Consider the following 72,089-nt stretch of genomic DNA (forward strand, 5'->3'; position numbering starts at 1 on the left):
CACTACTTAGTCACTAGCAGCTTTAGAGAAACAATGGCATCATTTTTCTGAGATTGGTTTCTAACAGGCTGGGTTCAGATCCTTGCCACATATGGTGCTGAGTTCATCCGGTGTTAAAAAGCATTTTGGAGTGTTAAATCACCGAGCAAATTAGGATAACAAAGAGCAGGTCCTCGATTAACTCTTGCTGGTCTTGCATCTCAGAGGGTAGCACTTGTCCTGACAGTTCAACTGTGCATTTGTGGATTGGAATTTTGTTTTCTGTAACTCTTGCTCATAGAAACATAGAAAATAGGTGCAGGAGTAGGCCATTCGGCCCCTCGGGCCTGCACCGCCATTCGATATGATCATGGCTGATCATCCAACTCAGTATCCCATCCCTGCCTTCTCTCCATACCTCCTGATCCCTTTAGCCACAAGGGCCACATCTAACTCCCTCTTAAATATAGCCAATGAACTGGCCTCAACTACCTTCTGTGGCAGAGAATTCCACAGATTCACCACTCTCTGTGTGAAAAATGTTTTTTTCATCTCGGTCCTAAAAGACTTCCCTCTTATCCTTAAACTGTGACCCCTAGTTCTGGACTTCCCCAACATCGGGAATAATCTTCCTGCATTTAGCCTGCCCAACCCCTTAAGAATTTTGTAAGTTTCTATAAGATCCCCCCTCAACCTTCTAAATTCCAGAACAAGGGGTCACAGTTTAAGGATAAAGGGGAAATCCTTTAGGACCGAGATGAGAAAAACATTTTTCACACAGAGAGTGGTGAATCTCTGGAATTCTCTGCCACAGAAGGTAGTTGAGGCCAGTTCATTGGCTATATTTAAGAGGGAGTTAGATGTGGCCCTTGTGGCTAAAGGGATAAGGGGGGGGGGTATGGAGAGAAGGCAGGTACAGGATACTGAGTTCGATGATCAGCCATGATCATATTGAATGGCGGTGCAGGCTTGAAGGGCCGAATGGCCTACTCCACCTATTTTCTATGTTTCTATTCTAGCGAGTACAAGCCGAGTCTATCCAGTCTTTCTTCATATGAAAGTCCTGCCATCCCAGGAATCAGTCTGGTGAACCTTCTCTTTACTCCCTCTATGGCAAGAATGTCTTTCCTCAGATTAGGAATGTCTTTCCTCATAGACTATTCGGCCCATCTTCCTTGCACCTTCACCTCTGGGGATACGATACAACGTTATTTATCCCAGGAGGTGAAATTGTTCTGCCAGCAGTCATAAAACACAACGAGATACATGAACATGTGAAATGAAAGTGACGAGTGGGAAGTCCAGGATTGGGGATGTGCAAAGGTTGCGGGGGGAAGGTGGGGGAGGGGAGGAAGGTGGGGGAGGGGAGGAAAGAGTCAGTCTGCCCCATGACGGGAGGGGGAGGAGTTGTACAATTCTGAGTTATGTATCTGAGTTTATTTGCACCTGGACAGAATGAGGCACCATGTTGGTCGCAGGTACTGTGGGCCGCAGGGCGTGTCCATGGGCTGTGCTGTTCCATACATTCTATGAATCGGCAACCGGAGGACATAGGTTTAAGGGCGTGTCCCACTTTGCGATTTTATGGGCGATGACGGCCGTCAGTGACTGGCGCACGATGTCGCCTGAAAACCGTCGAGTAGTACGACAGGATGCGTCGAGGTGCGTCGCTCCACGCGTCACGTCACCATAGGACAGCATACGGCAGCATGGGACAGCGCCTGTGATGTCACAGCCGTCAAGCGGCGTCAATGTACGTCCACCCGCGACACGATGCGGCAAGATACGACCGGTTGCGTCATCTGGGGCGCGTTACGTCATTTGATTGACCAGCTTCCCTATAAAAAGGGACGCGCCGCTACGACGCATCATGACGCGCGACGGCGTACAGGAGATGCACGGTGGAGCAAAATATATTAGCACCGGCAATGCCCGTACGTCATCGTGCGAAAGGGCGCACAACATGATAAGATAGGCGGATGCCGCGCGAGGGTTTCGAACATTCCAAAATCCTGGGGCGGCGGGGAGACACCGTGCCTCACTAAAATGTCGCCCAAGTGGGACAGGCCCTTTAAGGTGAAGGAAGGAACTGCAGGTGCTGGTGTACACCAAGGATGGAGCAGAGGAGAGGGAGATACATAGATAAGGAAGTGTAAGGTGTGAAAACAGCTCAAAGTGGATGCGGATCAAGGACAATGTAGAATAGAGACCCTTCTTCGGGTCGAGATCCTTCTCCAGTCTGAAGAAGAGTCTCGCCTCTCGACACCAAACATCAATTTCCTTTCCTCAGATTATGCCTGACCAGCTAAGTTACTCCAGCATTTTGTGTCCATCTTAGGTTTAAGGTGAGGGGGGGGAAAGATTTAATGGGAACTGGAGGGGTACCTTTTTTCCTCAGAGGGCGGTGGGTGTATGGAATGAGCTGCCGGAGGAGGCAGTTGAGGCAGGAACTATCACAACATTTACGAAACATTTGGACAGATGCGTGGATCGGATAGGCTTCACCCTATGTGTCCCCCTCGTGATTTTATACACCTCTGTAAGATCACTCATCAGCCTCCTGCTGTCCCCTGAGATGGTTATAGGAGCCAAATGCAGGCCGGTGGGACTAGTACAGATGAGGCATGTTGGCCAGCGTGGGCAAGTTGGGCTGAAGGGCCTTTATCAACTCTGACTCCAGATTTACCTTCACACAGTTTAAGACGTAAACATTTTGGATATTCAATTTGTGCGGCACGGTGGTGCAGCGGTAGAGTTGCTGCCTCCCAACACCAGACCCGGGGTCGACCCTGACTACAGGTGCTGTCTGTACGTAATTTGTCCGTTCTTCCCGTGACCTCGTGGGTTTTCTCTGGGTGCTCCGCTTTCCTCCCACACTCCAAAGACGTGCAGGTCTGTCGGTTAATTGGCTTTGGATAAAAAATTGTAAATTGGCCCTATTGTGTAGGATAGTGCTAGTGTAGGTATGGGTTCTTTATTGGCATTATAACATGTAAACATGTACAACGAAATAAAAAATGCCAACCAGTCAGTGCACCATTCACACATTATCTAAAAACTAACGATACGTAAAAGATAAATATCTGAAATAAACAACTAAAATAAATAACATGAAAAAAACAAGCATAAACACACAACCACACAGTCTTCTGTCGATTGCACAATCCCTTTGGTATGTAGCGCACCTGCGCTCACTTGGTGGCTATATTAAGTGTAGTTATTGCTGTGGGATAAAAACTGTTTTTGAGTCTGTTTGTCCTGGTCCTTGTAGATCTGTACCGTCTGCCTGACGGCAACAGTTCAAACAGGGAGTGTCCGGGGTGGGAAATGTCCTTTATAATGTTCTGGGATTTCTTGAGACTGTGTAGGTCCTCCAAGGTGAGGAGAGGGCAGCAGACAATCTTCTGGGCGTTGTCAATAGCCCTCTGGAGCGCTTTCCTCTTAGCCGCTGTGCAGCTGGTGTACCACACACATACACAGTATGTTAGGATACTCTCTATGGAGCACCGATAAAAGGGCAGCAGCAGTCTCTGGGTGATGTTGTTCTTCCTGAGCACCCTCAGGAAGTGCAGTCTCTGCTGGACCTTTTTCAGCAGCGCAGAGATGTTCACGCTTCATGTCAGGTCTTCCTCAATGTGGATTCCCAGGAAGCGGAAATCCGCCACCCTCTCCACACAGTCCCCTCTGATGATTAATGGTGTAATGTCCGTTTTCTTCTTCCTGTAGTCTATTATGAGCTCCTTGGTCTTTGAGGTGTTGAGGAGCAGGTTATTCTCTCCACACCACACTGTCAGCTGTTCCACCTCATCCCTGTAGGCGTACTCATCCCATAAGGTGATTGATGGTGGGCGAGGACTCGGTGGGATGAAGGAACTGGTTCCATGCTATATCTCTAAACTAAATTGTTATCTCTAAACTAAACTATCTCTAAACTAAAGATTGTTAAGGGTTTGGACACGCTGGAGGCAGGAAACATGTTCCCGATGTTGGGGGAGTCCAGAACCAGGGGCCACAGTTTAATAAGGGGTAAGCCATTTAGAACGGAGACGAGGAAACACTTTTTCTCACAGAGTGGCGAGTCTGTGGAATTCTCTGCCTCAGAGGGCGCTGGAGGCCAGTTCTGTGGATACTTTCAAGAGAGAGCTAGATAGGGCTCTTAAAAAAAGCGGAATCGGGGGATATGGGGAGAAGGCAGGAACGGGGTACTGATTGGGGATGATCAGCCATGATCACATTGATTGGCGGTGCTGGCTCGAAGGGCCGAATGGCCTACTCCTGCGTCTATTGTCTATGGCCTATTGTGTATAAACTCTGAACTAGACTAATTAAACGAGGAAAGTTGGGAAGAGACTCTTGCTGCCGTGCGTTAGGGAGGTGATCTCACTTTTCTCACCACGCTTCCTGCTGGAAGCCAGACTCTGTAATGTAGTGAGCGGGAGGAACTGCAGATGCTGGTTTAAACTGAAGATAGACCCAAAAAGCTGGGGTAACTCAGCGGGTCAGGCAGCATCTCTGGAGAAAAGGAATAGATGATATTTCGGGGGATCACTGACTCGAAGCATCACCTTTTCTTTCTCTCCAGAGATGCTGCCTGACCCGCTGAGTTACTCCAGCATTGTGTGCCTGTCTTCTGTCGTGATGTGGGTCAATGCTGGACCAGGCCTGGATAGAGTGGATGTGGAGCGGATGTTTCCACTTGTGGAAGAGTCTAGGACCGGAGGCCGTAGCCTCAGAAAGAAAGGACGTTCCTGTAGGAAAGGGATGAGGAGGAATTTCTTTAGGCCGAGGGTGGTGAATCTGTGGAATTAATTGCCACAGAAGGCTGTGGAGGCCAGGTCGATGGATATTTTTAAGGCGAAGATAGATTGATAGATTCTGGTGTAGCAAGGAGGTGCAGATGCTGGTTTAAACCGAAGATGGACACAAAAATGCTGGAGTAACTCAGCGGATCAGGCAGCATCTCTGGAGAGAAGGAATGGGTGGCGATTTGGGTCGAGACCCTTCTTCAGATTCTTGATTAGTACAGAACGCAACAAAAGCTTTTCACTGTACCTCGTTACATGTGACAATAAACTAAACTAAACAAAACTAAAATATCCTACCACAATTTAAGCTCATGGTTTGTATTGGGACAGTGAGACTTGGATGGAGTGGATGTGGAGAGGATGTTCCCACTAGTCAGAGAGCCTAGGACCAGAGGTCATGGCCTCAGAATTATAGGGTGTTCTTTTAGGAAGCAGGTGAGGAGGAATTACTTCAGTCAGGGGGTGGTGAATCTGTGGAATTCATTGCCACGGAAGGTTGTGGAGGTCAAGTCAGTGGATATTTTTTAATGCAGAGATAGATAGATTCTTGATTAGTACGGGTGTCGGGGGTTATGGGGAGAAAGCTGGAGAATGCAAGAAGATTGTCCGCGATGTTGGGGAAGTCCAGAACAAGGGTTCACAGTTTAAGGATAAGGGGGAAGTCTTTTAGGGCCGAGATGAGATTTTTCTTTCACACAGAGTGGTGAATCTGTGGAATTAAGTAGTTGAGGCCAGTTCATTGGCTATATTTAAGAGGGAGTTAGATGTGGCCCTTGTGGCTAAAGGGATCAGGGGGTATGGAGAGAAGGCAGGTACAGGATACTGAGTTGGATGATCAGCCATGATCGTATTGAATGGCGGTGCAGGCTGGAAGGGCCGAATGGCCTACTCCTGCACCTCTTTTCTATGTTTCTATGAATGGGGTCGGGAGGGAGAGACGGATCAGCCTCGATTGAATGGTGGAGTGGACTTGATGGGCCGAATGGCCTGAATCTGCTCCCACCCCTCGTGAAGGTATCGCTGGTGGAATCGTGTGTATAATCTGACGAGCTGCTGCTGCTCCTTGGCTCGGCTCCATCTTCACCCCAGTAGCAGCTGAACAGTAACAGAACTATCGTGCTCTGCAGTCGGGCAGCAATGTGGGTCTCTATTTCTTTCTGTTGTTTGTTAAATAAGCCGAGCCGGCGATTAAATGAGCTGTTCCAACCCTCTGTGGACATTGAAAATCATTGAAGCTTTCTATAAACCATTCCGACCTAGCATCAGCCCTTTAGCTGCGTATTCTGGTGAGTTTTCTTTTGAAGTCTCTCCTTAAATGTCCACTTGTCAAAACATTCATGACCTGAAGTTGGTACAATTTGCAATGAATGCAGCTTTGCTATTTTGAAATCCGTTCCATTTTATCTGTGATGTGGTGTCTTTGATTCTCAAGCAGCAAGTATGTAATTCTCAAGCATCTTGGACTGGCCTTTAATGTGCAAATGTCGTTTTTACTGATAAGAGTAAATAATATTCTCTGCAGAAACTTGTAGGTAACTTTGTGAATTGACAGCGTGTGCGTACGGGGATCGTTCGAAGCTGCTTTCCTGCGCAATGTGACCTTTCGTTTAGAAATGTTTCTTCAAATGTGAAGGCGGGCCGATTCTGAAAGTCCTAACCAGGACCCACTTGCTGCGGCTAATTTATCTTTGAAAGGTCACTGTTGTCATGGTAAAAGCTCAAGAGGAATTTTGCCTCGTTTATTCTTCAAGAAGTGCTCAACCACATGACCAGTGATGAGACTTTGATGCTGCTGATCTGAACCCTTCATATATTTTTAATTTAAAACTTTAAAATGAATATTGAAAATTTCGAAAGTAGAAATTTTTCATTCCTCCTGCCTTAGCCTGCTCCTTATTTTTGAAGGTAGACAATGCTGGAGAAACTCAGCAGGTGCAGCAGCATCTCTGGAGCGAAGGAAATAGGCAACGTTTTGGACTGAAACCCCCCCCTTCAGACTCCTTATTTTTGAGTTGGTTCCACAGTGTTTTTGTGGGTCATAGAATCAGACAGCATGGAAACAGACTCTTTGGCCCAACTTGCCCAAGCCAACCAACATGCCCCATCTACACAAGTCCCACCAATCTGTTTTTGGCACTCATCCCTGCCCAAATGTCTCTTAAAGGTAATTCTGCAGTTGTACAGGGCCCTAGTGAGACCACACCTGGAGTAATGTGTGCAGTTTGGGTCCCCTAATTTGAGGAAGGACATTCTTGCTATTGAGGGAGTGCAGCGTAGGTTCACAAGGTTAATTCCCAGGATGGCGGGACTGTCATATGCTGAGAAAATGGAGCGGCTGGGCTTGTATACTCTGGAGTTCGGAAGGATAAGAGGGGATCTCATTGAAACATATAAGATTGTTACGGGTTTGGACAAGCTAGAGGTGGGAAACATGTTCCCGATGTTGGGGGAGTCCAGAACCAGGGGCCACAGTTTAAGAATAAGGAGTAAGCCATTTAGAACGGAGACGAGGAAACACTTTTTCACACAGAGCTGTGGAATTCTCTGCCTCAGAGGGCGGTGGAGGCTGGTTCTCTGGATGCTTTCAAGAGAGAGCTAGATAGGGCTCTTAAAGATAGCGGAGTCAGGGGATATGGGGAGAAGGCAGGAACGGGGGGTACTGATTGGGGATGATCAGCCTTGATCGCATTGAATGGTGGTGCTGGCTGAAAGGGCTGAATGGCCTACTCCTGCACCTATTGTCTATTGTCTAAATCTTATGATAGTACCTGCCTCAACTATCTCCTCGGGCTGCTCATTCCATACACCCACCACCCTTTGTGTAAAAAGAAAAGTTGCCCCTCGGGTTCCTATTAAACCTTTCTCCCTTCGCCTTAAATCTATGTCCTCTGGTTCTTGATTCCCCTTCTCGGGGTAAAAGATCCTGGGTCCTGAGGTGACTGAGGCCAATATTGGAAACATAGAAAATGGGCGCAGGTGTAGGCCATTTGGCACTTCGAGCCAGCACCGCCACTCAGTATGATCACGGCTGATCATCCAAAATCAGTACCCCGTTCCTGCTTTCTCCCCAATATCTTTGATTCCATTAGCTCAAAAAGCTATCTCTCTCTCTTGAAAACATCCAGTGAATCAGCCTCCACTGCCTTCTGTTGCGGAGAATTCAACAGATTCACAACTCTCTGGGTGAAAATGTTTTTCCTCATCTCAGTCATAAATGGCCGACCCCTTAATCTTAAACTGTGATTTCCCCTGGTTCTGGGCTCCCCCCGACATCGGGAACATTTTTCCTGCATCTAGCCTGTCCAATCCCTTTAGAATTTTATATGTTTCTACTGTAAGTAACTGCGGGCTTCATCAGGTGCTGCCTGGCAAAAAAAGACACAAAGTGCTGGAGTAACTCGGCTGGGTCGGGCAGCATCCCTGGAGAATGTGGATAGGTGACGTTTCAGGTTGGGATCCTTCTTCAGACTGGTTGTAGTGGAGGAGGGTGGGGTGGAAAAATAGTTGAAAGGGCGGGGGCAGGACAAAGACTGGCGAGTGATGGGTGGATACTGGTGAGGGGGGTTTTGATGGGCAAATGGTTGGTCGAAGTCCAGAGATGAAAAGGCAAAAGGTGAGATTAGGGGAGAGGAGTTGAAAATTGTGAAGTCGGAGGAACTAATGTAGGTGGTGTGCGGGGAGGGGGAAGGGAGAATTGGACGAGAGCTCGGGTGGGGTACAGGTAATAGAGGGGGGGGGGGTGGGGGAGTTTTGAAAGTCGGCACGGTGGCGCAGCAGTAGAGTTGCTCCCTTACCGCGCCAGAGACCTCGGGTTGATCCTGACTACTGGTGCTGTCTGTACGGAGTTTGCACGTTCTCCCTGTGACCGTATGGGTTTCTCCAGCTGCTCCGGTTTCCTCCTGCATTCCAAAGAGGTGCAGGTTTGTAGCTTAATTGGCTTCTGTAAATTGTCCCTAGTGTGTATTATGGGCCCACACTCAAGACTTACAGGTTTGTAGGTTAATTGCCATCAGTAAAATTGTAAATTGTACCCAGTGTGTAGGATAGTGTTAGTACACGGGGTGGTCGATGTGGACTCGGTGGGCCGAAGCCCTTGTTTCCATGTTGTATATCTAAACTAAACAAGTGCTACAACAAATACATCAATGTTCATTAAATGCCAGACACACTTTAATACAATTCAAGGTCTTACATAGACTACACTACTCTAAAATAAAACTAAATAGAATCTTCCCACAAATCTCTCCTATTTGTGATAAATGTCTACAATTAGAGGCTAATTTAACACATACGTTTGCAAACTGTATAAAACTTAAACATTTCTGGACTGATATTTTTGAAATAACTTCAGAAGTTATTAATACAAAACTGGACCCAGACACAAAATTAATAATACTTGGAATATCAGAACAAAGCTTAACACTCACAACAAACCAAAGAAATTTCCTCAACTACAGTATAATAACCAGGAAAAAATTAATATTAAAATTTTGGAAAGGCCCTACAACCCCCACAATTAAAATGTGGATTACGGAAATGTCGGAGACCCTATACTTAGAAAGAATTAGACTTGTCTTAATGGACAAACAAGATCTTTTCCATAAAATTTGGGCTCCATTCATTAACTATCTGAAGGGATAGATTGGCACAGCACGAGGACCCAACTGAAACTTGAACTCAGGAACAGATGAAAAGCTATACTTTATAACCTACGAACCTATCTCCATTGACGTATTACAGGTAACCCATTCCACCTCCCTTGTTTTTCTGTTGTGTTTTTTTTCTTTGTAACTTTCTACCCTCTCTTTTTCCCTCTTTCTATAAAAAATAAAAACACTAGAAGCAGAAGTAATTGATAATGGAAATTTTTAATAATGTATGACTGATGTATATGAAAAGTCTTTTTACTATAATATGTAACTACATTTTATAATATGTCTACTTCTAATAAATAAATAAATAAATAAAAAACAAGATAAATAAATAAATAAAATAGAAAATAAACTAAACAAGTGTACAGGTGATCCACGGTCATCGCGGACTCGGTAGGCCGAAGGGCCTGTTTCTACACTGTACATTGTGTCACTTCTACATTGTGTCTCTAAACTAAACTGAGGGTGCACGGTGGCGCAGCGGTAGAGTTGCCGCCTCACAGCGCCGGAGACCCGGGTTCGATCCTGGCTGCGGGCGCTGTCCGTATGGAGTTTGTATGCTCTCCCCGTGACTGCGTGGGTTTTCTCCGAGATCTTCGGTTTCCTCCCACACTCCAAAGACGTACAGGTATGTAGGCTAAATTGGCTTGGTGTATGTGTAAATTGTCCCTAGTGTGTGTAGGATAGTGTTAATGTGCGGGGATCGCTGGTCGGTGCGGACCCGGTGGGCCGAAGGGCCTGTTTCCGCACAGTATCTCTAAACTAAACTAAACCATAACCGAGAGTCTGTCATCACTGTTTATTGTACGAGAAGCAACTGGGGAAACCATTGCATTTCGCACCTTACCCAGAATAGGTGAAAGGAAAGGTAGAACATCTGGAGCTGTGGTTTTGTTTGTGTTCACGGGCCTGACCCAGATGAGGGAATGAGGTTGATGTTGAACGATGATTGGAATCTATAAATCCGTTGCCAAGGGGAACTGGCCGCAAGGAATTTGTAAATAAATGACACCGCTAACTGGAATGTCAGACTGACTTGAGGAATGGTTGTTCCACCACACGGCACCAGCTGAACTCTTCCTGGTATTGACAAGACGTCAACTATTGGAGCAGTGGTTACATTTGCGAACAATGGAATTAATGATTTACACCTTTCTGGTAAATATCAAAAATGGATTTGAGAGAAGGATGAGATTTGCTCTGTTGTCCACAGAGGCATAACTTGTAAACTTGTTCACCCTGCTACAGGGGATGGACTGGGGAAAGACCTCCCCTTCTGGCCCCTCTGTCCTGGAGGGCAAAGATCCGATAACAAGCAAGATAGTGCACTCGGCGAAAAAGATGTAGTCGGGTCATGGGCAGATTCATGGGTGATCTTCGGCCCTATTTCCGTAACCGGCTTCCGTCTCCGCACTCCCATCTTTGCTTTGGCCATGGCAATAGACAATAGGTGCAGGAGTAGGCCATTCGGCCCTTCGAGCCAGCACCGCCATTCAATGCGATCATGGCTGATCATCCCCAATCAGTACCCTGTTCCTGCCTTCTCCCCATATCCCGTGACTCCACTATTTTTAAGAGCCCTATCTAACTCTCTGTTGAAAGCATCCAGAGAACCTGCCTCCACCGCCCTCTGAGGCAGAGAATTCCACACACTCACCACTCTCTGTTTGAAAAAGTGTTTCCTCATCTCCGTTCTAAATGGCTTACTCATTCTTAAACTGTGGCCCCTGGTTCTGGACTCTCCCAACAACGGGAACATGTTTCCTGCCTCTAGCGTGTCCAAGCCCTTAACAATCTTATATGTTTCAATGAGATACCCTCTCATCCTTCTAAACTCCAGAGTGTACCAGCCCTGCTGCTCCATTCTCTCAGCATATGGTGTCCACATCTGGTAAACAGTGTGCTCAAATGAATTACATAGTACTTCATTCAAACATCCTCAAACACAGCACATGAGCCATTTAAAAAAGAGATTTTTAACAAAAACTTAAAGACATTTTTTTTTTTAAATTGAAAAAAGAAAATTAACAGAATTATAATTTATTGACATATTAATCATTAACAAAAAATAGCAGAATTATGAATGAACAGAATTATGAATAATGGGTCTAACACTATCACACACACAAACTGTTCCCCCGCAATGCTGATTACACTGGGAGAGAGAGACTGTAAATGCCAATCTCACCAGGGACTAACTCTACTGAACGTTCTTCCCTTCATTATTTATTATGTAAAAGAATATGTGTGGTATGATTGTGTCTATAATTTGTTTGGTTGTTTGGTTGTTTGTCTTTTGCACAAAAGTCCGCGAGCATTGCCACTTTCATTTCACTGCACATCTCGTATGTGTATGTGACAAATAAACTTGACTTGACTTGACTTGACAAAGTCTGGTCCGGTTACTGAAATGGCCGACGTTCCGCTCCATAGTGTACTACACGTCAGCCCATTGGTGTTAGCAGGAGTGCACTATCTTGCGTGCTATAGGATCTCTGCTGGAGGGAACTTTCGTGATGCTCACCCAGAGTGGAGTCAATAATAGAAAGTCCCTTTTGGGTGGAGGATGGTTGTCCAACTCAAGTAGTCGGGTGAGATTGTGATTGACTTTTTACAATCCAAAGCAATCGTATTATTTTTTGCATCCTGTTGGCATTCCTTTTAAGCGTGGGAAATAATGTGAGACGACAGGGAAGGTTAACATGATTTTAATTGAGAGAGGTGCAAGATGGCAAGGTGGAGCAGTGGTCGAGCTGCTGCCTCTCAGCGCCAGGGACCCGGGTTCGATCCTGACCATGGGTGCTGTCGGTACCAAGTCTGTGCCGACTTATACATTAACTCAACACTGACCCGGGTGTCATGGTACACCAGTCATTGAAGGTAGGCATGCAGGTGCAGCAGGCAGTGAAGAAAGCGAATGGTATGTTAGCATTCATAGCAAAAGGATTTGAGTATAGGAGCAGGGAGGTTCTACTGCAGTTGTACAGGGTCTTGGTGAGACCACACCTGGAGTATTGCGTACAGTTTTGGTCTCCTAATCTGAGGAAGGACATTCTTGCCATAGAGGGAGTACAGAAAAGGTTCACCAGACTGATTCCTGGGATGTCAGGACTTTCATATAAAGAAAGACTGGATAGACTCGGCTTGTACTCGCTAGAATTTAGAAGATTGAGGGTGGATCTTATAGAAACGTACAAAATTCTTAAGGGGTTGGACAGGCTAGATGCAGGAAGATTGTTCCCGATGTTGGGGAAGTCCAGAACAAGGAGTCACAGTTTAAGGATAAAGGGGAAATCTTTTAGGACTGAGATGAGAAAAACATTTTTCACACAGTGAGTGGTGAATCTCTGGAATTCTCTGCCACAGAAGGTAGTTGAGGCCACAGTTCATTGGCTATATTTAAGAGGGAGTTAGATGTGGCCCTTGTGGCTAAAGGGATCAGGGGGTATGGAGAGAAGGCAGGTACAGGATACTGAGTTGGATGATCAGCCATGATCATATTGAATGGCGGTGCAGGCTCGAAGGGCTGAATGGCCTACTCCTGCACCTATTTTCTATGTTTCTATGTTTCTACACACATTAGGGACAATTTACAATTTTACCAAAGATAATTAGCCTACAAACCTGCACGTCGGTGGAGTGTGGGAGGCAACCGGAGCGCCCGGAGAAAACCCACGCGGTCAAAGGGACAACGTGCGAACTCCGTACAGACAGCGCCCGTAGTCAGGATCGAACCCGGGTCTCTGGCGCTGTGAGGCAGCAACTCTGCCACTGTGCCACCGTGCTGCCCTAATCCATTTAATGTTGTGTTATTTTGAGCAATTGTCAACTTGCATCAGAATTGACCCTGGCAGTGAAAGGTAGCAGGCTGGCCTTAAAGATTAAAACTAGTGGATGTAATCTTTACTTCAGGACTTGAATGAATAACCCAGAGTAACATTTCAGAGCAAAACATCGAGAGCGATGGAGCAGAATTACTGAAAGCATTGACTTTGTGATGAGAAGTTGATGTTAACATTTTAAAAATCATATTTGGCTCATTTCAAAATGGACGTCATAGTCATATAGCATGGAAACAGACCCTTCAGCCCAACATGCCCATGTCAACCAGGATGCCCCATCTAAACCAGTCCAAATTTCCCCCATTTGGCCCATATCCCTCTGAAGCTTTGGACATCATGCACCTGTCCAAGCGTCTTATAAATGATGTTGTACATGTCTCGACTATCTCCTCTGGCAGCTCGTTCCATGTACCCACCGCCCTCTGTGTGGAACGAGTTGCCCCTTGGGTATTAAATCTCTCCCCTCTCATCTCAAACCTATGCCCTCTAGTTCTTGCCCACCCTCCTACACTACAAGGGATCATGGTGGCGCAGCGGTAGACTTGCTGCCTTACCCATGTTCGATCCTGACTACGGGTGCTGTCTGTACGGGGTTTGCATATTCTCCCCGTGACCTGCGTGGGTTTTCTCCGGGTGCTCCGGTTTCCTCCCACACTCCAAAGACGTACAGGTTTGTCCCTCGTGTGTAGGATAGTGCTTGTGTACGGGGTGGATTGCGGGTTGGCGCAGACTCGATGGGCCGAAGGGCCTGTTTACAATACGATCATAGTTTCCGTGCTGTATCTCAAGTCTAAAGTAAAAAGAATTTCACTGTGACACGTCTCATGTGAAAATGACGTCTTAATCAAGAATAAAGTCCCGGCCTGCCCAACCTCATCGCTCAGGCCCTCGAGTCCTAACAACATCCTCGTTAAAAAAAAAAGACAGGGTCTGTGTTGACAAACTTGTTGATCTATTAAGAACCTTTCCTGTCATGCCTATTAATCTGCATTACTGAGAGGATTTAAGCATTACAGGACACTTTGCAAGCTGCAGGCACTTAATCCTTGAGCATTTCATTTTGGGTTCAATATGGGATGAACTATTTTCAATAGCCATGGGGGGGGGGGGAAATGTAAAAGAAAACACACATTCACCCCTGATTTTCGAGCAACGTATGGCCCAGACCAAGTTAAGGGAGCGTAAGAAAGAACTGCAGATGCTGGTTGAAATCGAAGGTAGACACACAATGAATGAATGAATGAATAACATAGAAACATAGAAAATAGGTGCAGGAGTAGGCCATTTGGCCCTTCGAGCCTGCACCGCCATTCAATATGATCATGGCTGATCATCCAACTCAGTATCCCATACCTGCCTTCTCTCCATACTCCCTGATACCTTTAGCCACAAGGGCCACATCTAACTCCCTCTTAAATATAGGCAATGAACTGGCCTCAACTACCTTCTGTGGCAGAGAATTCCACAGATTCACCACTCTCTGTGTGAAAAATGTTTTTCTCATCTCGGTCCTAAAAGACTTCCCTCTTATCCTTAAACTGTGACCCCGTTGTTCTGGACTTCCCCAACATCGAGAACAATCTTCCTGCATCTAGCCTGTCCAACCCCTTAAGAATTTTGTAAGTTTCTATAAGATCCCCCCTCAATCTTCTAAATTCAAGCGTGTACAAGCCGAGTCTTTCCAGTCTTTCTTCATATGAAAGTCCTGACATCCCAGGAATCAGTCTGGTGAACCTTCTCTGTACTCCCTCTATGGCAAGAATGTCTTTCCTCAGATTAGGAGACCAAAACTGTATGCAATACTCCAGGTGTGGTCTCACCAAGACCCTGTACAACTGCAGTAGAATCTCCCTGCTCTTAATAAGTTTATTGGCCAAGTATTCACATACAAGGAATTTGCCTTAGTGCTCCGCCCGCAAATGACAACATGACATACAGTGACAGTTAGGAATGACACATAAACCATTAAACATTAATAATAAAACATTATTGATTAAACATGTGAATTAAATAAAATACCAGACCAAAGGGAGGCTACAGATTTCTGGCTGTTGAGTAGAGCTACTACTCGTGGAAAAAAACTGTTTTTATGTCTGGCTGTGGCAGCTTTGACAGTCCGGAGTCGCCTTCCAGAGGGAAGTGATTCAAAGAGTTTGTGGCCATAGTGAGAGGGGTCAGAGATGATCTTGCCCGCTCGCTTCCTGGCCCTTGCAGTGTACAGTTCATCAATGGAGGGAGGGTTGCAGCCAATAACCTTCTCAGCTGATCGGACGATTCGCTGCAGCCTCCAGGTGTCGTGCTTGGTGGCTGAGCCAAACCAGACCATGATGGAGAAGGTGAGGACAGACTCTACGATGGCCGTAGAGAATTGGACCATCATTGCCTGTGGCAGATTGTGCTTCCTCAGCTGCCGCAGCAAGTACAAATGCTGAAGTAACTCAGCGGGTGAGGCAGCATCTCTGGAGAAAACGGATGGGTGACGTTTTGAGTCGAGACCCTTCTTCAGTTACAGGAGCGTTGCCTCTGTCCTGAAGGAGTTAATTGTTTACCATTTTGTTAATTGTTAATTATTTATCTAAGTTACTAGCTGCCCATGGTGCTTCAGAGACACGGGAGGGGTATAAGTAGTGGGTCAGAAGTGTATTGTTGAATTAATATTACGTGACCTCTGTAGGCCCAGTTAAATGGATAATCCTGCAAGGCGCTGAGGCCAAGGGTGCAAGAAAATTCATGGTGTACCCCCAGTGAGTATTGTAAGAAGATGACACAATGTTCTGTTCTGAGTTTGGTGACATTCCTACAATTAAATTGTCAACGTCCAGTACGTTGTCACGTACATAAATTGATTGGAATCAAAACCAGACTTCACTATTTAAAGCAGTGGATTAGATGATAAGACCGAGTTTGCTGTATCTAGAGCCCTAGTGAGACCACACCAGGAGTATTGTGTGCAGTTTTGGTCCCCTAATTTGAGGAAGGACATTCTTGCTATTGAGGGAGTGCAGCGTAGGTTTACTAGGTTAATTCCCGGGATGGCGGGACTGTCGTATGCTGAGAGAATGGAGCGGCTGGGCTTGTACACTCTGGAGTTTAGAAGGATGAGAGGTTATGTTATTGGAAAATACAATATTTTTTAGTGTTTGGACACGCTAGAGGAAACATGTTCCCGATGTTGGGGGAGTCCAGAACCAGGGGCCACAGTTTAAGAATAAAGGGTAACCCATTTAGAACGGAGATGAGGAAACACTTTTTCTCACAGAGTTGTGAGTGTGTGGAATTCTCTGCCTCAGAGGGTGGTGGAGGCCGGTTCTCTGGATACTTTCAAAAGAGAGCTAGATAAGGCTCTTAAAAATAGCGGAGTCAGGGAATATGGGGAGAAGGCAGGAACGGGGTACTGATTGGGGATGATCAGCCATGATCACATTGAATGGCAGTGCTGGCTTGAAGGGCTGAATGGCCTACTCCTGCACCTATTATCTATAATGGCCAACCATCAAATCCACTGCGTCACTTCATCTGCAAACTGTACACAGAGGGAGCCACAGCAGAGAAGCTGTAGAGTTGCTGCCTCACAGCGCCAGAGACCCGGGTTCGATCCTGACTACGGACGCTGTCTGTATGGAGTTTGTACCTTCTCCCCGTGACCGCGTGGGATTTATCCAGGTGCTCCGGTTTGCTCCCACCCTCTATCCACACACGCTAGGGACAATTTATACTTATACCAAGCCTATCAACCTACAAACCTGTGCGCCTTCGGAGTGCGGGAGGAAACCCTAACGCTAGCCCTAGCCCTAACCGGGCGGCACCCGCAGGACAGCATACCTTAGCGTGTGACAGGGCGCACGACCTGATGAAACACCCAGATGTCGCCTGAAGATTTTGAACATTCCAAAATTCAGGGGCGACAGGGAGTCACCGCGCGTCAATACATCCGTTAACCCCGCGTCACGCCGCGACAACCTTTTTTCAGGCTGTCACCGCAAATGTCGCCCAAGTGGGACAGGCCCTTAAAGATGTACAGGTTTGTAGGTTAATTGTCTTCGGTAAAATTGTGAAATGTCCCTAGTGTGTGTGTGTAGGATGTGTGAATGTGTGTGAATGTGTGTGAGTGATTGGTGGTGGTCAGAGGGGCCGTAGGCGCAGATTGGCAGCCACGCTTCCGTCAGTCTGCCCCAGGGCAGCTGTGGCTACTGAAGTAGCTTACCACCACCGAGTGTGACTGAGGAGTGAATGAATAATGCGATGTAAAGCGCCTTGAGTATTAGAAAGGCGCTATATAAATCCCATCCATTATTAGGATAGAGCTGGTGTGCGGGGATCGCTGGTCGGCGCGGACTAGGTGGGCTGAAGAGCCTGTTTCCGTGCCGTATCTCTAAAGCCTCAACCTTGGTCAATTTTCCAACCCCTCCTTCGACCACCTCAGTGTTAAATATCCCTCCCAGAGCACTGACCCATTCCCCTTGGGTCAAAGTGCCAGCTCCCTTGTCGCTTCCTCCAGCAACTAGCAGCGGTTGTGAAACATGTAGGTTAGTTTCTAACATTCATTAAAAGGGGGTGTTAACCGCAATAACAGTTTCTTAAGGCATCCATGTCCCGAATTGCTGACTTTTTAAAAACATCTGATTAGCCATTAGCTCTAAATGTGACGCCCAAGATTATTGAAGTCCCATTTAACGGCATGACGTTGCTGCTGTTGGCAAAGCAAGTGGAGAAAATGTATAGTGAGGAAACTAGACATCTACAAAATGATGTGGACGGGATGTGTTAGTGGGCAGGAGGTGGCGTGGAACGTTGTGTGGGCGGATGTGGGTCGGGCAGCATCTGTGGAGGGAATGGATAGATGACATTTTACATTGGGACCCTTGCTCAGGCTGATCCTGACCTGAAACGTCATCTGATTGATTGATACTACATTGCCATGTGTATGCGGTAGTCAGATTCTTTGTTTGCGTACAGTATGGGTAAAGGGCGAAGCATTCAATATACTTTTATAATGTAATCTGGGGTTGAATGACCGCTATTTAGACAATTAAAAATAAAACATTATAATTTAAACATGTGAGGAATAAAATAAAATAAAAATATCAGAGCATACTGTTTTATGACTGTTGGCAGATTAATTTCCCTCCTGGGATCAATAAAGTGGTATCGTATAACCATATAACCATATAACAATTACAGCACGGAAACAGGCCATCTCGACCCTTCTAGTCCGTGCCGAACACGTATTCTCCCCTAGTCCCATATACCTGCGCTCAGACCATAACCCTCTATTCCTTTCCCATCCATATAACTATCCAATTTATTTTTAAATGATAAAAACGAACCTGCCTCCACCACCTTCACTGGAAGCTCATTCCACACAGCAACCACTCTCTGAGTAAAGAAGTTCCCCCTCATGTTACCCCTAAACTTCAGTCCCTTAATTATCAAGTCATGTCCCCTTGTTTGAATCTTCCCTACTCTCAGTGGGAAAAGCTTTTCCACGTCAACTCTGTCTATCCCTCTCATCATTTTAAAAACCTCTATCAAGTCCCCCCTTAACCTTCTGCGCTCCAAAGAATAAAGCCCTAACTTGTTCAACCTTTCTCTGTAACTTAGTTGCTGAAACCCAGGCAACCCAGCCGAAGCTGGAACAGCTGTGAAGAACGACGGATGTACCTGTACCTTAGGGTGGGGTTTACACTGATTGAGGCACACCACTTGCAGAGACTGATTGAGGCACACCACTTGCAGAGACGGATTGAGGCAAGCACAATGCTAACAGATGTCCAATCGAAATGGATTGGCCAGGAGATGTGCCAATACTGTGAGATGTGGGAATTTGTCGACACCATTGATGTAGATGATCCCTACAGCTGCAGTAAGTGTTTGAGGCTAGCGGAACTCGAGCTCCGCATTGATGAGCTGGAGTCCCAACTTCATACGCTGCGGAACATCAGGGAGGGGGAGTATTACCTGGATGTTTTGTGCCAGGGGATGGTCACACCGACCAGTTTAACTAATTCAGTAGTTAGTGAGCAAGGTGTGGCCATAAGCGAGGCAGGTAAGGGGAACCAGGAGGAGATGCGGCAGGAGCCACAGCCCTTGTCCCTGACGAGCATGACCGAGGCTCTTACTCAATGTGAGGACGGGATCAGGGGCTGTGGGAGGGATGAGCAACCTGGCTGCAGCACCGTGGATCAGGGGGCCATTCAAGAGGGGGGAGTTAGAAGAAATGCCGTTGTGATAGGGGATAGTATTATTCGGGGGGTAGATAAGGTTCTCTGCGGCCAGCAGAACATGTCCCGAAGGCTGTGTTGCCTACCCGGTGCTAGGGTTAAGGATATCTCTGCTGGTGCTGGAGAGAAATTTGCAGAGGGAGGGGGAGGATCCAGTGGTCGTGGTCCATGTGGGGACCAATGACATAGGAAGGACGAGGAAGGAGGATCTGCTGAAGGAGTTTGAGCAGTTAGGGAATAAATTAAAAAGCAGAACCTCGAGGGTACTGATCTCCGGATTGCTACCTGAGCCACGGGCCAAATCGGCGAGGGTACGTAAAATTAAAAAGCTGAATGCGTGGCTCAAAGACTGGTGTGGGAAAAATGGGTTTGGTTTCTTGGGCCACTGGCACCAGTACTGGGACAGGGGGGATCTGTTCTGTAAGGACGGACTTCACCTGAACGGTGCTGGGACTGGGGTCCTGGCAAATCATATAACTAGGGCAGTAGAGAGGTCTTTAAACTAAGTAGCGGGGGGGAGGTATCAAGGGGGGTAATAACGGCAGGGGTAGAGGAAATAGAGCAGGGTATCAGTGGGGAAGCGGAAAATCAAAATGTGACAGAAGGATCCAGAATGTGTGAAGATAAAGCTCTAGATGTAAAAGGGGCAAAAACGGAAAGGAAGGGTAGTAAAAATCATCTGAAAGTGCTTTATCTAAATGCACGGAGTATTCGAAATAAGATAAATGAATTAACGGTGCAATTAAGTATATATAGTTATGATATCGTGGCCATTACGGAGACATGGCTGCAAGGGGATCAGGACTGGGAGTTAAATATAGAGGGGTACTCGACAATTAGAAAAGATAGACAGGAAAGAAAGGGAGGAGGGGTGGCCCTTTTAATAAGGGAGGGAATAACGGCAATAGAGAGGAAGGATATTGCGTTGAAGGATCAGGATAGTGAAACAGCTTGGGTACAGATAGAGAATAACAAGGGGAAAAAAACACTAGTGGGTGTAATTTATAGACCTCCAAATAGCTGTGACGCTGTTAGTCAGAACATAAATCTGCAAATAGTTGACGCATGTAAAAAGGGAACTGCTGTAATCATGGGGGACTTCAATTTTCATATTAATTGGGTAAACCAAACTGGGCAGGGTAGACTAGAGGAAGAGTTTATAGAATGTATTAGAGACGGGTTCCTAGAACAGTATGTCGCAGAACCGACAAGGGGGGAGGCAATCTTGGATCTGGTCCTGTGTAATGAAGCAGGATTAATTAAAAATGTCATAGTTAGGGACTCGTTGGGAACAAGTGACCACAATATGGTCGAATTCCATATTCAAATAGAAGGGGAGCAGGTTGAAACTCAGGCTAGGGTGCTTAGTCTAAATAAGGGGGATTATGAAGGTATGAGGACTGAGCTGATCAAAGTTGACTGGGATAGCAGACTCAAGAATAAGACGGTACATGAGCAGTGGTGTACGTTTAAGGATCTACTGTATAACCTTCAAGAAAAATTTATTCCTATGAAGAAAAAAAGGGGTAAGGGTAAGAACAGTCAGCCATGGCTCAGTAAAACTATAAAGGATAGTATTCGGCTGAAGGCAAGGGCATATAAGGTAGCCAGAAATAGTGGGAGGGCAGAGGATTGGGAAGCATTTAAAGGTCAGCAAAAAATAACTAAGAGATTAATTAAGACGGGGAAAATAGACTATGAAAGGAATTTAGCGAACAACATAAAAACTAATAGTAAGAGTTTTTATAGCTATATAAAAAGAAAAAGGGTGGCTAAGGTGGACGTTGGTCCATTGGAGGGTGAGACTGGAGAGTTGTTGGTGGGGAACATGGAAATGGCAAAGGCATTAAACGAGTATTTTGTATCAGTCTTCACCATAGAAGACACAAAAAATATTCCAACGCTGGATAAACAAGGGGCGGTAGGAATGGAGGAGCTAAATACTATTAAGATCACCAAGGAGGTGGTATTAGGGAAATTAATGAGACTGAAGGAGGATAAATCCCCTGGGCCTGATGGATTACATCCAAGGGTCTTGAGGGAGATAGCGGTGGGGATTGTGGATGCATTGGTGATAATTTTCCAAAACTCCCTGGAGGCAGGAACGGTCCCAGTGGATTGGAAAATGGCCAATGTAACACCTATATTTAAAAAAGGAAGTAAACAGAAGGCGGGTAACTATAGACCGGTTAGTCTAACATCGGTGGTGGGTAAAATGTTAGAGACAATTATTAAAGAAACACTAACGGGGCACTTGGATAAACATGACCTCATCGGACAGAACCAGCATGGTTTTGTGAAGGGGAAGTCCTGTTTAACGAATCTGCTCGAATTCTTTGAGGAAGTAACAACCCGGGTGGATAAAGGGGAACCGGTGGATGTGGTATACTTGGACTTCCAAAAGGCTTTTGACAAGGTGCCACATAAGAGACTATTGCTAAAAATAAAAAATTATGGGATTGGGGGTAATATATTAGCATGGGTAGAGGATTGGCTAACAAATAGGAAGCAGAGAGTGGGGATAAATGGTTCATACTCGGGATGGCAACCGGTAACTAGCGGGGTTCCGCAAGGGTCGGTGCTGGGACCCCAGTTGTTCACAATTTATATAAATGATTTGGAGGAGGGAACCAAGTGTAATATATCAAAATTTGCGGACGATACAAAAATGGGAGGAAAAGTAGGGGATGAGGAGGATAGGAAGAGTCTGCAAAAGGATATAGATAAGCTAGGTGAGTGGGCAACAACTTGGCAGATGAAATTTAATACTAATAAATGTGAAGTCATTCACTTTGGGAAAAAAAATGATAGGGCAAGTTATTTTCTAAATGAGGAGGAGCTGCGTTGTAATGCAACGCAAAGGGATCTAGGGGTATTAGTACATGAATCACTAAAAGTTAGTATGCAGGTGCAGCAAGCAATCAGGAAGGCCAATGGAGTTTTGGCCTTTATTGCTAGGGGGATTGAGTATAAAAATACGGAGGTCTTGCTGCAGCTGTACACAGTATTAGTGAGACCACATTTGGAATACTGTGTACAGTTCTGGGGTCCATACTTAAGAAAGGATGTACTAGCCCTGGAGGCAGTGCAGCGAAGGTTTACAAGATTAATTCCTGCAATGAGGGGATTGACATATGAGGAAAGGTTAAGTAGGCTGGAACTCTACTCTTTGGAGTTTAGAAGAATGAGAGGCGATCTCATTGAAACATATAAGATCGTGAGGGGCCTTGATCGGGTGGATGCACCGAGGATGTTCCCAATGATCGGGGAAACTAGAACTAGGGGACATAGTCGCAGAATAAGGGGGGGCTCTTTTAAAACTGAGATGAGGAAGAACTTCTTCACCCAGAGGGTGGTTAATTTATGGAATTCACTGCCCCAGGGAGCAGTGGAAGCAGAAACGTTAAATATATTTAAGTCTAAAATAGATGGTTTTTTAGCGGCCAAGGGGATAAGGGGCTACGGGGAGAGGGCAGGGATATGGACCTAGGTATGGTTAGTATAGTAAGACCTGAGTGATCTCCTGGACAAGTGTCGATCGCCTGGATTGGGGTCGGAGAGGAATTTCCCGGATTTTTTTCCCGAATTGGACCTGGGTTTTTATCCGGTTTTTTGCCTCCCCCAGGAGATCACGCGGTTCTTGGGGTGGAGAGGGGTGATAGCGGTATAAAGGGGAGGGTAGTGTCTTGTGTTCTGTGTCTTGTGTCTACTGTTTGTGGGTAAGTGTGTCTGTTTAGTGTTCAGCCATGAGCGAATGGCGGTGCGGGCTCGACGGACCTGGTGGTCTACTCTCGCACCTACTTTCTATGTTTCTATGTAACATTCTAGTAAATCTCCTCTGTACTCTCTCTATTTTGTTGACATCCTTCCTATAATTAGGCGACCAAAATTGTACACCATACTCCAGAATTGGCCTCACCAATGCCTTGTACAATTTTAACATTACATCCCAACTTCTATACTCAATGCTCTGATTTATAAAGGCCAGCACACCAAAAGCTTTCTTTACCACCCTATCTACATGAGATTCCACTTTCAGGGAACTGTGCACAGTTATTCCCAGATCCCTCTGTTCACCTACATTCTTCAATTCCCTACCATTTACCATGTACGTCCTATTTTGATTTGTCCTGCCAAGATGTAGCACCTCACACTTATCAGCATTAAACTCCATCTGCCATCTTTCAGCCCACTCTTCCAACTGGCATAAATCTCTCTGTAGACTTTGAAACACTACTTCATTACCCGCAACCCCACCTATCTTAGTATCATCTGCATACTTACTAATCCAATTTACCACACCATCGTCCAGATCATTGATGTACATGACATTGGTGTACATGACAAACAACAGTGGTATCTTCCTTCTGCCCCACCTCCACCGCCTCTCTCAACCCCCCCCCCCCCCCCCCCCAACGCCAGATCCATCCTTGTTCTCTGTCCATTCCTTCCTGGACGCTGCCTGGCCCATCAGTCCATAGACAATAGGTGCAGGAGTACGCCATTCGGCCCTTCGAGCCAGCACCACCATTCAATGTGATCATGGCTGATCATCCCCAATCAGTACCCCGTTCCTGCCTTCTCCCCATATCCCCTGACTCCGCTATGTTTAAGAGCCCTATCTAGCTCTCACTTGAAAGTATCCAGAGAACCGGCCTCCACCGCCCTCTGATTCTTTGGTTTATCGTTTGCTTTCACTATGAAGCATTGAAACAGCCCCTTCGGCCCAACTGAGTCCATGCTGACCATCAATCACCTGTTCGAGCCCGTGTGTCTCTGGCGATGTGAGACGGGGGCTTTACCAGCTGAACCATTCCTCCAGCACTTGGTGTTTTAAGGGTCTGTTCCACTTGGGCGTCATTTGCGCGTCATGCAAAGTTTTTGCGCATCCCAAAATCCTCGTGCGCTGCGCGCGACTGCGCGTCACTGCCTACGTCACCACGCACCATGTGCGCGTCACGTGCGTGTCACGACACGCGATTCATGCTTCGTGACGCGTAAATGATGTCACGTAAATTACGTGCAAATGACGCCCAAGTGGGACAAGCCCTTGACTAACAGTTCCAGCTTCTGCAGTTCCTTGTGTCTCCACTAGGTGGACAAATGTGAAACAATTGTCCTTGTGTCACTTCAATACCATTATCGTATCTGCTTCCACCACCACCACCTCTGGCAACATATTACAGGCACTCGTCACTGTTTATAAAAAAAAAACAGTGCCCCACCCATCTCTTCAGACTTTGGACTGTAGAGATACAGCGTGGAAACAACAGGCCTACAACAGCCTACACATCTGTACGTCTTTGGAGTGTGGGAGGAAACCGGAGCGCCCGGAAACAACCCGCGTGGTCACAGGGAGAACGTACAAACTCCGTACAGACAGCACCCGTGGTCAGGATCGAACCCGGGTCTCTGGCGCTGTGAGGCAGCAACTCTACCACTGGGGCCCTGCAACCTTTGTCATAGAAACATAGAAAATAGGTGCAGGAGTAGAGGCCATTCGGCCCTTCGAGCCTGCACCGCCATTCAATATGATCATGGCTGATCATCCAACTCAGTATCCTGTACCTGCCTTCTCTCCATACCCCCTGATCCCTTTAGCCACAAGGGCCACATCTAACTCCCTCTTAAATATAGCCAATGAACTGGCCTCAACTACCTTCTGTGGCAGAGAATTCCACAGATTCGCCACTCTCTGTGTGAAAAATGTTTTTCTCATCTCGGTCCCAAAAGATTTCCCCTTTATCCTTAAACTGTGACCCCTTGTTCTGGACTTCCCCAACATCGGGAGCAATCTTCCTGCATCTAGCCTGTCCAACCCCTTAAGAATTTTGTAAGTTTCTATAAGATCCCCCCTCAATCTTCTAAATTCTAGCGAGTACAAGCCGAGTCTATCCAGTCTTTCTTCATATGAAAGTCCTGACATCCCAGGAATCAGTCTGGTGAACCTTCTCTGTACTCCCTCTATGGCAAGAATGTCTTTCCTCAGATTTCCAGCACTTTGGTCTACCATTAATTTAAATTTACCGTCTTTAGAATTGTGCAAGGTTAATCGCGACGTATTTAGGATGTCCTTGCCCGGTAAGTCGCGGTGTTTGGGTCTGATGGCCATTGCATTTACTCTAATAAATCTGTTTTCAGAATCTTGCGGCCTGAAGCAAGGCATTGCCCCAGCTGACCGAGATGAAGACCAAATCATGGGATCACAGCTGAGAGATGGGCGAAACGTGCAGCAAGGAAGGAACTGCAGATGCCGGTTTACACAAAATGCTGGAGTAACTCAGCGGGACAGGCAGGCAGCATCTCTGGAGAGGAGGGATGGGTGACGTTTCGGGTCGAGACCCTTCTTCAGAAGGGTCGGATGAGACGGGAGCTGCCGGTTCTGTCGGGGGCTCTCCTCCTAACAGACACATGGACCAATTCAGTGGCCACCACCACCATCATGGCAATGGCTTGCTCACCACCACCTCCAATGCCTCGCTGGCTCCCTGCAGCGATGGGGGCTGGCAGACGGTGGAGATGTTCTACCAGGGGCCGGGTTCCGATGCCCAGCCATGGGCTTGCACGCCGGCATGGCACGCTGGAGCAATGGGCCAGGAAGTGGGGCCACTGTCCCAATCCATGGGCGGCAGTGGCAATGGCAGTGGCAACGATGGTTGCGCCAGGGCCACCAGCTACAGCTGGCCGGAGCCGCCCCCACCCACACCCACACGCAGTGATAGTCTCCTGGCCATCCGGCAACGCGGAGGGTTTGCCTGCTGCCACCTCCACGAAGACTCGGACCTGTCTCCGAGATCAGCAGACAAGGGCAAGACCCCAGGGAGGTCTCTGCGAAATGGCCACCAATCCACAGAGAGGCCAAGCCTGCCTTTGGATGGACTGCTCCTTCATCTCGCCCCGTCCAGTTTCCACGCTCCCGAGAGACACCATCCAGCGGCGGAAGATGCGGGGAATGTCACTCCTGAATGGGTTGAGAAGATGCCTCAGAACGAGTGTACCATCATCACCCCCTCGTTGTCCGCCGCCCATCACAACCACGGCGTGGTGTTTGACCGAGCCGACCCTCGGGCACGGATCCAGTGCCTTCCCGGGCAATGTGGGCACAAGGCAGTTGTCGGTCGGCGCCGTCCCCAGCCACCGTGCGGCCAAACCACCGCCACACGTTTGCGCGCTGCCTCCTGCACCCATTCACAGCCACCCGCGGGGAATTGGATTCCTCTCCATGGGCCATGTCCTGGGGTTACAGCAAGCAGACAAGACCCAGAGCTGGGGCATAAAGTTGGCGTGGGCGGAGGATGTGGAGGCAGGCAAAGATCTTTGAGTGAAACAAGCGCCAGACATCTACATCAGCCACAGGGGCTGGTGAATGATACAGGCAGCAGCTGTGGACCCAACCTGTATCCTTGTAAAACACCTCTAACCACCAAGACAGAGTCTGTTCTGCAATGTAGTCAGAGGCAAATAAAGACTAGTGGAGGCGGTGTGGGGCATCCATCAGTTCCACGTCCAGCAGGAAGACACGACCACCATGTTCTTCTAGAGACTCTCTTCAAGCCGACAAACGAGTCGAGCGCGATTGGGGCAATCACCGCTGAGCGAACGCCAATGTTGCATCGTCTTGCCTTCGAAGCCACACAAGTCGTGAATGTGAATGGCCGGCCGACCAGAGCTAAGGAGAAGTGGGACTTCTCTGGGAGTCCACCCAAGGTGAGACAAGGACAGAGAGGGGGGGACCAGGGATCAAGCAGATCCCCCGGGAACAAGGCGACGCAGCTTCGCAAATGCAAGAGTACTTCTCAGCTCGTCCTCGATGAACGCGCGGAGCTCGACCGACTGCCCCTGGGATCTCCGGACACGTCGGGCAGGTCGTCCCACTCTTCCAAAGCTGCCTACAGGGACCAGGTGAAGCACGCCCAGTGCAAGGTTCTGGAGGAGACCTCGTTCAAACGTCGAGACCTCCAGCTCAGTTGGCCGAGCCGGGCCAAGCTAAAGCCCGCTTGGGCGACCAGCGTCAGCCACTTCCGCATTGCTGACCCTCGGTCAGCAGAGCCAAGACACACTCCCACATCCCCTCCTCCACCACCACCGCCCGTTCTGCAGGAGGACCAAAGGGTGAATCCGACAGACCCCCACCAGCAACCCACCCGAGTGAGGAGCAGGAAAAGGTCCACCTTCTTGCAGAAGAACATGTGCTACTCGGAGCCTGAGAGACTGCACCAGTTGGGCAGAGGGATCGGTACAAGGTGCATAGAACAGGCTGAGACCTTCACGTTCCCAAATACGCAGGTCAGAAGTGTCTTCAAGTGGCAATGTTACAAAATGTTGAGATTTTAAAAATCAAGTCTGCAATTTATCCCATCAGATAAAGCACAAAAAGAAGTTTAATTTGACACCTAATTCACTTTCATATCTTCAGTATTAAAAAGGTTATGGCCATTTTCATACTCTGAAATTAGCATCTTGTTCCCTATTGCTTTTCCATTGACTTAACTCAAAAGCTGTGATCAAGGACAGTCAAAAGCCCATAACTTTCTTAAACATTAAGAACTGAATGAAATTTTCAGTTATTATAGATTGAAGCATTCTGAAACAAATATGAAACAATCTTACTTGGATGACCTGAAATTAAAGCATATAATTAGTTAGTTGCCCAATTGTAGCTAATTACAAAATTCAATTACTAGATCTAAACATCTATCCATTTCTTCAGAAAAAGTTAACATTTTTAAATATCCTGTCCAAATAACATTCAGTATTCAGTATTTATTTAATATCATTTTCACTGAGTGCTTGCATACACAGAGGAAACGAAAAAATGTTACTCGATTCGCACAATAATTTATAATATAACATGATTTTAAAATCTCATTGTCATTAATTTATAGGCCAAATGGAAGGAGTTTAGTGTTTAATTCCTGTAAATTAATGGCCATTTTAATCATCTTGCGAGTGGGTTTTTGTGGAACGCGCTGGTTTGGAACGTTGCGGTTTGCGGTGAATTTAAACCCCATATCGACAGGAAAAATATTGCCAGTTCGTATATTTACAGAATGACATTTTCGCAACGTGAAATTTTGATTAAAGGCATCCTTAGAAGCAAGTTTATATATAAAATAAACGGCTTTCCTTTACCTGTCCCGTACATGAAATCCGTCCCTGTTGTCAGCGTTGACGGCTTTAGAAGATTATTTTTAATTTACTCCTGTTCGTAAAATATTCAGTGCAGTTTAAAAGAAACTTTATAAAACGGCAGTCGAAGCGATTTTTCTTTAGCAGCCTGACAGAAATCGATTTGAACAGGCTGGAGAAACAAAGCATTTTAAACCCGCCCCCTCTCAAAGGCGCCAAAGTCGTGCACACGGGCAGCGACAGATCTGCAGCACCGCTGAAGGTAAGTTTTGTAACATACCTACTTCAAGGAGACAACTCTTTGAAGAAGTGTGTTCATCACAGGTGAGGTTGAAGCAGATGCAGCATGAAGCTCTGCTCCAGTACTTTGGCCGCAGAAGATGTCAGAGACTCAGTGCCTCCAAATTAGATGGTGAATTGCCACAGCCGGCTCTGCACAGGTGGCTATTGGCGAGCAGCCATGGTCAATATTCCAGTAACAGCCCCTTGTTCCGAGGGTGGTGACACACTTCCCAACACACGCCGGCCTGGAACTCGTGGGATCATTCCTGGGAATTATCCGACCAATTTTTAAGCCAAAGGTAGACAAAAATGCTGGAGAAACTCAGCGGGTGCAGCAGCATCTATGGAGCGAAGGAAATAGGCAACGTTTCGGCACGAAACGTTGCCTATTTCCTTCGTTCCATAGATGCTGCTGCACCCGCTGAGTTTCTCCAGCATTTTTGTCTACCTTCGATTTTCCAGCATCTGCAGTTCCTTCTTAAACAATTTTTAAGCCAGTCGTGGGAGCTGCGACACTCTCCGAAGTGGACATAAGTCTTCGGCGTCTCCTTCACGGGCCAACTATCGGACCGGGCAGATGTTGGTCGTTTTGGGAGGCGTGCGCGGTCGAAGTCATCCCCATTCATTGCCTCAGCAGGTGGGTGGGTTGCCTGCAATGTAGACACTGGAGTAGGACTGGAGTAGGACTGACGTGGATAAGCTTTTTCCATTGAGTGTAGGTAAGATTCAAACAAGAGGACATGATTTGAGAATTTAACTCCCCGCCAACTTCCCACCCGATGTCAGCTATGAGTGAGTACTGTGTTTACGGACCTGTTATATTAGATGGGCCGAAGGACCAGTTTCCGTGCTGTGTGTGACTCTATGAGTAACGAGCCTATGCATGGGTGCTGCAATGGGACACAACACAAAGCAAGAAGGTGTTTGCTGCAAGAAAGTGCTTGCTGTGATTGAACTGAAGGTTAACCTGGTTGGAATGTTGTATGTGGGAGGGGAGAGAGACTTTCTCCTCTGAGAAGCAGACAGTTGGTGCAGCAGAAATGTTTTGTCTGTTTGATACAGATTCACACTGGCATTGGTTGGGAGGGAATGAAGTGTTCTGCCCAGATAAATATCTCCCAACGTCAAACAACCCAGCAACCAGAGTTTCCCCAGCACTTTGTACTATAGAGTCATACAGCGTTGAAACAGGCCCTTCGGCCCAACTTGCCCACGCCGGCCAGCATGCCCCATCGACGCTAGTCCCACCTGCCTGCATTTGGCCCATATCCCTCTGAACCTGAACCTCTAAACAGGCCTATCTATGGTGAGGGTAGACAAAATTACTGGAGAAACTCAGTGGGTGCAGCAGCATCTGTGGAGTGAAGGAAATGGGCAACGTTTCGGGCCGAAACCCATCTATGGTGAATTGGTTAAAGATAAAATTCCTTTCAACAAAGCCTGGGTTTCAGCAACTAAGTTACAGAGAAAGGTTGAACAAGTTAGGTCTTTATTCTTTGGAGCGCAGAAGGTTAAGGGGGGACTTGATAGAGGTCTTTAAAATGATGAGAGGGATAGACAGAGTTGACGTGGATAAGCTTTTCCCATTGAGAGTAGGGAAGATTCAAACAAGAGGACATGACTTGAGAATTAAGGGACAGAAGTTTAGGGGTAACATGAGGGGGAACTTCTTTACTCAGAGAGTGGTAGCTGTGTGGAATGAGCTTCCAGTGGAAGTGGTGGCGGCAGGTTCGATTTTATCATTTAAAAATAAATTGGATAGTTATATGGACGGGAAAGGAATGGAGGGTTATGGTCTGAGTGCAGGTAGATGGCACTAGGTGAGAGTAAGTGTTCGGCACGGACTAGAAGGGCTGAGATGGCCTGTTTCCGTGCTGTAATTGTTATATGGTTATATGAGCAGGAACTGAATGTGGCCTGTTCATTCCCTCCAGAGATGCTGCCTGACCCGCAGAGTTCCTCCTGCACTGTGTGTATGTGTGTGCGTCTGAGACACAGGAGAGCTAAATCTATGGCAGCATCTATGGAGAACATGGATAGGTGACATGTTTAAGAAGGAACTGCAGATGCTGGAAGGTAGACAAAAATGCTGGTGAAACTCAGCGGGTGCAGCAGCATCTATGAGGCGAAGGAAATAGGCAGTTTTGGGCCCAAAACCCTTCTTCAGACTGGGGGGGGGGGGAGTGGAGAAGGTCTGGTCTGTGTTATGGTCTGGACTACATACATCCATGACTGTGGAATTTCTTGTGGTCGTGGGCAGAGCTGTGGTCCAACCAGGTTACGATGGAATGATCCGAGTTGCGATTCGATGATACTTCGTTGTCACATGTACCTGGGTCCAGTGATATGCTTTGTATTGCGTACAACCCGGTAAAATCAAAGATCTTATGGCAGAGCTCCGCTATAGGATCTGTGGGTAAAATCATACACCTCGCCTCACCTCGGCAGTGCGCAAGAATCGCCGCGCTTCTGGTGCCGGCAAGTTCACTGAGCATTTCAGAAAGAACTGCAGATGCCGGAAAAAATGGAAGGTAGACAAAAATGCTGGAGAAACTCAGCAGGTGAGGCAGCATCTATGGAGCGAAGGAAATAGGTGACGTTTCGGGACCCGAAACGTCGCCTATTTCCTTCGCTCCATAGATGCTGCCTCACCCGCTGAGTTTCTCCAGCATTTTTGCCCACCTTTAAAGTTGACTGAATTCTATGGTGCATGTTGGAGAGAGTTGTTGGAGCCATTGAACTGCACCCAGCGCCCGAGTCATGGCTCAATCAGGATCCTGTACATGCGTAAAATGTTAATTGTAGAATTTGTTACTAATGGCAGGATTTTTTTTTTCCGTTGCAGAATGAGCCGGCTCTTGTGGACTCTGACTCAGTGGGGCAACTTAATATCAGCAGCAGCCCTGCCAGGTATGTGGAATACACAGCTCTTTGGAGACATTAATTGTCACCCTGTTTAGTGCTTGATGTTGAAGGGCTGTAGAGTTGTTGCCGTGCAGCGCAAGAGATCCGGGTTCGAGCCTGACTACGGGCGCTGTCTGTACGTTTGTGTTTGCGCGTTCTTCCCGTGACCGTGTGGGTTTTCTCCGGGTGCTCTGGTTTCCGCCCGCCCTTCAAAGACGTACAGGTTTGTATGTCTGAAGAAGGGTTTCGACCCGAAACGCCGCCTAATTCCTCCGCCCCATAGATGCTGCCTCGCCTGCTGAGTTTCTCCGGCATTTTTGTCTGCCTTTGATTATCCAGCATCTGCAATTCCTTCTTAAACAGGTTTGTAAGTTAATTGGCTCTAGTAAAAAACGTAAATTGTCTCCAGTGTGTGTGTGTGTAGGATAGTGCTAGTGTACGGGGTGATTGCTGGTCGGCGTGGACTCAGTGGGCGGACGTGCCTATTTCTGTACAATCTAAAGGGCCCGTCCCACTTGGGCGTCATTTACGCGTCATTTACGCGACATCATTGACGCGTCACGACGCACGTGATGCCGCATGGTGCGCATTACGCGCGCATGGTACGTGGTGACATAGGCAGTGACGCGGGATTTTGGGATGTACAACATGACGCACAAGTGGGACAGACCCTTAAGTTCTTCAGATGTAGATTCTACATGCGGGTGTGGACGGGTAATTCTAATCTCTTCTAATAAAGTCTTGTTAGTTTTACTATTTGCGTGGGGGGGCGGGGGGAAGATTCTGACTGTCAACCCGATCTATGCTGCTCATAATGCAGGCATCACTCTGGTAAACCTCCTCTGCACCCTCTCCAAAGTTTCCACATCCATCCTTTAATCGGGCGACTAGAACTGCGTGGAAAACTCCAAATGCGGCCCAAACAAACTCTTGTAAAGTTGTACCACGACTTCCTGACACTGATAATCTATGCCCTGACCAATGAGGGCAAGCATACCATGTGTGGGAAGGAACTGCAGATGCTGGTTTACACTGGAGATAGACGCAAAATGCCGGGGTAACTCAGCGGGACGGGCAGCATCTCTGGAGAGAAAGAATGGGTGACGCTTCAGTTCGGGACCCTTTTTCAGACTGAGACCATGTGGCGACTTTAACACCCCATCCTATTGTCATCCCATTGAAACATATAAGATTGTTAAGGGCTTGGACACGCTAGAGGCAGGAAACATGTTCCCCATGTTGGGGGAGTCCAGAACCAGGGGCCACGGTTTAAGAATAAGGGGTAAGCCATTTAGAAAGGAGAAGGGGAAACACTTTTTCTCACAGAGAGTGGTGAGTCTGTGGAATTCTCTGCCTCAGAGGGCGGTGGAGGCAGGTTCTCTGGATGCTTTCAAGAGAGAGCTAGATAGGGCTCTTAAAGTTAGCAGAGTCAGTGGATATGGGGAGAAGGCAGGAACTGGGTACTGATTGGGGATGATCAGCCTTGATCACATTGAATGGCGGTGCTGGCTCGAAGGGCCAAATGGCCTAACTCCTGCACCTATTGTCTATTTTCTATTGCCACTTGCAAGGGAGTTATGAACTTGGACCCCAAAATCCCTCTGTACATCACGTTTCCGTATTCACGTATTCACGTTTCAATTTGGAATGTCCTTTTTCAGGCCCAGAGTTGCCAAACTGGAGACTTCGCTCGAGGTGGATGCCGACTGGAAGTATCGCAACCGCAGAGCCGTTAATGTGGCAGTGGGCAAGAGCAGGTATGAAAGACCACGAGGAATGTCGCTGGACTATTCAGCGTCATCATCCTTTGGCAAATGGACCTCACGGATGAGCAGAAGTACTGACCAGCTCGGTGGGGGTCAGCCAACAGGACAGGACGATGCTGTGCAGGTCCCACCACCACTGGAGATGCCTTCACCAGAACGAAACTGGGTCAAACTGAGGAGGGGCGTGAAATGGCAAGCCAGCCAGGGTGCTGCCGCGTTTCAGAGAGGTGGTGGCATCTGCAAGTCACGTCCGACGTCATCCAGTGAGGAGCCTCTAGCCCCGACATCTCCATCTCCATCTCCACGTTCGCCCATGGAGAGGGCAAGAGCACGGGCTCGTTCCCTCTCCTCCCTGCCTGCCCGGGGTCATGAGGTGCCCCTTGAGAGATCCTCGGCCGTCTCGGGGAACTGCGGCACGGACCACGGCTCTGCCTCTGACAACATTCCCGTTCAACCCAAGCCCTCGCCGCTGCGCCCAGAAAATATCTTCCAAGCTTCTCCATCCCTGGAAAAAACAGCAAACTATGAAACTGGAGCGACTGAATGGCCAATGAGGTAAGGCAACGATTCTCATAGTCAAAGAAATCCTTACGGTTATGGTTTTGGAATGATCTTAAATGGTCTGTGTTTTTTAGACATACTGGTTTACACTTTACAAGGTTAATTCCCGGGATGGTGGGACTGTCATATCCTGAGAGAATGGAGCGGCTGGGCTTGTATACTCTGGAGTTTAGAAGGATGAGAGGGAATCTTATTGAAACATATAAGATTGTTAAGGGTTTGGACAAACTAGAGGCAGGAAACATGTTCCCGATGTTGGGGGAGTCCAGAACCAGGGGCCACAGTTTAGGAATAAGGGGTAAGCCATTTAGAACGGAGATGAGGAAACACTTTTTCACTCAGAGAGTTGTGAGTCTGAGGAATTCTCTGCCTCAGAGGGCGGTGGAGGCCGGTTCTCTGGATACTTTCTAGAGAGCTGGATAGGGTTTTTAAAGATAGTGGAGTCAGGGGATATGGGGAGAAGGCGGGAACGGGGTACTGATTGGGGATGATCAGCCATGATCACATTGAATGGCGGTGCTGGCTCGAAGGGCCGAATGGCCTCTACTCCTGCACCTATTGTCTATTGACCAACCTAGTCCTCACCGACCAGCCATCACCCCATTCACTAGGACTATCCTACACAATAGGTACCATTTACAATCTTTACCAAAGCCAAAACATTGTCTACCTTCGATTTAAACCAGCATCTACAGTTCCTTCTTCCACACTGTCTTGTGTCTTCATGGGGTTTAACAGTGTGCCCTGTGTGATTTAATTAATGCTGCACTCTACTGGTTATAGTTCAAACTGCACCTTGCTGGGCTTTGATTTACAGATCACCCGACCAGCTTTATTTTATTGAAAGAGTTGATAGAAACTCAGCGGGTCAGGCAGCATTGATGGAGAGAAGGAATGGGTGATGTTTCAGGTCAGAACCCTTCTTTCAGACTACAAAGATAAGAAATTTAATGTCCTGCCGGCAGTTGGAAAAAAGGTTGAGAAACATAGACAACAGGTGCAGGAGCAGGCCATTCGGCCCTTCGAGCCAGCACCGCCATTCAATATAATCGTGGCTGATCATCCAAAATCAGTACCCCGTTCTTGCTTTTTCCCCATATCCCTTGCTTCCTTTAGCCCGACGAGCTAAATCTAACTCTCTCTTGAAAACAGCGTCTAGAGAGGGTAGGAGGCCGTACGGGGAAGTCCAAGAGGAGGAGGACCATTGTAGATGGGAGAAGGGGTCATCGCTGGGTGGTGAAGGCTCCTCCCCTTGGAAAATGTCTGATGAAGGATCTCAAAACATCACCTCATTCAATTTCTCCAGAGATGTTGAGTTACTGCAGCATTTTGTGTCTATCTTCAGTGTAAACCAGCATCTGCATTTCCTCCCTACACAGTATTAAACTGTATTCTGCCTGCTCACTAGCAACCCTTGCCTGCAGATTTTTTAATTTATTCGGAGCTAGAGACACAACGTGGAAACGAGCCCTTTGTCCCACCGAGTCTGTGCCGACCAACAATCTCCCGTTCACACTAGTTACATAGAAACATAGACAATAGGTGCAGGAGGTGGCCATTCAGCCCTTCAAGCCAGCATCGCCATTCATTGTGATCATGGCTGATCGTCCCCTATCAATAACCCGTGCCTGCCTTCTCCCCATATCTCTTGTCTCCACTAGCCCCTAGAGCTCTATCTAACTCTCTCTTAAATCCATCCAGTGACTTGGCCTCCACTGTTCTATCTTATCCCGCTTTCCCCTCCACTCCCTGCACACTAACGGCAATTTACAGAAGCCAATTAACCTACAAACCCGCACGTCTTTGGAACGTGGGAGGAACAGAAGCGTGGAGAGAACTTGCGAACTCCGTACAGACAGCACCCGCATTCAGGATCGAACCGGGATCTCTGGCGCTGTGAGGCAGCAACAGTGTCTGTTCAATGGGACGCTCTGTCTTGTCTGCTGGCTTCATTGACCACTGACAGGTCTCTGACGCAGCGGGTAGAGCTGCTGCCTCACAGCGCCAGAGACCCGGGTTCAATCCTCACTACGGGCGCTGTCTGTTCGGAGTTTGTACGTTCTCCCCGTGACCTACGTGGGTTTCCTCTGGTTGCTCCGGTTTCCTCCCACACCCCAAAGATGTGCGGGTTTGTAGGTTAATTGGCTTTTGGTAAAATTGTAAATTGTCCCTAGTGTGTGTAGGATACTGCTGGTGTAACCGGGGTGATCGCTGGTCAGCACGGACTCGGTGGACCGAAGGGCCTGTTTCTGCGCCGTATCTCTCGTCTAAAGACTTGTGGTTTGATTTACGAGCTAAATTTTCTTGTTTTCGTTTTCTCTCTTCCAGCGGAGAGAATTTGCTGTCAACGGTGGACTTTGTTCCGATGAAGCCCGCAGGATATGACACCGAAGATGACATAAAGGTTAGACTTGCGGACTTGGCGTCCTCCCCTGTTTGTCCAGACAGCATCGTTGAGATGACCCTACCAGCCTCAATGGCCAAGTCTGAGATCAAAGGTGGGAACAGCCACCCATCGCCCTTTAAAGACCCACTAAATAGACACGAGACGTCTCGGCAACGTCCAACGGATTGGACGAACTCCTGTGTCCATCCGAGGATGAGGACCAAGTCTCCCGAAGAGCTGAGGACGGAGAAACTCATCAAGGAAATAATTGACGAGGATCGCTCGTTGGCAGAGATCCTGGATCCCAACCCCACCACCAAAACCATAATGGACCTCGTGGAGGACATGTTTCAGGAGGATACGCTGGTCCTCGAGGCTTGTCAGAGGAGAGGCCAATTGTACAGCCAGACAACGGAGGCAGAAACCAAGAGATCGTGAGTAGACATTGTTTCCAACCTATATCTCACAATCGATCAAAAATATATAGAATATTGTACATCGGCATAAACTAGATGGGCTGAAGGGCCTGTTTCTATGATGTCTCTATATTTAAAAAATAGTACAATTTTTAGAAGCTTCTCCCATCTAAGACTAACACAATATCTCTCATTTATCTTCCCCAAGCATTGTATTAGATCATATTGCTCACTCTGTACCTTGAAATGGAAATCGGCCCAAAGCAGTTTGAGACAATAGGAGAGAGGGCTGTAGGCCATTCTGGCTTCACCCCAAAAGAAATATCCACCTATTCTATCCCAGTGCTCAGTCAGAGAGTGGAAATTTTGGCTGATTCACCATTAGATTGATGTTCGGAGATCACCCTTTGTTAAACAAAGGATTGGGACCAACCCGTATACATTTCACCATGAGGCGTGAGTCCCCTGTGTGGATAGTGCTTGTCACAACTGCTGGAGGAAGGTTTGAGGAAACGAGACTGCAGATGCTGGCTTGCAAGAGAAGACACCAGGTGTTGGACCAGGCAGCAAGCTGGGAGAACATGGACAGATGCAATGTTCTCCAGAGATGCTACCTGACCTGCTGAGTTACTCCAGCACTTTGACAATAGTCAATAGACAATAGGCGCAGGAGTAGGCCATTCAGCCCTTCGAGCCAGCACCGCCATTCAATGTGTTCATGGCTGATCATCCCCAATCATAGAAACATAGAAAATAGGAGCAGGAGTAGGCCATTCGGCCATTCGAGCCTGCACCGCCATTCAATATGATCATGGCTGATCATCCAACTCAGTATCCTGTACCTGCCTTCTCTCCATACCTCCTGATCCCTTTAGCCACAAGGGCCACATCTAACTCCCTCTTAAATATAGCCAATGAACTGGCCTCAACTATCCCGTTCAGTACCCCGTTCTTGCCTTCTCCCCATATCCCCTGACTCTGCTATTTTTAAGAGCCCTATCTAGCTCTCTCTTGAAAGCATCCAGAGAACCGGCCTCCACCGCCCTCTGAGGCAGAGAATTCCACAGACTCACCACTCTCTGTGAGAAAAAATGTTTCCTCGTCTCCGTTCTAAATGGCTTACCCCTTATTCTTAAACTGTGGCCCCTGGTTCTGGACTCCCCCAACATCGGGAACATGTTTCCTGCCTCTAGCGTGTCCAAACCCTTAACAATCTTATATGTTGTGTCTTTATTCGAGGAAGATTTGAACCCAGGTAGCAGAGTGGCAACTTAGATGTACTGCCAGAGGAAGCTGCAGACGCAGGTCTGATTACAAATTCAGAAATTGAAGGAGCAAAGGGGTTTGGGAGTGCTGGTGCAGGATTCCCCAAATAATAATTTGCAAGTCAATAGACAAAAGGTGCAGGCCATTTGGCCCTTCGAGCCAGCACCGCCATTCCATGGCTGATCATCCCCAATCAGTACCCCGTTCCTGCCTTCTCCCCATATCCCTTAACTTTGCTATCCCTAAGAGCTCTATCCAACTCTCTCTTGAAAGCAGTCGAATTGGTAGCAAGGAAGGCAAATGCAATGCTAGCATTTATTTCAAGAGGGCTAGAATACAAAACCAGTGATGTAATGCTGAGGCTCTATAAGGCGCTGGTCAGGCCGCACTAGGAGTATTGTGAGCAATTTTGGGCCTCATATATGAGGAATGGCATGCTGGCATTGGAGAGGGTCCTGAAGAGATTTGCGAGAATGTTCCCAGAATGGGTTAACATATGATGAGCGTTTGTCGGCACTGGGCCTGTACTCGATGGAGTTTAGAAGGATGAGGGGAATTCTCATTGAAACTTATCAAATAGTAAAAGGCTTGGATAGAGTGGATGTGGAGAGGATGTTTCCACTAGTGGGAGAGTCCAGGACTAGAGGTCACAGCCTCAGAATTAAAGGACGTACCTTTAGAAAGTAGATGAGGAGGAATTTCTTCAGTCAGCTGGTGGTGAATATGTGGAATTCATTGCGTCATTGGGTATTTTGAAGGTGGAGATTGATAGATTCTTGATTAATATGTCAGGGGTTACGGGGAGAAGGCAGGAGAATGGGGTTAGGAGGGAAAGATAGATCAGCCATGATTGAACGGCGGAGTAGACTTGATTGGCCTAATACTGCTCCAATAACACGAACTTATGGAGAAAGAATACAATTGTGCTGTTTTGAAAGTCTGCAATGTCAGAGACAGTTTCTTCCCAGCTGTTATCAGGCAACTGAACCATCCTACCGCAACCAGAGAGCGGTCCTGAACTACTATCTACCTCATTGGTGACCGTCGGACTATCGTTGAACCCACTTTACTGGCTTTACCTTGCACTAAACGTTATTCCCTTATCATGTATCTGTACACAGTGGATGGCTCAATAGCAATCATGTGTAGTCTTTCCGCTGACTGGTTAGCACGCAACAAAAGCTTTTCACTGTACCTCAGTACGTGTGCCAATAACAATAAACTAAACTACACTGGTAGACAAAAGTGCTGGAGAAACTCAGCGGGTGCAGCATCATCTATGGAGCGAAGGAAATAGGCAACGTTTCAGGCCGAAACCCTCCTTCAGGCAGACCTTCTCCATAGATGCTGCCGCACCCGCTGAGTTTCTCCAGCACTTTTCTTTACCTTCGATTTTCCAGCATCTGCAGTTCCTTCTTAAAAACTAAACGACACAATTAGGCTTTGCGCTTTCTTTGATCAGTTTTCCAAAATTAAAGGAATACAAGTCACCTCAAAGATAATAAAACAAAAACACGACAAAAGCTTTTCACTGTGCCTCGGTACACGTGACAATAAACTAAACTGAAACCGATGTCAATGGAACCAACTCGGAACATTCCCCTCTTCTGTTTTCCCCGTTTCTTTTCATTAGAAACACGAAAGAGATTCAGTTGCCGTCATTGTTGGGGTCAGACACTGGGTGTAAAGCAGCAGCCGCCACGGTGACTCTGATGCAAGACATCAACAGAGAGAGGGGAGACTGGCCGACTGATATCACGGACAAAAAGGTGAGTGTTGAATCACAGAAACTCTAGGGCCTGTCCCACATGCCGGTTTTTTTTTTTTTTTTTTTTTTTTTTTTTCCGGCCTCATATCAGTGTCGCCAAAAGATTTTGAACATTTCAAAATGCAGCGGCAACAAAATAAATGTCGCGACGCTTGAAATAACACGTCGTCACGCCTGAAACGTCAGTGAATGATACCGGCAGTTGCCGATTTTTTTTCGGCGACTGGGACAGGCCCTTCAGTTTCTTTCAAGAGTGCTCTGGTGGTGAGCTAAAGGCACAAAGCGGCACGTCTGAAACAACGCGGCGCATGCTGGAAATATTCAACGGGTCGGGCAGCATCTGGAGTGGGAAGCAGCTAATCATTCTGTTCAATGACCTTTCATCAGAAGTTGGTTGATTCACAACACTGGGGCCCCTCGTAATCCCAGACACTGGCCTCCCTCCCACGGTACATTCAGGTTGTATAAGATGCGGTACTAGGGTTGACAACTTTCTCACTCCCAAATAAGGGTCAAAAAGGTCAAAATACGGGACAAATTCCCGACGGCAATTCGTTGACCGACTGGGCCGTGGCTGGGTGAATGGTGAGTTGGCCCCGGGTGCTGGACTGCACACAAAGCCCAGCCGGCGGGGCCAGCTGAGGAGTTTTGGCCCAGGCCGCGCGACGTCGCGTGCAAAGTCCGGCGCCCCGTCCAACTCGTGAACCGATGATCGGCCACGAGAAGGAGGGGTGGTGGTGGTGTCGGCGGTAAGCGAAGGTCCGAAGATCGAGCAGGCGAACGTGGGCTGCCGACCGACAGGGCCCACGGGCGAGGCGCTGCTGCTGCTGCTGCTGCTGCTGCACTCCATGGGCTGCACTACGTCGGGATGGGTGAGGCGGGGCTGGACGCAGCGCTCCGACCCGACGGCTCTCTCGACCCGAGTAGTAGCGGTCAAATACGGGACAAGGGCGGTCCCGTACGGGACAAACCAATTTAGCCCAATATACAGGATGTCCCGGCTAATACGGGACAGTTGGCGACCCTATGCGTATTATCAGATGCCACGGTGGTGCAGTGGTAGAGTTGCTGCCTCACAGCGCCAGTAACCTGGGTTCGATCCCGACTATGGGTGCTGTCTGTATGGAATTTGTACTTTCTTCCCGTGACCTCGTGGGTTTTCTCCGGGTGCTCCGGTTACCTTCCATGCTCCAGTCGTACAGGTTTGTAGGCTAATTGGCTTCAGTAAAAAATTGTAAATAGCCCATAGTGTGTAGGATAGTGTTAGTGTACAGAGTGATCGCTGGCTGAATGAATGACTACATTATTTTCACATGTGACAAGTCACAGTGATATTCTTTGCTTGCATTCCCGAGGTATGCAATAGTAGCCACATAAGTTTGACATTGACTCATTCGGACGAAGGGCATATTTCCGTGCTATATCTCTAAAGGATAAAGTAAATAACCATCTTGGACAACAATTACCAACTGCCTGGGGTCAGAACTAGCTAAAATCCCATGATTACGGGCAATTGAGTTCTGAATCGGGCAGTCAGATATATTCACTTGGGCAGCTTACAACCCAGTGGTATGAATATTGATTTCGCTAACTTCAAGTAACCCCGGCATTCCCTCTCTCTCTCCAACCCTCCCCCACCCGAGTCGCACCAGCTTCTCGTTCTCACCTAGCAAACAGCTAACAACGGCCTGTTTCCTATATTATTTTTGTATATCTTTCATTCATTTGTTCTCCATCTCTCTACATCACCATCTATATCTCTCGTTTCCCTTTCTCCTGACTAGTCCGAAGAAGGGTCTCGACCCGAAATGTCACCCTATTCTTCCATCCATCCAGAGATGCTGCCTGACCCGCTGAGTTAATGCAGCATTTTGTGTCTATCTTTGGCTGCCAGATTACCTGATAATACTCATGCAGGGAAATAGGACTAGCCTGGATGGGGCATCTTGGCCAGCATGGATGAGTTGGGCTGAAGGGCCAGATTGTCTCAGACCTATTCAGGTCTGAGACAAAGACTGAATGTATTTTCTTGTTGAAGGAAGTTACTTCACAATGCTTTGTGTATGCTTCTAATGCAAGAATATATAATAAGCACAGTCCGAATAAAATACTGATTTGCAGATTGCACAAACAGTTTATCATTTGACCACCAACCCAAAACACTAACACGTGGGTTTTCTCCAGAATCTTTGGTTTCCTCCCACACCTCCAAAGATGTACAGATTAGTAGATTAATTGCCTTGGTATAAATGTAAATTGTCCCTAGTGTGTGTAGGATAGTGTTAGTGTGCGGGGGTTGCTGGTTGGCGTCGACTCGGTAGGCCGAAAAGCCTGTTCTGCGCTGTATCTCTAAAAACTAAAAAACTAAAGCTAACAATTTCTTATGGATTTCTGAAGAAGGGTCTCGACCCGAAACGTCGCCAATTCCTTCTCTCCATGGATGCTGCCTCACCCGCTGAGTTTCTCCAGCATTTTTTGTCTACCTTCGATTTTTTTTCCAGCAACTGCAGTTCTTTCTTAAAATTTTCCGATGCATGTCTGTTGTGGCTTGCGATTCCTAAGGCAGCGCTTTCACACCAGTGCTAGGATTATACCAAAATAGTCCCTCGATTAGCTTGTACTGCGGAGCAGATGTCAACTCTCCAGAGACTTAATCCACTTTGGCTGGCTGTTTTTGTTTCTTAAACCCTAGCTTTCCCACAGAGCACGGCCTCCATGCTGCTCCAGTTACCCTCCTCGCTATAAACAACAAGGAACTCGGCACTGGTATTTCTCATCTGCTTGACACAGTAAAGTGGAATTCTAAACTGCAACAGAACATGACCAACCTGATCTCCCGGATGCCAAATACTTTAACTCCCATTCCCACACTGACTTTTCTGTCCTGGGCCTCCTCCATTGTCAGAGTGAAGCCCAGCGCAAATTGGAGGAGCAGCACCTCATATTTCACTTGGGTAGTTTACAACCCCAGCGGTACGAACATTGACTTCTCTAACTTCAAGTAACCCTTGCTTTCCCTCTCTCTCCATCCCTCCCCCATCCTCGTTCTCCGACCAGTCTGACTGTCCTCCTGATTAAATTTTATCTTTATGTGCCTCGTGGTCACCTTCTCCTAGCTAACAATGATCCAGTCTACATTTTCCTTAATCCTTGTCCCCTTTATTCTCTCATTTTCACCTTATCCTTGCATATCACTGTGTCTTCCTCTCCCCTGACTCTATCTGAAGCAGGGTCTCGACCAGAAACGTCACCCATTCATTCTATCCAGTGATGCTGCCTGTCCCGCTGAGATTTTGTCTATAAACAGCTCCTCCATATTAATTCGTAAACCACCCCTTGGCAACACGTTCCAGGCACCTGCCATCTTGCCCCGTTCATCTCAGTTAAATGTTCCCTCTCTGGCTTTAAGCCTCAGCCCCCTATTCTTTGACATTTCCACCCTGGGGGGCGGATCAGTTTGCCGCAGGAGATGTGGACCTTGCGGCTGGGTGAGTGGGCGGCTCGCCTCTCCGCGGAACCTTCCGGGCGACCGCGCGGGTCGGGGTTGTCGACCATTCCCGTGCTTTGCTTTGCAGAGGGAGTTGATCGTCGCCATCAGGTGGAAGCTGCGGAAACTTCACGAGGCTCAAGCTGGCCTGCAGGAGGACATCAAAGTGAACGACTCTCTGGGAGACGACATCGAGGCCTGCGTCGGCCAAGTCTGCAACCCCAACGAGATGCAGAAGTACGAGAGCTTCGTCGCGGACTTGGACAAGGTGATGGGCTTGCTGCTGTGTCTCTCCAGCCGTCTAGTGCGTGTGGAGAGTGCCCTGAGCAAGGTCAACGAGTCTACTGATGTGGAGGAGAAGGTGGGTTGCAATAAATTAGGATTGAGTTCTTGCCGGGACTAGAAGGTCTGAGCTGTGGGCAGAGGTTGAGCAGGCTGGGACTCTATTCCTTGGAGCACAGGAGGATGAGGGGGTGGTCTTAACATTGAATCATGAGAGGCATAGGTCGGGTAACTGCGCAGAGTCTCGTGCCCAGAGAAGGTGAATCGAGGGCCAGAGGACATAGGTTTAATAAGATCATATGTGAAAGGAGTAGGTCATGGTGGCGCAGCGGTAGAGTTGCTGCCTGACAGCGAATGCAGTGCAGGAGACCCAGGTTCGATACCGACTACGGGTGCTGTCTGTACGGAGTTTGTACGTTCTCCCCGTGACCTGCGTGGGTTTTCTCCGAGATCTTCGGTCTCCTCCCACACTCCAAAGACATACAGGTTTGTAGGTTAATTTGCTTGGTAAATGTAAAGATTGTCCCTCGTGGGTGTAGGACAGTTTTAATGTGCGGGGATCGCTGGTCGGCACGGACCCGGTGGGCCGAAGGGCCTGTTTCCGCACCATAGCTCGAAACTAAACTAAACTACTCCGCCATTCAAACATGGCCGATCTACCTCTCCCTCGTAACCCCATTCTCCTGCCTTCTCCCCATGACCCCTTGGCACCCGTTTATCGTTCATTCTCTGTGTTGAATTTTATTCTCGTTGAGGCATACGGCACAGAAACTGTTCAAGGTGAAGGGGAAAAGATTTAGAAACATAGAAAATAGGTGCAGCAGGAGGCCATTCGGCCCTTCGAGCCAGCACCGCCATTCATTGCGATCATGGCTGATCGTCCCCAATCAATAACCCGTGCCTGCCTTCTCCCCATATCCCTCGACTCCACTAGCCCCTAGAGCTCTATCTAACTCTCTCTTAAATCCATCCAGTGACTTGGCCTCCACTGCCCTCTGTGGAAATAGGAAACTGGGGGGTAACCTTTTCACACAAAGGGTGGTGGGTGTATGGAACGGGCTGCCAGAGGAGATAGTTTGGCCAGGGACCACCCCAACATTTAAGGAACAATTAGACAGGTACATGGATAGGACAGGTTTGGAGGGATATGGGCCAAACGCGGGCAGGTGGGAGTAGTGTGGATGGGATATCTTGGCCAGTGTGGACAAGTTGGGCCGAAGGGCCTGTTTCTACGCTGTTTGACTCTGACTATGAATAACCTGGTTCATGTACATTGAACGTACAGCACAGGGAAAGGCCCTTCGGCCCACAATGTCCATGCTGAACTTGTTGACAAGATAAACTCATTTGCTCTGCCTGCATGTGATCCATAGCCATTCGCTGCATATCCATGTTCCTATCTAAAAGCTTCTTAAATGCCTCTGTCACTACTGCCTCCACCACCACCCCTGGCAGCATGTTCCAGGCACCCACCACCCCTTGTGTGTAAATGGATAAATAAATAAACACACAACAACTTACCTTGCACATCTCCTTTAGCCGTTGCCCCTCTTACCTTAGAGCTATGCCCGACAGTCTTTGATATATTGAGTATTGTGTGCAGATTTGGTCAGCAAATTTGAGGAAGGACATTCTTGCTATTGAGGGAATGCAGTGTAGGTTTACAAGGTTAATTCCCGGGATGGCGGGACTGTCATATGTGGATAGAATGGAGAGGCTTGGCTTGTATACTCTGGAATTTAGGATGAGTGGAGATCTTATTGAAACATATAAGATTATTAAGAGTTTGGACACGTTAGAGGCAGGAAACATGTTTTCCGATGTTGGGGGAGACCAGAACCAGGGGCCACAGTTTAAGAATAACGGGTAGGCCATTTAGGACTGAGTTGACTGAGTCTGAAGAAGGGTTTCGGCCCGAAACGTTGCCTATTTCCTTCGCTCCATAGATGCTGCTGCACCCGCTGAGTTTCCCCAGCAATTTTGTGTACCTGAGGAAAAACTTCTTCACCCAGAGAGTTGTGAATCTGTGAAATTCTCTGCCACAGAAGGCAGTGGAGGCCTATTCACAGGATGTTTTCAAGAGAGAGTTAGATTGAGCTCTCAAGGTTAACAGAATCAAGGGATATGGGGAAAAAACAAGAACGAAGTACTGATTTTAGATGATCAGCCATGATCATATTGAATGGCGGTGCTAGCTCGAAGGTCCGAATGGCCTTCTCCTGTTCCTATTTCTATGTTTCAAATATATTTCGACCAGGTCTCCCCTCAAACTCTGGCATTCTAGAGAAAATAATCAAAGTTTGTTCAACCTCTCATTATAGTTAATGTCCACTAATCCAGGCTTCATTCTGGCAAAAATGACACAGCGTGCTAAAGAAGGGTCTCGACCCACAACGTACCCTATCCACGTTCTCCAGAGATACTTCCTGATCCACCGAGCTACTCCAGCACTCTGTGTCTCTTCTTGTAAACCAGCATCTGTGGTTCCTTGTTTCTCTCATTGGGGTAAACCTCTTCTGCCCCTCTCTCCAAAGCCCCCCCCCCCCAGATGGCAGTTTACACCGAAGATAGACACAAAAGGGCCTATTCCACTTACGTGACTTTTTCGGCGACTGCCGGCACCCGTCATAGGTCGGCGAAAATTTTCAACATGTTGAAAATTCAGCGGCGACCAGAAAGAAGCTACTGAGGAGACGACTCACGACCGTACAGGCGACATATCGCGGGGGTGAAGCCTGTACGGTTGTGAGCAGTCGCCCAAAGAGTCGTGCTTGTTCTGGTCGCTGCTGGATTTTCAACATGTTGAAAATGTTCGTCGACCTGTAACGACCTATGACGGGTGCCGGCAGTCGCCAAAAAAGTCTGCGAAACATCACCTATCCATGTTCTCCACAGATGCTGCCTGACCCGCTGAGTTACTCCAGCACTCTGCGAAACGTCACCTATCCGTGTTCTCCACAGATGCTGCCTGACCCGCTGAGTTACTCCAGCACTGTGTTCCTTTGGGCTTTAATAAACTTACATTTTATTTTTATTTTTTTTAAAGGACTATTCAGGAATTTTGTTCCAAAATGGATACACAGTTCAAATGCAGGAACGCTGTTATGGAGGGCAAAGTGTAGTTTGACAAAGAATGCTTTATTTGCCAACTGGAATTCCTGAACGCTGTCAATAGATAAATGCGTGCCAAGTGTAGCAGATAACATGGACATCTGAATCACAAACCTGCAGCCTTAGATATCACTGTAGCCTTGAACAGCTAATCTGAGCTGCCAAGGCCATTATTTCATTGACAATTGGACCATCAAAACTAAACCCCAGCTGCTGATCATTCGGATGTAAAAGTCACTGAGACCGAATTCATAAGTTCATAGGTAATAGGAGCAGAATTAGGTCATTCGGCCCATCAAGTCTACTCCGCCATTCAATCATGGCTGACCTATCTCTCCCTCCTATCCCCATACTCCTGCCTTCTCCCCATAACCCATGACGCCCGTACTAATCAAGAAACTAGCGATCTCTGCCTTTGAAATATCCATTGAATTGGCCTCCACAGTCCACTGTGGCAAAGAATTCCACAGACTCGCTGCTCTCTGACCAAATAAATTCCTCCTCATCTCCTTCCCAAAGGAACATCCTTTAATTCAGTCTGAAGAAGGGTTTCGGCCCGAAACGTTGCCCATTTCCTTCGCTCCATAGATGCTGCTGCACCCGCTGAGTTTCTCCAGCATTTTTGTCTACCTTCGATTTTCCAGCATCTGCAGTTCCTTCTTAAACAAAATCCTTTAATTCTGAAGCTATGATCTCTGGTCCTAGACTCTCCCACTAGTGGAAACATCCTCTCCACATCCACTCTATCCAGGCCTTTCACTATTTACAAGAAGAGTTTCTTTAAATAAGAGTGCCAATAGAAATAATCAATTGATTAGTATGAGCTTACTTCCATGTAATTTGGCTGCAGCATCTAGAATCAGAAGTATACAATATGGAAAAAGGCCCTTTGGCCCATTATGTCTCTGCTAACCATAACATGCCCATGTAGATTGATTATACACTCATCCCAGGGAGTGCATACGAAAGTGGGAAAACATAGAACTGGTGTGAATGGGAGATTAATAGCTGCATGGACATGGTGGGCCGAAGGGCTTGGATCCATTCTGTATCTTCCAATCAATTACTCAATCATTCAATGTTCTACTATACAGAAGATAGACATGAATTGCTGGAATAACTCAGCAGATCAGGCAGCATCATTTTGATAAAAACACGTCTCTTGATGCTCCTGAACACATCATCAGTGATGTGACCTGGGGTGTTTTGGGCCTTTCAACATCAGGCGCACTCGCCCAGGCGACCCAGCCGTGGTTGATCAGACCACGACTTGTGTTCAGGTGGCATTCGCTCCTCCCCATGGACCTCCTCTCCTGATCCAGAGCCATCTCGAGGCCTTCTCCGCTGCCTCTGCAGTGTTCTTGATGGCTCTTCTCCTCTCCGTTCCCTTGATGTCCAGTGCACTCAAGGCTTTGTGGAGCGATTGCCCTGCAAAACCTCTGCAGCCAACCTCAATGGGCGTACACCTTGCCTTCCAGCCCTGCTTGCGGCAGTCTACGACCAGCTCTTCATACTTGGTCAATGTACAATAAGTACATTTTAAAATGAAAATTAAAATTTGGTCTCCTAATCTGAGGAAAGACATTCTTGCCATAGAGGGAGTACAGAGAAGGTTCACCAGACTGATTCCTGGGATGTCAGGACTTTCATATGAAGAAAGACTGGACAGACTCGGCTTGTACTCGCTAGAATTTAGAAGATTGAGGGGGGATCTTATAGAAACTTACAAAATTCTTAAGGGGTTGGACAGGCTAGATGCAGGAAGATTGTTCCCGATGTTGGGGAAGTCCAGGACAAGGGGTCACAGTTTAAGGATAAGGGGGAAATCTTTTAGGACCGAGATGAGGAAAACATTTTTCTCACAGTGGTGAATCTATGGAATTCTCTGCCACAGAAGGTAGTTGAGGCCAGTTCATTGGCTATATTTAAGAGGGAGTTAGATGTGGCCCTTGTGGCTAAAGGGATCAGGGGGTATGGAGAGAAGGCAGGGATGGGATACTGACTTGGATGATCAGCCATGATCATATTGAATGGCGGTGCAGGCTCGAAGGGCCGAATGGCCTACTCCTGCACCTATTTTCTATGTTTCTATGTGTCGGAGAAGTGTGTTTATCATGTTTTAATGATTACCATCACCACTTGGACACGGCCGAGGGTGATTTTAAAGATGAATAAACCAAAGATGACGCTTCTCCATCTGATGGGATAAATTCACCGACAATACGTAAACAGGGGAAGCAAAAAGAAAGTGGAAGAATTAGAATTAGTTCCATCGGTTGTGTCGAGAAAAGATTAACATTCCACAGCATTAATGAACAAAAAGGATCATCTTATTTAGTGTATACCCTGGCTGCCTAATTCCCATCAGCTGACTTGGTTTATGAGTGATTGGAAAACCAGGCCAAGTAAAATCTGGCGACTTTATTCCACGTTTCATGATGAATGTGTTCAAGGTTAAAATCTAATGACAAGTAAAACTGAAGGGCCTGTCCCACTATCACGACCTAATTCACGACCTCTGCCGAGTTTGCCCTTGACTCATCCTCGCAACATAGAAACATAGAAACGTAGAAAATAGCTGCAGGAGTAGGCCATTCGCCCCTTCGAGCCTGCACCGCCATTCAATATGACCATGGCTGATCATCCAACTCAGTATCCCATCCCTGCCTTCTCTCCATACCCCCTGACCCCTTTAGCCACAAGGGCCACATCTAACTCCCTCTTAAATATAGCCAATGAACTGTGGCCTCAACTACCTTCTGTGGCAGAGAATTCCAGAGATTCACCACTCTGTGTGAAAAATGTTTTTCTCATCTCGGTCCTAAAGGATTTCCCCCTTATCCTTAAACTGTGACCCCTTGTTCTGGACTTCCCCAACATGGTCGTCACGAGGTCGTAGGTAGGTCGTAGCAGGCCGTGATGCTAGTCGTAGGTACTCGTGGCATCAAGTAGTTCGGGACGTCTTTTCTAGCCTGATGAAAAATGTCCACCAGTAAAAAAAGTGGTGAATTAAGTCGTGAAAGTGGGTCAGGCCCTTAACCATGTTGAAATTCATTCCAAGTCTCTCTGGTCCATTTCACAATGGTCTGAACATTATACATAGAAACATAGAAAATAGGTGCAGGAGTAGGCCGTTCGGCCCTTCGAGTCTGCACCGCCATTTGATATGATCATGGCTGATCATCCAACTCAGTATCCCATCCCTGCCTTCTCTCCATACCCCCTGATCCCTTTAGCCACAAGGGCCACATCTAACTCCCTCTTAAATATAGCCAATGAACTGGCCTCAACTACCTTCTGTGGCAGAGAATTCCACAGATTCACCACTCTCTGTGTAAAAAATGATTTCCTCATCTCGGTCCTAAAAGTCTTCCCTCTTATCCTTAAACTGTGATTGTGACCCTTAGTTCTGGACTTCCCCAACATCGGGAATAATCTGGCATTTAGCCTGTCCAACCCTTTAAGAATTTTGTAAGTTTCTATAAGATCCCCCCTCAGTCTTCTGAATTCCAACGTGTACAAGCCGAGTCTATCCAGTCTTTCTTCATATGAAAGTCCTGCCATCTCAGGAATCAGTCTGGTGAACCTTCTCTGTACTCCCTCTATGGCACGAATGTCTTTCCTCAGATTAGGAGACCAAAACTGTACGCAATACTCCAGGTGTGGTCTCACCAAGACCCTGGACAACTGCAGTAGAACCTCCCTGCTCCTATACTCAAATCCTTTGGGTTAGGATTAGCGATTTATTGATTAATTGAATGATACATTATGGATACCACTCATCGATCACCCATTCACGCTAGTTCTATGTTATCCTATTCTCTCCCCACACACTGGGGACAAGTCAGCCTACAAACTCACACCTCTTTTGGATGTAGGATTTAGTTGAACGATCAGGTTTATTAATATTCTGTATGTAATTTGCTATTGGTCAGGCAAAGCTGTTTAATGTATTATTGTCATGTGTACAGTGGTGCAGTGAAAAGCTCACAAGTTGACAAGTTATAGGAGTAGAATTAGGCCATTCGGCCCATCGAGTCTACTCCACCATTCAATCATGGCTGACCTCTGCCTCCTAATCTAATTTTCCTTCCTTCTCCCCATAATCCCTGACATCTGTTATAATCAATAATCTATCTATCTCTGCCTTAAAAATATCCACTGCCTTGGCCCCCACAGCCCTCTGTGGCAATGAGTTGCACAGATTAACTACCCTGTGACTCAAGAAGTTCCTCCTCACCTCCTTTCAAAAAGAGCGCCCTTTAATTCTGAGGCTGTGACCTCTGGTCCTAGACTCTCCCACCAGTGGAAACATCCTTTCCATGTCCACTCCATTCATTATTCTGGAAGTTTCAATGAGGTCCCCCCTCAACCTTCTAAACTCCAGCGAGTAGAGGCCCAGTGCCGTCAAATGCTCATCATATGCTGACCCACTCATTCCTGGAATCATTCTTGTAAATCTCCTCTGGTCCCTCTCCAGAGCCAGCACATCCTTCCTCGGATATGGGGCCCACATTTGCTCACAGTGCTCCAAATAGAGAGTCTTATAGAGCCTCAGCGTTAACATGTCTGTTTTTGTATTCTTGATATAAATGCTAGCATTTAATTGGCCTTCCTTACTACTGATTCAACTTGCAAATTAACTGTTTGGATGTCCTGCACCAGCATTCCCAAGTCCCGCTGCATGTTGTTGCTTGCTATCCAGACAGCAAAAAGACTATACCTAATTACAATCCGTCCACAGGATACAGGATAAAATGAATAATGTTTAGTGCCAGGTAAATTCCGATTAAAGGTGGGTCAAGGTAAATAGCGGAGGGTGTATGGTCACTGATATATCGTGTTGCCAACTGTCCCGTATTAGCCAGGACATCCCGTATATTGGGCTAAATTGGTTTGTCCCGTACGGGACCGCCCTTGTCCCGTATTTGACCGCTACTACTCGGGTCGAGTGGACTGTCGGGTCGGAGCGCCGCGTCCAGCCACGCCTCACCCGTCCCGACGTAGTGCAGCCCGTGGAGTGCAGCAGCAGCAGCGCCTCGCCCGTGGTCCCGTCGGCAGCCCGGCCAGCTGTCCGACCTTCGGACCTTCGCTTACCGCCGACACCACCACCACCCCTCCTTCTCATGGCCGATCATCGGTTCATGAGTTGGACGGGGCGCCGGACTTTGCGTGTGATGTCGCGCGGCCCGGGCCAAAACTCCTCAGCTGGCCCGCCGGCTGGGCTTTGCGTGCAGTCCAGCACCCGGGACCAACTCATCATTCACCCAGCCACGGCCGAATTGCCGTCGGGAATTTGTCCCGTATTTTGACCTTTTGTCCCTTATTTGGGAGTGAGAAGGTTGGCGACCCTACTGATATGGTTGGTAAATTTTCAACCTTCACTGTGCAAAGGGGCTGTCCCACTGTACGAGCTAATTCAAGAGTTCTCCCGAGTTTCCCCTGATTCGAACTCGGAGAAATACGGTAATAGCCGCTCGTAGGTACTCTGGGCTCTCGTGGACATTTTTCAACATGTTGAAAAATCTGCACGCGTCTTCACGAGTTTACCGCGTTTCCCGAGTACCTGCCGTTAGCGTTACGAGCCGCTAAGAGACGTCCCATGCTCCGACGTACCCGCTACGTACATTCTACGCACTTACCACGAGTTTGATTTTTTTTTTAAACTCGGGGGAGCTCTTGAATTACCTTACCTATTGAGGGAGTGCAGCGTAGGTTCACAAGGTTAATTCCCAGGATGGCAGGACTGTCATATGTTGATAGAATGGAGCAGCTGGGCTTGTATACTTAAAGGACAGGCCCTTTAAGGTGGTTCCATTGTCAGATGTTATTTTTTTGGATGACGTGTGATAAAGACCCACAGTTTAAGTGTGTGTAAAAAAAATGTTTTTAAAATTCCATGAAAGTAAAAGCAAGGAGTATAAACATTTGAAGTTCCCCAGATAGACACAAAAAAGCTCGAGTAACTTAGCGGGACAGGCAGCATCTCTGGAGAGAAGGAATGTGTGACGTTTCGGATCGAGACCCATCTTCGGACTGAAGTTCTCAGTCTTGCAGACTCAGAGAACCCAGTCTGAGCATCTTTCCAAATGTTGAGAAAATGGGGGCTATCTTTTTTTTAACTCCATAGCGAGACCCCCTGAGGTCAGGATTAAACCCGAGCCTCTGACACTCTGCTGTGCTGCCCTTTTCCCCTCCGACACCAAAGACCAACGTTGAAGAGGAAGGGTCCCGACCTGAAACGTCACCCATCCTTACACCCCAGAGACCCTACCTGACCTGCTGAGTTACTCCAGCACTTTGTGTCTATCTAAAATTTCAATTGCTCTGCCATTCTAATTCTGCTCCAGTTCTTTCTCCGCTACACTCTTCTAACCTAATTTCCCCCACACCCCCCACTCTTGCCCCATTTTGACTTTCCCTTCCCATCGACGCCTCTCTGATTCTGAATGATCGGTACCCAGCAGGTTTAGTCTAGTTAACTTTAGAGAAACAGGCCCTTCGTCACACCAGGTCCGCACCGGCCAGCGATCCCCGCACATTAACACTATCCTACACACAAGTGACAATTTTACATTTCTACCACACCAATTAACCTACAAACCTTTACGTCTTTGGAGTGTGGGGGGAAAACTAAGATCTTGGAAAAAACCCACGCAGATTACAGGGAGAACGTACAAACTCCGTACAGAAATCACTCGTAGTCTGTATGGAGCATATAGGTCCTCCTGCAGTTGTACAGGGCCCAAGTGAGACCACACCCGGTGTATTGTGTGCAGTTTTGGTCTCCAAATTTGAGGAAGGACATGCTTGCTATTGAGGGAGTGCAGCGTAGGTTCACAAGGTTAATTCCCGGGATGGCGGGACTGTCATATGCTGAGAGAATGGAGCGTCTGGGCTTGTATACTCTGGAATTTAGAAGGATGAGCGGGTATCTTATTAAAACATAATATTATTAAGTGATTGGACACCCATGAGGCAGTAAACATGTTCCCGATGTTGGGGGGGAGTCCAGAACCAGGGGCCACAGTTTAAGAATAAGGGGTAAGCCATTTAGAATGGAGATGAGGAAAATCTTTTTCACCCAGAGAGTTGTGAATCTGTGGAATTCTCTGCCTCAGAGAATTCCACAGCCGGTTCTCTGGATGCTTTCAAGAGAGACTTAGATGGAGCTCTTAAAGATAGCGGAGTCAGGGGATATGGTGAAAAGGGAGGAACGGGGTAATGATTGGGGATGATCAGCCATGATCACATTGAATGGCGGTGCTGGCTCAAAGGGCCGAATGGCCTACTCCTGCACCTATTGCCTTTTGTCTATTGTTGATTACCTATAGTTGGGATCGAACCCAGGTCTCTACCGCTGTGCCACCATGTTGCCCTATACCACTTTCTCATCCACTCCCTACATACTTAAAGCCCTGTCCCACGGTACGAGTTCATTCCAAGAGTTCTCCCAAGTTTGCCCTGATTCGAACTCGGAGATTTACGGTAATGGCCACTCGTCGGTACTCAGGGCTCTCGTGGACATTTTTCAACATGTTGAAAAATCTTCACGAGTCTTCCCGTGCTTACCTGCCGTTAGCGAGTCTTCCCGAGTACCTGCCGTTAGCGCTGAGGGACGTCCCCGAGCTCCGACGTACCCGCTACGTTCATTCTCCGTGCTTACCACAAATTTGATTTTTTTTTAAACTCGGGAGAGCTCTTGGAATGAACTCGTACAGTGGGACAGGGCTATAAGGGCAATTCAGGGAGGCCAATAACAGCCACGTTCTATTCCTTGACCTACGTGGACTGACGCTGGTTTACAATACTGGTTTGCTGGTTATAATACTTGTTCCGTTCCTTCAGCAATCGCTGAACGAGAGGCACCAGACGCTCTCCCATCGACACGAAGGAGCCAGAGGGCTGAAGGTGCATCAAGATCACCGGGAGAGAATGACCTTCAGAATCCTCAGCAACTACCTCAACGAGATACAACTCCAACACTGCCACCACTTTGTACAGATGAGAAAAGCTTTAATTATCAAGCAAAAAGAAATCGAAGAAAATCTCCGTCTGACCGAAGAACAACTGGGATTTCTTGAGAACAGTCTTTAATCATTTCCTTCCAGTCAACATTCCGGCAAAAATCCAAGATGCATTTCTCCCATCTGGTGATTTTAAATGTTCATTCCAAGATCAGCAGATGTTAACTCTTCATGGGCCTGGGCCACTTAGGCCATTATTTAGGCCACATGATCGCCTGGGTGTCGCCTGCATGGTCCTGAGTCGTCTCCTCAGTCGCCCAAAGAGTCGTAGCGTCTTTCTGCGAGTCGCTGGAATTTCAACATGGTGAAAATTTTTCAGAGACAGTTGGCGATCGTAGGTTTGACGCCAATGAGCGTAGCTTGACGTAGGTGCTGCCGTCGGATGTCGTGGGATGTCGCCAGGTGACGTAGGTTGTTGCCGGTGCTGACTGCGGTAAATTCCAATGTCGTAGTCGCCGACTGCCGCCTAAACATTCGCCTAAGTGGGACAGGCCCATTAGTCCAGTCGCCAGTTTTTCGGCGACCTGCTACGACTATGACAGTCTCCGACAGTCGCCTAAAAATCATCGTAAGTGGGACAGACCCATTGGTTTCTCACTATTTGCACATTAGAGTCAAGAGTGTTTTATTGTCATATGTCCCGGAATGGAACAATGGAATTCTTACTTGCAGTAGTTCAACAGATATGTAAACATGGTACTTTGTAAAACCCATTAAAAAATGAGTTGGGTACAAGATGTTGGTGAGACTGCACTTGGATTCTCGTGTCCAAGTCTCTGGTCTGAAAAAGGGTCCCAACCCTGAAACGTCACCCATCCTTTTACTCCAGAGATGTTGCCTGACCTGCTGAGTTACTCCAGAGCTTTGTGTCCTATCTTCAGTATATACCAGCATCTGCAGTTCCTTTCCACACACTTGGGCTCTTGTGTTTTAGTCCCCCTGCTCCGGGAAGGATGCCAATAGACGATAGGTGCAGGAGTAGGCCATTCGGCCCTTCGAGCCAGCACCGCCATTCACTGTGATCATGGCGTAAGTTGGAAAGAGAGCAGGGAAGGTTTACGAGAATGTTGCCAGGACTTGAGACCCTGAACTATCAGAAGAGGTTGGGCAGGCTAGGACTTTATCCCTTGGAGCAGAGGGATGATCTTATGGTGGTGGATAAAAACGCAAGGAGAACAGATAGGGTGCATGCTCAAGTCTTTAAAGTAGGTTAGAGGAATTAAAAACTAGAGATAGAAACTGAGAAGGAAAGATTTGATAACCCCCCTAATCTTGAGGGGCAACCTTTTCCACTCAGAGGCTGGGGGGAATATGGAACAAGCTGTCAGAGGAGGTAGTTGAGGCAGGTACTATCTATCTATCTAGCTATCAATACTATTAATTACTAAAACTCTCATCTTGTTTGTTTGTTTGTATGTCTGCGTGTGTGCATATGCGCGATATTCGCGAACCCCGCCAAAACAGTACACGATAGCGCTACAATTTTTGGCCCACCTTACTCGCCATTGTCCCGGGATGTAAAAGAAACAAGTTTTGTTCAGATTAATAGAATAGAATAGAATAGCCTTTTATTGTCATCCAGACCGAAGTCTGAACGAAATTTAAGCAGTCATACATATAATACAATACAATAAAAAACAACAATAAACACATATTAACATCCACCACAGTGAGTCCACCCAACATCTCCTCACTGTGATGGAGGCAAAAGTCTTAGGGCTGCAGTCTCTTCCCTCCTCTTCTCCTTCTGCGCTGAGGCGATACCCCCCGGGCGATGTTAAAACCTGTCCTGCGGCTCAAACCTTCGGCCCGGGGTAGTCGAAGCTGCCGCTCACCAGACCTGCTGACGCAGCCGCTGGCCCGCGGCCGAACCCCCGGTCTCAGGCCACCGCCACCAGAACTGCCGTCCCAGCCCCCGGAGCATCGTTCCAGCCCCGAGCCGGATCGCCCTCACGTGAGTACTGCCACCGTCTGAGCCTCGCGCCAGGCCGCCGCTCCTCCCTCGCGCCAGGCCGCCCCGACCGGGCGCCGCTCCTCCCTCGCGCCAGGCCGCCCCGACCGGGCACCGCTCCTCCCTCAGGCTGGGCCGCCCCGACCGGGCACCGCTCCTCCCTCAGGCTGGGCCGCCCCTACTGGGCGCCGCTCCTCCCTCAGGCCGGGCCGCCCCGACCGGGCGCCGCTCCTCCCTCGGGCTGGGAACGCCGTACCTCCCCGAGCTCGGCTACTCCGACGGGAGCACCGTTCCTTCCTCGGGCCGGCCGTCACAGCCCCTCACGAAAGCCCTGTTCCAGCCCCGAGCCGGGCCGTCCTCACGGGAGCGAGCTCAGTGCGAGTCCTGTCAGCTGCCTCCTGAGCCTCGAGGTCGCCAGCTCCGCCATTAGGCCTCAGCGCAGACGGAGGCAGAGAAGGGGAATACGACAAAAAAGTCGCATTCCCCCGCAGGGAGAGACAGCAAGCCCCGTTTCAACCCCCCCCCCAAAACACAAACTAAAAACCAAAACTAGACTAACCAAAACGAAAATAAACAACACAAAAAACACAAAACAAACAGGACTGCTGGAGAGCCGCTGCAGCCAGAGCCGCGCCGCCACTAGATGTGTAAAATAGTAATGTTATATTTTACAAGTTATTGACATTTAACATTTTATAAAAATTACTTTTCAAACCACTTTTCCACTTTCCCTGCCCGTCAGCAGCGTTCAACGTCACAGTAACGTCACAATGGGATCCTGAATCTCATTTACATAAAAATCATGATTTTCAAAAAAAACGTTCAAAAAGAGGGCTGGCGAGGCGCAGTTGAGAGAGGGTTGCCATGACTTGCGTCACACCGGGGATCTCTGGCGTCGCAACGGGAACCCCTCAGCTGTGCCTGCGCAGTTGGGGGCTATGGGTCAGTGGTGGAATATTTAGTTGGGGGACGGGGCCCAACGGGTCCGCACTTGGTCGAGTTACATTTGAAGAAGTTTGACTCGAAGGGCCAAATGGCCTCCTCCTGCACCTGTTTTCTATGTTTCTAAACCCCAGTAGGAGATATTAGGACAGATGACCATTAAGGATCTGCTGAAGGAATAAACTTTGCAAGGGAATTCCCAGATCTGTTGTACTTGGAAAATTTACCACAGAGAGTCGATGGAAGAACAAGGAAAATGATGTACGATTATAGATAGGAAAGGTTTAGAGGTATATGGGCCAAACATGTGTAGGTGGGACTAGCATAGAAAATAGTAAACAGCATAGAAAATAAATGCAGGAGTAGGCCATTCGGCCCTTCGAGCCAGCACCGCCATTCAATATGATCATGGCTGATCATCCAATATCAGTACCCCGTTCCTGCTTTCTCCCCATATCCCTTGATTCCGTTATCCCTAAGAGCTCTATCTAACTATCTCTTGAATACATCCAGTGAATTGGCCTCCACTGCCTTCTGTGGCAGAGAATTCCACAGATTCGCAACTCTCTGGGTGAAAAGATTTTTTCCTCATCTCAGTCTTAAATGGCCGACCCCTTATTCTTAAACTGGTTCTGGACTCGCCCAACATCGGGAACATTTTTCCTGCATCTAGCCTGTCCAATCCCTTAAGAATTGTACATGTTTCCGGGGCATCATGGTCAGCATAGGCAAGTTGGGCCAAAGGGCCTGTTTCTGTGCGGTAGGTCTCTTTGACTAAGAATTCTCCTCGTTGGACTCAAGACCCTTGGACTGTCTTTGGTTGGACTTTGCGGGCTTTACCTTGCACTAAACGTTATTCCCTTATCATGTATCTATACACTGTGAATGGCTTGATTGTAATCATGTATTGTCTTTCCGCTGACTGGTTAGCGCGCAACAAAAGCTTTTCACTGTACCTCGGTACACGTAACAATAAACTAAACTATAGAATTCAGAAGTGGAGAAGCTATAGATTCTTGGAGGTAAAGGAGGTGATGATGTGGAGAAACTCCTGTAGTTAGGCTGCTCGGGCATTGAGTGAAGGTGATGTGGATTAGAACTAAGGCAATAGAAACATAGAGATAACATTGGAGAAACAAAGAACCGCAGATGCTGGAATCCTGAGGCAAAAACAAAGTGCTGGAAAACTCGGCGTGTCAGGCAGAAGAACATGGATCGGTGACATTTCGTGTCGGGATCCTCCTTCAGACAGAAAAAGGGTCCCGACCCGAAATGTCGCCTATCCATGTTCTCCAGAGATGCTGCCTGACCCGCTGTGTTACTCCAGCACTTTGTGCCTCTTTTTGGAAGAAAGATTTGCTCGTTCAGTATTGGAGGTTGACATTAGAGTTGTATGAAAGGACTAGATCATGTGAATGCTCAGCAGATGGACACAAAATGCTGGAGTGACTCAGCGGGTCTGGCAGCATCTCTGGAGAACATGGATGGATGAAGTCATCTTTGGTGTGAACTTCCATCTGCAGTTCCTTCCTACATGTATGAATGCTCAGTGTTTTTTCTCAGGGTGGAGGAATGAAGAACTGGAGGGAACAGGTTGAACGTGAAAGGGGAAAGATCTAATAGGAATCTGAGGGGGAAATGTTTCACATGGGGTACTGGGCGTATGGAACGAGTTGCCAGAGGAGGAAGTTGAGGCAGGTTCAGTGACAACATTTGGATAGGGTACATGGATAGGGAATTTTTGGACGGATATGGTCCAACTGTGGGGAAAACGGAACATAGAAACATAGAAAATAGGTGCAGGAGGAGGCCATTCGGCCCTTCGAGCCAGCAGCGCCATTCATTGTGATCATGGCTGATCGTCCCCAATCAATAACCCATGCCTGCCTTCTCCCCATATCCCTTGATTTCACTAGCCCCTGGAGCTCTATCTAACTCTCTCTTAAATCCATCCAGTGATTTGGCCTCCACTGCCCTCTGTGGCAGGGAATTCCACAAATTCACAACTCTCTGGGTGAAAACGTTTTTTCTCACCTCAGTCTTAAATGGCCTCCCCTGTATTCTAAGACTGTGGCCCCTGGTTCTGGACTCGCCCGACATTGGGAACATTTTTCCTGCATCTAGCTCGTCCAATCCTTTTATTATTTTAAGGTACACAAAAAAAAAAATGCTGGAGAAACTCAGCGAGTGCAGCAGCATCTATGGAGCTCCATAGATGCTGCTGCACCCACTGTGTTTTTTTTTTTTGTGTACCTTCGATTTTCTAGCATCTGCAGTTCCTTCTTAAACACTTTTATAATTTTATATGTTTCTATAAGATCCCCCTCATCCTTCTAAACTCCAGTGAATACAAGCCTAATCTTTTCAATCTTTCCTCATATGACAGTCCCGCCATCCCAGGGATCAATCTCGTGAACCTACGCTGCACTGCCTCAATCACAAGGATGTCCTTCCTCAAATTAGGAGACCCAAACTGTACACAATACTCCAGATGTGGTCTCACCAGAGCCCTATATAACTGCAGAAGAACCTCTTTACTCCTGTACTGAAATCCTCTTGTTATGAAGGCCAACATTCCATTAGCTTTCATCTTGGTTATCATAGATTAGATGGGCTGAAGGGCCTTCTTCCATACTCTAAATTGGAGATGGAGGGTGAAATGTGGAAGGTGGTAACACTGGAAGCTGTCTGGTTAAATGTGGACACTGACATATCTTCAGATGACACCACAGCGATTTAAACTGTAATATTTAAAAGATTGTAAATTGCCTTAGTTTTGCACATATTCATCGTTCACGGTTTGCAACTACCTAATGTCTGTTATCCTCATCCATGTATGTTTTGTATATTAATTATTGTTCCAGCATTTTCTTTTCACATTGTACGATGATACATTAAATGTGATCGACTGTACATAAAAAATAATAGCTTGCATCCACGTAGTTCACAACAAAGAGATGTTTTCTTAGAAGGGCACCCTCTTATTCTCAGATGCAACCTGATAAACCTATCTTTATTTTGTCATTGTGATATTTGCAGTGTGATTTAAAAATTTTTTTTTTTTAAATATTGTGCCTTCTGCTGTCGAAAGAACACATCCACTAGTGGGAGAGTCCGGGACTGGAGGTCGCAGCCTCAGAATTAAAGGACGTTCCTTTCGGAAGGAGATGAGGAGGAATATCTTTAGTTAGAGGGTGGTGAATCTGTGGAATTCTTTGCCACAGAGGGCTGTGGAGGCCACAAGTCAGTGGATATTTTTAAGGCAGATATGGATAGATTCTTGATTAGTGTGGGTGTCAGGGGTTATGGGGAGAAGGCAGGAGAATGGGGTTAGGAGGGGGAGATAGATCAGCCATGATTGAATGGTGGAGTCGACTTGAGGGGCCGAATGGCCTAATTCTGCTCCTATCGCTTATGACCTTACGACCTTATATTTTTAGGATTAAAGTCCATCTGCAATTATTCATGTTGCCAACTCATCGATTGCTGCCGTGGATGTCTATTGATCGTTTATCATCTGCGAATGGATTAATCACCCTCCTATATTCACATCCAGATTGTTAATGTATAGACCCAACAGCAAGGATCACAGTGTTAAGCTACAGGTCAGTAGAGGTAACAAGTGTTCATTTAAGACCTCGGGCGGCACGGTGGCGCTGAGGTAGAGTTGCTGACTTAGGGCGACAGAGTCCGGAGTTCGATCCTGACTAATGGGCCTGTCCCACTTAGGCGATTTATTTAAGCGACTAGGCTGTCGCCACATGGTCGCCAGGGTGTCGCCTGTATGGTCGTGAGTCGTCTCCTCAGTCGCCCAAAGAATCGTCGCGTTTTTCTGGTTGCCGCTGGATTTTGAACAGACGGCGACAGTTGGATTCCTGCCAATGAGCAGGGGGATTAAACCAGCATCTGCAGTTCCTTCCAACACAACCCACAGGCCTGCGTATCTTTCACATGTTCACTGTGCGGTCAAACAAAAACTACAATGACAGATAATTCTGGGCCACTGCAAGGCTATTAATGCTGGGTTAAGTATCAAGTTACCAATGGAAAATCAGCCTTCCCTCGTTCAGCTGTGAACGTGGAACGTAATATTCCAGGGCGCTGAAGAGCAGTTGGCCATTTTAACTCACGTGGCATCCATTTTAGACGGCGCCCGTACACAACGTCATTTAAGAGATAAAACTGGAGTTGAACTTTCCGACTCTACACTCGAGAACACTAGCGATAACTGTTGTCATTGTAATGGAGCAGTCAATGTAAGCAAGTTGCACAACAGGCCTGCAACCTTCATGAACTGCCTGCTACAGTTTCAGCGCATTAACAATTGATAACTTTATTTCCAAAAGATCGCTCTCAAATATCCGGTACAGTAGCACAGCTGGTAGAGTTGCTGCCTCACAGCGCCAGAGACCCGGGTTCAATCCTGACCTCTGGTGCTGTCTGTGTGGAGTTTGCACGTTCTTCCCTGTGACTGCGTGGGCTTCACCCGGATGTTTAGTTTTAGTTTAAGGATACAGCATGAAAACAGGCCCTTCGGCCCACTAAGATCACACTGACTGTTTAGAGATACAGCACGGAAACAGGCCCTTCGGCCCACCGGGTCCGCACCTACCAGTTATCCCCACACATTGACACTGTCCTACACACACTAGGGACAATTTTTACATTTACACCAAGCCAATTCACCTACAAATCTGCACGTCTTTGGAGTGTGGGAGGAAACAGAAGATCTCGGAGAAAACCCAAGCAGGTCACGGGGAGAACGTGCAAACTCCGTACAGACAGCACCCGTAGTCGGGATCGAACCCGGGTCTCCGGCGCTGCATTCGCTGTAAGGCAGCAACTCTACCGCTGCGCCACCTACCGTGACCGCCGATCGTGACTGTCGCTCATGTGTTCTCATTAGTTCTATGTTAAAAATGTTGCTCCTGTTTTTTCCCACGTCCCAAAGACGTGCAGGTTTGTAGGTTAAATGGCCACCTGTAAATTGCCCCTAGTGTGTAGGGAGTGGATGTGAAAGTGGGATAACCCGATCTAGCGTGAATGGGTGATCGAGGGCCAGCTTGGAATCGGTGGGCCGAAGGGCCTAACTCCATGCTGTATCTAACTAAAACTAACCTTACACTAAACTGAAAACAAAAAATATATAAGCAATTGGACTTTTTAAAAAACATGACAGCAACATAAATAAGAAATGTATTGAAGAATGAATCTAGGTTTATATTACCAATGAAAGGAAGTGACATAAGAAATAAACAAGTTATAAAATAAATATAGCATGTTAAAATCAAAGACTTTAATTTGACAAAATGTCAGACTGAGATAAGTAGACATTCAAACGGGGGTACTTTTCCGGTACATTAGAAACATAGTAAATAGGTGCAGGAGTAGGCCATTCGACCCTTTGAGCCAGCACTGCCATTTAATATGATTATGGCTGATCATCCAAATTCCTGGTTTTCCCTCATATCCCTTGATTGAGGACATGACTTGAGAATTAAGGGACTGAAGTTTAGGGGTAACATGAGGGGGAACTTCTTTACTCAGAGAGTGGTAGCTGTGTGAAATGAGCTTCCAGTGAAGGTGGTGGAGGCAGGTTCGTTTTTATCATTTAAAAATAAATTAGATAGTTATATGGATGGGAAAGGAATGGAGGGTTATGGTCTGAGCGCAGGTATATGGGACTAGGGGAGATTATGTGTTCGGCACGGACTAGAAGGGTCGAGATGGCCTGTTTCCGTGCTGTAATTGTTATATGGTTATATGGTTATATGATTGCTTGGGCAGCTCGTTCCATACACTCTGTGTAAAATAGTTACCCCTCAGACACCCTCTATAAGATCACCCCTCGTCTCCCTGCGCTCCAAGGAGTAAAGTCCTAGCCTGCCCAACCTCTCCCTGTGGCTCCTCGATTCCTGGCAACAGCCGCGTAAACCTTCTCAGCACCCTTTCCAGCTTGACGATCCCTTGCCCATAACATGGTGACTGAAACCTTAGTCGTTCATGACATGGTAATCATTTACTCTTCGTCACCAGGTTTACACGTCCTGTTTGCTTTCGTCCATTATTTGCAGTGGTGACATGTCAGTTAACAATCAATAAATGTGGATTGGCTCCATCAGTGCGTGCCGTGTTTTTAGGCTTACCTGTAATGGCACGGGGGCGCAGCAGTAAGGTTGCTGTCTTACGGCACCAGAGACTCGGGTTCAATCCTGACGACAGGAGTTAATAGACAATAGGTGCAGGAGTCGGCCATTCGGCCCCTCGAGCCAGCACCGCCATTCAATGTGATCATGGCTGATCATCCACAATCAGTGTTTAAGAAGGAACTGCAGATGCTGGAAAATCGAAGGTGCACAAAAATGCTGGAGAAACTCGGCGGGTGCAGCAGCATCTATGGAGCGTAGGAAATAGGCAACTTTTCGAGCCGAAACCTAAAGGAAATAGGCAACGTTTCGGGTCGAAACCCGTAAGGGTTTCGGGCCGAAACGTTGCCTATTTCCTTCGCTCCATAGCTGCTGCTGCACCCGCTGAGTTTCTCCAGCATTTTTGTGTTCCATCCACAATCAGTACCCTGCTCTTGCCTTCTCCCCATATCCCCTGACTCCACTATCTTTAAGAGCTCTCTCTTGAAAGTATCCAGAGAACCGGCCTCCACCGCCCTCTGAGGCAGAGAATTCCACAGGCTCACAACTCTCTGTGTGTGAAAAAGGTGCTGTCTATATGGAGTTTGTACGTTCTCCCCAGGACCTGCTTGGGTTTTTCTCCGAGATCTCCAGTTTCCTCCTGCACACTCCAAAGAACATACATGTTTTTAGGCTAACTGGCTTGGTAAAATGTTAAACGTTCCCTAGTATGCGTAGGATAGTGTTAGTGTGTGGGGATCACTTGTCGGCATGTATTCGATGGGCCGAAGGGCCTGTTTCCGCTCTCTAAACTAAACTAGAAAAACTAATCAAGCTGCCGGTAGATTCTGGTACTAACGCACACCTCCAGATTCAGAGACAGTTTCTTCCCAGCTGTTATCAGGCAACTGAACCCATCCTACCACAACCAGCGAGCGGTGCTGAACTACTATCTACCTCATTGGAGACCTTTGGACTAATTTTGATCAGACTATACTGGACTTTATCTTGCACTAAATGTCATTCACGTTATTCCCTTCACCCTGTATCTGCACACTGTGGACGGCTTGATTGTAATCATGTATTGTCTTTCCGCTGACTGGTTATGGGGCTCTCCCACTGTACGAGCTCATTCAAGAGCTCTCCCGAGTTTCCCCTGATTCGAACTCGGAGATTTACGGTAATAGTCGCTTGTAGGTACTCGGGGCTCTCGTGGACATTATTTCAACATGTTGAAAAATCTTCACGAGTCTTCCCGAGCTTACCGCGTTTCCCGAGTACCTGCCGTTAGCGTTACGAGCCGCTAAGAGACGTCCCCGAGCTCCGACGTACCCGCTACGTACATTCTACGTGCTTACCACGAGTTTGATTTTTTTTTAAACTCAGGAGAGCTCTTGAATTAGCTCGTACAGTGGGACAGCCCCTTCAGCAGGCAATAAAAGCTTCTCACTGTACTTCGGTACATGTGACAACAAACTAAACTAAACTAGTGTAGATTTTATTCTTCTAAGAGAGCAGCCTTCACAACATTTATCAGACTGCACCTCATGCACACAAACAAAACAAAGCCAGTTCTTTATAATTCAACTCCAAATCAGAAAATCACCAGACTGGGCAAACAATCACTGACTAGCAACCACTTTGTTACAGAGAAACCACATTTTGGACTTTGATCCTGAAACTAATAGTGATCATTGTTTTGAGATACTGGAATCTTGAGTAAAACATGGACAAAACGTGTGCAAATGGGTCTAGCTTAGATGGGGCATCTTGGTCAGCATGACTATGCCCTTTATAACCATACAACCATATAACAATTACAGCACGGAAACAGGCCATCGGGGTCCTTCAAGTCAGTGCCGAACACTTATTTTCCCCTAGTCCCATCTACCTGCACTCAGACCATAACCCTCCATTCCTTTCCCGTCCATATACCTATCCAATTTATTTTTAAATGATAAAATCGAACCTGCCTCCACCACTTCCACTGGAAGCTCATTCCACACAGCTACCACTCTCTGAGTAAAGAAGTTCCCCCTCATGTTTCCCCTAAACTTCTATCCCTTAATTCTCAAGTCATGTCCTCTTGTTTGAATCTTCCCTACTCTCAGTGGGAAAAGCTTATCCACGTCAACTCTGTCTATCCCTCTCATCATTTTAAAGACCTCTATCAAGTCCCCCCTTAACCTTCTGCGCTCCAAAGAATAAAGACCTAACTTGTTCAACCTTTCTCTGTAACTTAGTTGCTGAAACCCAGGCTTTGTTGAAAGGAATTTTATCTTTAACCAATTCACCATAGATAGGTGAAGAAGGGTTTTGGCCCGAAACGTTGCCTATTTCCTTCACTCCATAGATGCTGCTGCACCCGCTGAGTTTCTCCAGCAATTTTGTCTACCCTCACCTTAGATAGGCCTGTTTAGAGGTTTAGGTTCAGAGGGATATGGGCCAAATGCAGGCAGGTGGGACTAGCGTCGATGGGGCATGTTGGGCAAGTTGGGCCGAAGGGCCTGTTTCAACGCTGTATGACTCTATAGTACAAAGTGCTGGGGAAACTCTGGTTGCTGGGTTGTTTGACGTTGGGAGATATTTATCTGGGCAGAACACTTCATTCCCTCCCAACCAATGCCAGCGTGAATCTGTATCAAACAGACAAAACATTTCTGCTGCACCAACTGTCTGCTTCTCAGAGGAGAAAGTCTCTCTCCCCTCCCACATAGAACATTCCAACCAGGTTAACCTGCAGTTCAATCACAGCAAGCACTTTCTTGCAGCAAACACCTTCTTGCTTTGTGTTGTGTCGGATTGCAGCACCCATGCATAGGCTCGTTACTCATAGAGTCACACACAGCACGGAAACTGGTCCTTCGGCCCATCTAATATAACAGGTCCGTAAACACAGTACTCACTCATAGCTGACATGGGCCGGCAAGTTGGCGGGGAGTTAGAGTTGCTGCTTAATCCCCCTGTCCCACTTAGGAAACCTGAACCGAAACTGAACTGGAGACTTTGCGCCCCACCCAAGGTTTCCGTGCGGTTCCCGGAGGTTGCAGGTGGTTGCAGGTAGTGGAAGCAGGTAGGGAGACTGACAAAAACCTCCGGGAACCGCACGGAAACCTTGGGTGGGGCGCAAAGTCTCCAGAGGTTTCCGTTCAGGTTTCCTAAGTGGGACAGGACCATTACAGCGCCGGAGACGGGTGTCAGATGTTATGGGGGGGGGGAAAGGCAGGAGAATGGGGTTAGGAAGGAGAGATAGATCAGCCATGATTGAATGGCGGAGTAGACCTGATGGGCCAAATAGCCTGTCACTTATGACCCGAGTTCGATCCCGACTACGGGTGCTGTCTGTACAGAGTTCGTAAATTCTCCCTGTGACCTTGTGGGTTTTCTCTGGGTGCTTTGGTTTCCTCCAACACTCCAAAGACATGCAGGTTTGTAGGTTCGTTGGCTTTTAATAAAATTGTAAATAGTCTCTAGTGCGGAGGATAGTGTTAGTGTGCGCGGATCGCTGGTCGGCGCGGACTCGGTGGGCCGAAGGGCCTGTTTCCGTGCTGTATCTCTAAACTAAATTAAATTAAATAATAAACCATTCAAGTTCAATAAATTATGGAAAAAAATAAATATAATGTGCAAAAAAATTCAGAAGTCAGTGTTCGTAGTGTTGAGGGGCCTGATGGCTGCAGGGAAGTAGCTGTTCCTGAACCTGGGCGTTACAGTTCTCAGGCTCCTGTACCTTCTTCCCGATGGCAGGGGTGAAATGAGAGCATGGCCAGTGTGATGTGGGTCTCTGATGAAGCCGGCTAAAGCGACTCCTCTAGATCCCTTCGATGGAAAACTTCTAGTGAAAGTTTTTGTAAAGTCGAGAATGCTTTAGATTACAATCACTTGCTTTGTAGCACTTGTACGAGCAGATTTCTGTGAGCACACCCAGAAATATGAAACCAAAACATGTCCTGTGGCATTCCTTTCCTCTTTGCAACGACCAGTTTCATCAATTGCCTTAAACTAAAGATCGTATGTTTCCGAGCAATTCAATGAATGCTAATATCCTGCAATATCCATTCAAGCTGCTTTTATTACTTGCATTTATATGGCAACACTAACAAAAGGGATTCCAAAGTGTTTCAGAGAAATATATACCAAAGAAACAACAACTGTAGCTGGCCTTTTCAACGCTAAAGGATTTGCACAGCGCCTGTTATTTCCTGTTATCCTTAGTTTAGTTTAGTTTAGAGAACAGCGCGGAAACAGGCCCTCCAGCCCACCGAGTCTGCACTAACCAGCGATCTCCACACACTATAATGCCCCTGTCCCACTTAGGAAACCTGAACGGAAACCTCTGGAGACTTTGCGCCCCACCCAAGGTTTCCGTGTGGTTCCCGGAGGTTCCCGGAGGTTTTTGTCAGTCTCCCTACCTGCTTCCACTACCTGCAACCTCTGGTAACCACCTGCAACCTCCAGGAACTGCACGGAAACCTTGGGTGGGGCGCAAAGTCTCCAGAGGTTTCCGTTCAGGTTTCCCAAGTGGGACAGGGGCATTATTACACTACCCTACACACACACACTCGGGACAATTTTACCTTTATATCCAAGCTTGTGAACCTACAAACCTGTACGTCTTTGGAGTGTGGGACGAAACCGAAGATCTTGGAGAAAACCTGAAGAAGGGTCTCGACCCGAGACGTCACCCATTCCTTCGCTCCAGAGATGCTGCCTGTCCCGCTGAGTTACTCCAGTTTTTTGTGTCTATCTCTGGAGAAAACCCACGCAGGTCACGGGGAGAGCGTACAAACTCCGTACAGCCAAGCAGCCGCAGTGGGGATCGAACCGGGATCTCTGGCGCTGTCAGGCAGCAACTCTGCCACTGCGCCACCGTGCAGCCATTAGGGCACATTGATAACGAAAAAAAAACGTTACAAAGGACAGTCCAGTACAGCAGCAGGCCCTTCGGCCACATTGTCCGTGCCGAACATGATGCCAAGTTTAACTCTGCCTGCACACGACCACATTAAAAAATGATCATTATTTAATATGCAATGAAATTGAATCCTTTTATGTCAATTTGTGCTCGACTTGTTTCAGTTGAAACACGTGGTATTGTTTATAATATCAAACTGTACAACTCCTCCCCCTTCTGTCGTGGGTAGACTGACCCATCCCCCCCTCCACACCCCCCTCCCCCCGCCTCCTCACCTTCCCCACCCTCCTCCACCCCCTCGCCCAGCCTCCCCACCGCCCTCCCCACCACCCTCCCCCCCGCTCCTCCACCCCTCTCCCCCACCCTCCTCAGTGCAGTGTTTTGATCATTTGCCAGCACGCTTTCATACTAGTCAGCTAGATTGACGGAAACATCCTCTCGGGATAACTCCAGCACTCGCTGCTCTTTAAGTTTGTTTGAAGAGTGTAGGCCTTCAAAGTAGGAATTAATTGTGCTTCTGGTATAAGTACATCCCGTACTGTAACAAAATTTCATCTCAGATCTATTGTTGGTCTTAACTCTTGTTTGCTTGTCATGAGGGATTCATTGGTTTCAATATCCTGGTTCTGAGTCAATGAACGCAAGCCGGATTTCTAACAGTTCTTGACTTTACATTAAAAATAGGTGCAGGAGGAGGCCATTCGGCCCTTCGAGCCTGCACCGCCATTCAATATGATCATGGCTGATCATCCAACTCAGTATCCTGTACCTGCCTTCTCTCCATACCCCCTGATCCCTTTAACCACAAGGGCCACATCTAACTCCCTTTTAAATATAGCCAATGAACTGTCCTCAACTACCTTCTGTGGCAGAGAGTTCCAGAGATTTACCACTCTCTGTGTGAAAAATGTTTTTCTCATCTCGGTCCTAAAAGATTTCCCCCTTATCCTTAAACTGTGACCCCTTGTCCTGGACTTCCCCAACATCGGGAACAATCTTCCTGCATCTAGCCTGTCCAACCCCTTAAGACTTTTGTAAGTTTCTATAAGATCCCCCCTCAATTTTCTAAATTCTAGCGAGTACAAGCCGATCATTGTGATCATGGCTGATCGTCCCCAATCAATAACCCAATCAATAACCCGTTTACATCGAACATAGAACAATACAGCACAGAAGCAGGCCCTTCAGCCCACAATATCTGTGCTACAAATTATGCCAAGACCAACTCATATCAGCCTCTACATAATCCATAATCCCTCCATATCCATGTGGCTATCCAAAGGTCTCTTCAACACCACTGTCGTATCTGCCTCCACCACCACAGCTGACAGCGTGTTCCAGGCACCCATTGCCCTCTGTGTAAAGAACTTGCCCCGCACATCTCATTTAAACTTTGTCCCTCTCACATTAAACTTACGCCCTCTAGTCTTTGATATTTCCATCCTGGGGGGAAGGTTCTGACTGTCCTCCCAATCTACGCCCATCATCATTTTAGGTCTACAGAGTGATTTAGGCCATTTGGAAAAATGGGCTGAAAGATGGCAGATGGAGTTTAATGCTGATAAATGTGAGGTGCTACACCTTGGCAGGACAAATCAAAATAGGGACGTACATGATAAATGGTAGGGAATTGAAGAATATAGTTGAACAGAGGGATCTGGGAATAAACCGTGCATAGTTCCTTGAAGGTGGAATCTCATATAGATAGGGTCGTAAAGAAAGCTTTTGGTATGCTAGCCTTTATAAATCAGAGCATTGAGTATAGAAGCTGGGATGTAATGTTAAAATTGTACAAGGCATGGTGAGACCAAATCTGGAGTATGGTGTACAATTTTGGTCGCCCAATTATAGGAAGGATGTCAACAAAAATAGAGAGATTATAGAGGAGATTTACTAGAATGTTGCCTGGGTTTCAACAACTAAGTTACAGAGAAGGTTGAATAAGTTAAGTCTTTATTCTCTGGAGCGCAGAAGGTTAAGGGGGGGACTTGATAGAGGTCTTTAAAATGATGAGAGGGATAGACAGAGTTGACGTGATCAAGCTTTTCCCTTTGAGAATAGGGAAGATTCAAACAAGAGGACATGACTTCAGAATTAAGGGACAGAAGTTTTAGGGGTAACATGAGGGGGGAACTTCTTTACTCAGAGAGTGGTAGCGGGTGTGGAATGAGCTTCCAGTGGAAGTGGTGGCGGCAGGTTCGTTGGTATCATTTAAAATAAATTGGATAGGCATATGGATGAGAAGGGAATGGAGGGTTATGGTATGAGTGCAGGCAGGTGGGACTAAGGGAAAAAAGTTGTTCGGGCACGGACTTGTAGGGCCGAGATGGCCTGTTTCCGTGCTGTAATTGTTATATGGTTATATGGTTATATCTAGCAGTTCTCCCTTCAACTTCGAGTGCTTCAGAGAGAACAATCCAAACATGGATTTAGCTAAAGGTAGACACAAAAAGCTGGAGTAACTCAGCGGGACGGGCAGCATCTCTGGAGAGAAGGAATGGGTGACGTTTCGGGTCGAGACCCTTCTTCAGACTGGTCAGGGAATAGGGAAACGAGAGAAATAGAAGGTGACGTGGAGAGATAAAGAACAATGAATGAAAGATATGCAAAAAAGTAACGATGATAAAGGAAACAGGCCATTGTTAGCTGTTTGTTGGGTGATAACGAGAAGCTGGGGTGACTTGGGTGGGGGAGGGATAGAGAGAGAGGGAATGCCGGGGTTACTTGAAGTGAGTGAAATCAATATTCATACCACTGGGCTGTAAGCTGTTGTTGTTGTTGTTGTTGAGATGTTGTTCCTCCAATTTGTGTTTAGCCTCACTCTGACAATGGAGGAACCAGGACAGAAAGGTCTGTGGGAATAGGGAAGGAGGAATTAAAGTCTTTTTGCAACCGGGAGATCAGGTTGGTCTAGGCCGACTGAGCTGCTTTAGCTAATACCCGCTAATCCACTCATCATTCTGGCAAACCTCCCATGTTCATATAATAACTGTTGCAGCTAGATGGAGCGAGGTGGAAAGAGCAGACGGTAATTACACTGGGGAAGAGCATCCCCTCGAAGAAACTAGCATATCGCCTTTAGACAAGAACAGACTTTTTAGTGACCTGGAAGCTGCAAGATAGTTCCGTACCGTGGCAACTCTCTGCATGCTGTTCCAGAAGAGGATCTATTAGTTTAGTTTAGAGATACAGCACAGAAACAGGCCCTTCGGCCCACCGAGTCCACACCGACCAGCGATCCCCGTGCACTAAACGGCCTGTCCCACTTACGC

The 72,089-nt window shown here is 47.3% G+C and overlaps 1 protein-coding gene across 1 annotated transcript; it reads left to right on the forward strand.

Annotated features, from left to right (window-relative positions):
• Window positions 1–29,383: 29,383 nt before the first annotated feature.
• LOC116978228 (protein Shroom2-like) lies at window positions 29,384–55,182 on the forward strand. The gene is made up of 7 exons (XM_033029223.1): window positions 29,384–29,547; window positions 31,756–31,820; window positions 33,476–34,135; window positions 36,470–36,961; window positions 39,843–39,978; window positions 43,553–43,825; window positions 54,706–55,182. The coding sequence occupies exons 1-7, from the start codon at window positions 29,488–29,490 to the stop codon at window positions 54,952–54,954; spliced, it is 1,935 nt and encodes a 644-aa protein (XP_032885114.1). The 5' UTR covers window positions 29,384–29,487; the 3' UTR covers window positions 54,955–55,182.
• Window positions 55,183–72,089: the final 16,907 nt, after the last annotated feature.

Source organism: Amblyraja radiata, chromosome 11 (assembly GCF_010909765.2).
Source record: "Amblyraja radiata isolate CabotCenter1 chromosome 11, sAmbRad1.1.pri, whole genome shotgun sequence".
Lineage (NCBI taxonomy): Eukaryota > Metazoa > Chordata > Chondrichthyes > Rajiformes > Rajidae > Amblyraja > Amblyraja radiata.

What these genes read in the sequence shown, in the direction of transcription:
- LOC116978228 (XM_033029223.1), top strand. Translation starts at nt 29,488, where the DNA reads ATGTTGGTCGTTTTGGGAGGCGTGCGCGGTCGAAGTCATCCCCATTCA. An exon ending in ATCAGCAGCAGCCCTGCCAG is followed by an intron (nt 31,821 to 33,475) that starts GTATGTGGAATA and finishes GTCCTTTTTCAG; the next exon opens with GCCCAGAGTTGCCAAACTGG. An exon ending in GCGACTGAATGGCCAATGAG is followed by an intron (nt 34,136 to 36,469) that starts GTAAGGCAACGA and finishes TCTCTCTTCCAG; the next exon opens with CGGAGAGAATTTGCTGTCAA.